The sequence below is a fragment of the Maylandia zebra genome, linkage group LG22 (genome assembly GCF_041146795.1).
Source record: "Maylandia zebra isolate NMK-2024a linkage group LG22, Mzebra_GT3a, whole genome shotgun sequence".
NCBI classification, from domain to species: domain Eukaryota; kingdom Metazoa; phylum Chordata; class Actinopteri; order Cichliformes; family Cichlidae; genus Maylandia; species Maylandia zebra.
The window spans coordinates 9540804-9609319 of NC_135187.1; the positions used below are offsets into that span (position 1 = coordinate 9540804).

At 39.7% G+C, this 68516-nt stretch overlaps 4 protein-coding genes across 4 annotated transcripts; 3 read left to right on the forward strand and 1 right to left on the reverse strand.

The window, feature by feature from the left end:
• Positions 1–17992: 17992 nt before the first annotated feature.
• On the forward strand, positions 17993–23065 carry LOC101468162 (XK-related protein 8). Its single transcript, XM_014411235.4, has 3 exons — positions 17993–18416; positions 18917–19164; positions 21317–23065. Exons 1-3 carry the CDS (start codon positions 18109–18111, stop codon positions 21994–21996), a joined length of 1236 nt encoding a protein of 411 aa, XP_014266721.3. The 5' UTR covers positions 17993–18108; the 3' UTR covers positions 21997–23065.
• A 5401-nt stretch (positions 23066–28466) lies between these two features.
• On the forward strand, positions 28467–32242 carry LOC112431312 (XK-related protein 8). Its single transcript, XM_024799883.2, has 3 exons — positions 28467–28792; positions 29312–29544; positions 31186–32242. Exons 1-3 carry the CDS (start codon positions 28485–28487, stop codon positions 31914–31916), a joined length of 1272 nt encoding a protein of 423 aa, XP_024655651.2. The 5' UTR covers positions 28467–28484; the 3' UTR covers positions 31917–32242.
• A 6121-nt stretch (positions 32243–38363) lies between these two features.
• Positions 38364–41333, forward strand: LOC101467853 (XK-related protein 8-like). The gene is made up of 3 exons (XM_014411226.3): positions 38364–38707; positions 39144–39334; positions 40552–41333. Exons 1-3 carry the CDS (start codon positions 38400–38402, stop codon positions 41241–41243), a joined length of 1191 nt encoding a protein of 396 aa, XP_014266712.3. The 5' UTR covers positions 38364–38399; the 3' UTR covers positions 41244–41333.
• Positions 41334–43169: 1836 nt separating this feature from the next.
• Positions 43170–59195, reverse strand: LOC112431313 (interferon-induced very large GTPase 1-like). The gene is made up of 4 exons (XM_076879504.1): positions 59131–59195; positions 48986–49070; positions 48824–48858; positions 43170–48715 (listed from the first exon to the last, which is right to left on the reverse strand). Exons 1-4 carry the CDS (start codon positions 59164–59166, stop codon positions 43907–43909), a joined length of 4965 nt encoding a protein of 1654 aa, XP_076735619.1. The 5' UTR covers positions 59167–59195; the 3' UTR covers positions 43170–43906.
• Between the last annotated feature and the right edge of the window lie 9321 nt (positions 59196–68516).

A 68516-nucleotide genomic window follows, 5' to 3' on the forward strand; every position in this document is an offset into this window, starting at 1 on the left:
AAGTGATTGAGTTGGTGGTTTCACAGGCCATAGAACAAGTCTCCACTAAATACAAGCTCTTCACAGAGCGCCTCACTGCTGACTGCATTAGCGATCGCCTGATGGAAAAAATTTGGCCTGAAATTGAGCCGAAACATTTGGATCTATCCCCCAAATGGCTGAAAAACATAGACAAGGCCATTCTCAAGGATCTTTGCAAAAGACACAACTGCAAGGGAAAATATCTGATTTTCAATCTGAGGGAACAGCTTGATAGTATTACTGTCCCAGCCTTCACCAAACACCTGTTGGCATTACCAACAAGAGTACTTAGTGTCTCTAAACACAGGGAAGAGTACCAGGAGGCTGTGAAAAATGTCACCAAAGATCTGGTAATGCACGCTATGAAGGGAGAAAATGAGGCAGCTACATGGAATGCAGGAACATCAGAGTTTATTGTACAGAGGCTTTCCCACAAGATCTGGAACAAAATTTTGTCCAAAAGCTACAAAATGTCCATGGAAAACATTGAACAACTCGGCCTGAAAGTAGCCAATGATCTCCGTGAAAAGTGGCCTTCTCCAATACTGTTAATGAGGTCAAGCAACCCAGTGGTTGACGAAGCGGTCGTCAGCATATTCAAAAAACATGCCAAGCTGAGGAGCCAAAATGTCATCTTGAGGGTTTTCTCATGAGCACGCTAAAATCGAACTGAAACGTGCACGTGATTATGTTACAAAACTCTTAAACTGGCGTCAAATATTCTTTTAATTCAGCAACCTAAATTACATTTTAAAACCCCAACTTCCTTCCCTCATCACTAACTGGCCGAGGCAGATGGCCACCCCCATCTCAGAGCCTGGTTCTGCCGGAGGTTTCTCTCTTTTAAAAGTGAGTTTTTCCTTCCCACTGTCGCCAATGTGCTTGCTCTAGGGGCTTAGTTTTTGTGCATTATTGTAGGGTCTTCACCTTACAATATAAAGCACCATGAGGGAAGTGTTGTTGGGGCTTGGCGCTGTTTCTTAGCTCAAAATGTCCAATTACAACAGGACATTTTGAGTTAAGAAACAGCGTCAAACCACAAAATAAAATAAAAAAAATAAAATAAAAAAAACAACTGTGACTTTGTGCTTTGTTTCATTTGCTGTAAATTTGCTAAGAATGTAATATAAGATTAGAATAGTGTTTATTTGTCTGCTTATTTATAAGGAACTCCATTAGCTTCCACAACAGTGGTTGCTAGTCTTCCTGGGGCCTAAGCCATCAAATACAATCAATTAAAATATTACACAATAAAGTGGATGCAAAATATCCACAATTTGGCTCTTATATCCACAGTGAGATTTTGCAATTGTGAAAATATAAGCATATAAATATCAATAACACTGAGGCAAAACACACCAATAATGTTGTTTAGATATTCTACTTTCCATGTTCCAGATCCCCAGAATTGATATTTTCACCGAATGGTCTTTTCTGTCTGCCAGTGTGTCATGCAGGTTTCAAGATTAATAAGCGCTGACACTCAACCTGACAAAGTGTGAATTTGCCAAGGCCACTGTAACATACTTGAGCAGGGAAGTGGGACGTGGTCAGGTGCGGCCCCTTAGCGCCAAAGTGGTGGCGATTAATGAATATCCCACACCTAAACAAAGGACTTGAACTGTGCAGATTCCTGGGAATGGTAGGTTATTACAGGAACTTCTGCAAAAACTTCTCCTCCATAGTCCAGCCATTAACTGATCTACTTAGTCCAAAAGTGGATTTTATATGAAAGTGCAAAATTCCTCCTCTGCCACACTCCTGGCTGTAATCTAAAGCACAGCGTTAACATAACTTTATGGCAGTTCAGGTACTACCATAAACAAGGTATAGCGTCACATCAGCAGTGACAACATCAGTGACATCGCTTCACGTCCTTTATAAGATTTTGTTTTCCTGATGTGTCATGATTTTTAGTATTCCCCAAAATCCGTAATTAGTAATAAGCTGTTGAAAAATAAAAAGATCACCTTAAAAAAAACTAGTACACATATTCTCTGTGTTTTAATTGGATGCAGGATGAAAGCAAACATGTCACACTGATGTGTTACAGCATTTTTCTTTTTTTAAATGAGTGAAGTTATCAAACCAGAAGCCAAGAGGCTTGATGTTGTGTCCAGTCCTACTGGATCCCTACTGTCTGTTTAACGAGCAGGCTGTGAAGTGTTAACAGCTCAATGTTGCTCTTTTTTTTGGCACCTGTTAGATGTTTAGTAATGATGCTGGATTCGTGATTCCTTGCAAGCTTTGTTTACTATGTAACTGAGAGACATTAGATGCAAGCAGCTTGACTCCCGGGGGCGGGTCTAGCGTTAGACGTTTTCTCACTGGCTGCGTGCGCAGAGTATTACTTTGAACAGGAATAGGAAACAAGCATTAATGAACAATACTAATCAGATGTTCTACAGCACCTGAAACATTTGAACAAGCTAAACAAACCCTGGATGACTGAATAAAATTAGCACTAAATCTGGTACTTGAACACAGTGAAATCTCTTCATTTCTAACATATTTATGGCTGTGATGAACACGCAGCGCTCTGAAAATGGGCTTAGGTTAAATTTAGAAGAGGGATGAATTAAAATTTAAAAATAAACAAAAACACATTTCAAATTAATGTATGAATTTAACTGACAAATTCTGAGAGCCTGTGGGCGGGACCTATTTTCAATGGGCGGGAACTATTTTCAAACATCAAAGCAAAGAGAATGAGGCCATGACATCACAGTCACCAAAATTCTATAAATAGGGGTGAAACAGCACACTGGTCAAGCACGTTTCTTACTTACAGTCACGAGCGATTCACTAGACGAACTTTTGTTCTGCTACAGCCAACTTCAAACCCTGATTCACATTTGATTATCGAATTCACATCTGAATATCTTATTTAGTGTAACACGCTAAATTTGTTTCAAAGTTAAATATCAAAAATGAGCAATCAGGAAGGAAAACCAGAATTTGTCTTCACTCTGCCAAAGAGTGCACTCGACAACCTCATGCTGGTTAGGAAAGCCTTGCAAAACTCTCTGACTGAAAACAAACTTTTAAAAGAGGGTGAAAGTAGAGCCAGACAGCAAATCAAACAGATGATGACTCAAATTTCAAACATGCGCACCAAGCTGGAGCTGTATGAGAACCAAGCTGCAGGAGTCACTGACGAATCAGTGTCGCGCAAACCGCAGGTGAGCAGCGCCACCAAAGAAAAAGAGCAACAGACGTGTTCAGATCAGGAAAAGGTCAGCAACCTTGACCTTGAGATGAACTGTCTGAAAGAGCAGCTTCAGCAGAGGGACAACGAAATCCTGATGCTGAAACAGGAGAAGGACACTCTGTCTGCCAAGTTCACGCAGCTCCAGAAACATGAAAGATATCTGAAAGAAACTATGTGGAATGCTCTGTGGAAAGAACAAACACTGAGAGAGAATCTGGAGCAGGAGAAAAAAGTCCTGGAGGAACAAAATAAGAAACTCCTGGAAGAACAGAAAGTGGTGAAGGACACAACAGAAGAAGTCAAAGAGGCCATCACAAAATGTCAGGATGCAGAGAAAGAAGAGAAAGAACTGGAGGAGGACAAGAAAGCTCTGCAGCCACAGAGTGAGGACTCCAGCGAGATTAAAGAAAGTCAGGCAGAGACAAACATACCAGAAATGCAGACAGAACTGGACACGCAGAGAAAAGAATTAGTAGAGTCTCAGACTGAAACACAGGAGACGGCAACCCCAGAGTCGTCCTCATCTGATTGTCTGAGTGGGGAAAAGTTGTGTGTCAACAAAGTGATTGAGTTGGTGGTTTCACAGGCCATAGAACAAGTCTCCACTAAATACAAGCTCTTCACAGAGCGCCTCACTGCTGACTGCATTAGCGATCGCCTGATGGAAAAAATTTGGCCTGAAATTGAGCCGAAACATTTGGATCTGTCCCCCAAATGGCTGAAAAACATAGACAAGGCCATTCTCAAGGATCTTTGCAAAACACACAACTGCAAGGGAAAATATCTGATTTTCAATCTGAGGGAACAGCTTGATAGTATTACTGTCCCAACCTTCACCAAACACCTGTTGGCATTACCAACAAGAGTACTTAGTGTCTCTAAACACAGGGAAGAGTACCAGGAGGCTGTGAAAAATGTCACCAAAGATCTGGTAATGCACGCTATGAAGGGAGAAAATGAGGCAGCTACATGGAATGCAGGAACATCAGAGTTTATTGTACAGAGGCTTTCCCACAAGATCTGGAACAAAATTTTGTCCAAAAGCTACAAAATGTCCATGGAAAACATTGAACAACTCGGCCTGAAAGTAGCCAATGATCTCCGTGAAAAGTGGCCTTCTCCAATACTGTTAATGAGGTCAAGCAACCCAGTGGTTGACGAAGCGGTCGTCAGCATATTCAAAAAACATGCCAAGCTGAGGAGCCAAAATGTCATCTTGAGGGTTTTCTCATGAGCACGCTAAAATCGAACTGAAACGTGCACGTGATTATGTTACAAAACTCTTAAACTGGCGTCAAATATTCTTTTAATTCAGCAACCTAAATTACATTTTAAAACCCCAACTTCCTTCCCTCATCACTAACTGGCCGAGGCAGATGGCCACCCCTATCTCAGAGCCTGGTTCTGCCGGAGGTTTCTCTCTTTTAAAAGTGAGTTTTTCCTTCCCACTGTCGCCAATGTGCTTGCTCTAGGGGGTTAGTTTTTGTGCATTATTGTAGGGTCTTCACCTTACAATATAAAGCACCATGAGGGAAGTGTTGTTGGGGCTTGGCGCTGTTTCTTAGCTCAAAATGTCCAATTACAACAGGACATTTTGAGTTAAGAAACAGCGTCAAACCACAAATTAAAATTAAAAAATAAAATGAAAAAAAACAACTGTGACTTTGTGCTTTGTTTCATTTGCTGTATTCCTCAATATTGAACCCTTAACAATGGCCTATATTTGTGACTGTTTCTTTTGTAGTTTATTCCTATATGAATATTAAAAACTTGACTCAAAGTATTAAAAATGTATTTACATTGCTTTACAGAAAAAGGGAAAAATCATAGGACTGTGGGGGAAAGAGTGATTACCTCAGTTAAATAACCAGTGTTGACCAGTGTTGGTCAAGTTACTTGAAAAGGGTAATCAGTAACTAATTACTGATTACTTCCCCAAAAAAGTAATTCCGTTACTTTACTGATTACTTATTTTCAAAAGTAATTAATTACTTAGTTACTTAGTTACTTTTTAAAAACACGATTTACAACATGAAGAGGTGATAAAGCGATAGATCTTTCAGCCCAATTCTACTTTTTCTACATAATCCATCATACAAAATGTAATCAAATGGAAAAGTCTCTTTTTTTTAAACTTGTTTTATCAGTTTTAATCTTTTAACTTTATGCATCAAGCAAAAAATTTAATTATATGCAATATTCTCTGACTTGAATAAATTAGTTTAACATTTAAACCTATTTTCTGCACATTCCAGCACATAAAATAAAATATTTTTTGTGTTTACACTCACTCTTTCAAATAGATGCAAGTAAAACACAGCAGAAAATAAATAAAGTCAAAGACTCAGCGGTCCTGTTGCTCTATTTTCACCTGTAAAGCAGGACTGACTGCGGTAGGCGGAGGTTTACCCTTGTGCAGGTGTGCCGCGGTCAGTTGAAGAATCCGCGAGTTTCTCTGTGAATTTCCCATTATGTCATTGCGCACTCGGTGCTTGCTCGGAAGTTTAGGGGGTTTTTTTGCTGTTAAAAAGAAGTTTTCTTCCCAGGCACAATGGACGCTAATGTTTTTGTCACTTTTTATGGAATCAAACTCAAAGTAAGGTCAGTACTTCCACGCTTTAAACGCTGCACGCTCATACTCTCTCCCACAATCATATGTGATCCATTGTTGATCTGCACACAGCTGTTGTCAATGCCTCACTGTTGTCAGAAAAATCACGGTTTTAGTAACGCAGCGTTCCTACGGGAAAGTAACGGTAATCTAATTACCGTTTTTGCAATAGTAATCCCTTACTTTACTCGTTACTTGAAAAAAGTAATCAGATTACAGTAACGCATTACCCATCTCTGGTGTTGACTATATTAGGTTCAGCTTTAAGGACCTCTGCATGTCTCCAAATGGCTTTGAATGTCTTTGAAATGAGAATAATACAAATAGAAAAAAAGAAAAGTGGACATCTGAACATTTCCATTAAACTTTACATTTGTGAAAATGACATTGGTTGTATTTATGAGGTTTCTACACAACACTTAAGCTTTAAATAATGTGCATTATGTTTTTTGTTGTTGTTATTGTTTTGAACCACTCGAATGCAAATCTAAACTCTGACATGAATGTTTTCTCCTTTTTTACAAAAGATGTTAGTTGTGAGTTCAGCTCACATGTTGATTAATCGAAGAAATGAATATTTTAGACATCAAATCTCTGTTTGTTGAAAACTTTTTCATCTCTTCAGTGTAATTATTAAAGTATTAAATCACTTCTTTTTCTTCTATGATGTTTTGTGTCTTTATTTCCACATAAACTGATGAAGCAGTAGTGATGGACTGCCTGACAGATGAGGTCAGCAGGAGTCTCTGTGAACTGTGATGTTTGTTGATGACACTGTGATATGTAGTGAGAGTAGGGAGCAGGTGAGGTGGAGGTGTGCTCTGGAGAGAAGATACAGCTTCTCTGCAACTGTGAAAACTTTGACATGAAGTCAGAGGTTCAGGACCAAACCACAGTAACTCCAGTAGCTGAGTCTGCTGCAATAAACCATCTACAGATTACATCATCGGTTTCATGTCTCCTTGTTGTAAAATATGCCTGTGTGTAGACTCATTTAAGAACTGGGAAATGTTGATGCATGAGTCAAGTCTCAGTCTCCTGACTTACAATAACAAAAGTTTTCTTTCATTTGTTGTAACTGAATTTATTTGCTTCTTCTTGTGTGTGACAAAAATGCTGTTTTTCAGAGAAGCTGGTTATGTTTCATAATCGTTTGGCTCTCAGTCACAGAGGATTCATGGAAAACAAGAGAAACACACAGAGCTTCTACACAAAGTCAGTAAGAGTGTGTCCAGATTCCTGAACCATGATGTCCGCATGTTATGAATGTTCGTGGCAGTGCTCCATGGCTTATGTCATGTGCATGCTCACCATTTTTCCTTCAGCTGGATCCTGTGACAAGAGTTTATTACTCAAGCTAGGTCATGCAGATACTCTGTCAGTATCAGAACAGAGCAACCAGAAGTTAACTTTGACTTCTGCACGTCAGAACGTACAACATACGTTGTGCACTGCAATGAGGAAGCTGGTTTAGAGCTATTACTCCTGATCTGCATCATTTGACATCCACAGGAGTCATGCTATACCACAAATTTTAAATTTAGATCACAGGATTGTGTAGGATTAAGGACTTGGACTTGCATCCTGATTAACCACAGTTCCAGTCTCATATTACTCAGCCTAATGTGGACATAAAATCTCATCTGCACTGTCTGCTCTGGAGAAACATGACTGTATGAAATTGATGTTTGAGGGCTGAGAGGAAAGACTTCTTTGAAAGATATTTTAATGGATCTCTAAATAAAATAAGTGTGAAATTGGTGTAAAAAGCATGTTGACGAATGTGTTATTGTTTAAGGTAAAAGAGGAAAAAACCCGTATTATTGGTAAACCTGTTCAAAGAATATTGCACTGTTACTAGGCTGTACTTTATTGAATTGTAATACATTCACTAAATAAAGGTTAAACGAGCTGAAAGGATACCAAGCTTCCCTTGTTTTTTCAAATGTATGTGAGCTCTGTTTATTTTCTCTGTTTCACTTTTGTAATTTTTCCTTAGAAGAGACTAATAATTAAAGAGGAAACAAATATTCTTTTTACCCCAGGACTGATATACTGATCAAGAGCTGAGCATCAGCATAGAGCACTCAGGTGTGTGTTAACAGAATGTTACACCTCCCAGGAGAAAATTCATCCCAAAGCCAGATGGTGCAATGCTCAGAAAAACTACAAATCTCCCAACAGCTACACCTCAAACTCCACAGGCCTCTGCATGTTAAATATTAATGACAGTTGAATTAGAAAAGGGCTGCACAATTATTTTTTTCAATGGTTACCAGGAGAAAACCATTGTTCTCTTTCTCTGTGTATTTGCACAGCAGCAGATCTACAACAGAATGGCTGAAAAACAATTGAACGTTTGAATTGTCCAGCCATGAAGTCTAGATTCGATTTAATTTAAATGCTGTGGCAGAACCGTGAGAGAGCTGTGCACAAGAGAAACTTAGGATAACTTGATGATCCAAAGCAACATTGTGTGATGTAGAAGAGTGGGTCAAAATTCCTTCGCAATGATGTGAGAGACTGATAACGTCATATAGAAAACTCCCTCGCTGAAACACATTCAGTTCCATTTTCCCACACTTCTTACTACTTTCAGTATTGCGTTGTCATTCATGTTTGCGTGACGGAGGTCACACACATTGTGTGTAAAACAGCCACACGCCGGATGTTGCAACACAGACTTCAAAGCAGCTGACTGCTGTTTCTTATGGGCTCATCATGATTCACTCAGGTTAACAGCTGGATGTGGTACAGCTGTGACAACTGAAGCCATCCACATGACCCACCTCCCACGTGATCTTAATTCGGTCATTCCTGATCACTGTAGAATAAGGAGGGGATGTTTTTCTCATTATCATTTAATATTTTAATATGCCATTATTAGTTCATTAGAAGTATATAACCAGCTTTGCATTAAGCATAAATTGAAGTTTTTGATCTTACATTATTCTTTGCATTACAGTGATGGTGATAACTTTAGTTTGATCTTTTTTTACAGGTACCAGAATAATAACATGATTTTCCATTGCAGATGTAATCATGATCATTCCATACACATTGCAGTTTGTTGCACATTCTAGAGTTGTGCTCAAGGTAATTAAAGGTTAAAAGCTACAGCCAGCGCGAGTCTGGCTGATCTATGGAGGGCAAAGGCTTTGAGCTTGGAAGGCCGCACGCGCTTACACAGCACTTATAAGATGTCATTCTTGGTGATTTTGTGCTTAGTCATGTTTTAATATGTTTTAAGTAGAAGTAGCTGATCCAGCAATATTCATTTAATATTATATACTTGATTTAGAGCAATACACACTGATGGTCTTAATAAATGAAAGAGTCCTTGTAGTTGCCATGTTGTGTCTTAGCAGGGTACAGACGGTTCCAGGAGAGGGGGGCAGTTAGCGTCTGCCCTCGGGAAGGAGACAATGTTATTCTTTGTGTTAAATAAAATTGTCAACATTGATTGTATTACACCTGTCACTACGCATGAGGGGGCGTTCTAATACCCTGATTTCATAAAACTATGGTGATGTGTTTTTTGAGATGAGATCTGAGACTGTCTGCATCAGTGTCCATCTCCCACGTGTGTGATCATTAAATCATCGTTTGACTCAACCCGACCGGACCAGTGTTGTTATTGTGGGTTTTTCCTCTGGTGTCCATCTCCAATATTTTTGAACCATAACATCACCTTAGCTGGTGTCACCCATTGGGGCTTCCAGGCCCCACATCAGCACAAATGTTTCTTTATACTATACCATATTGCCTGTTGTATTGGGTGCAAAAAATTAGGGCTGGGCAATGTGAGGAAAATCTCAAATCAGAACATTTCTTTTTTGCTGTATCACGATATATGTAAATAACCTAAAGATTCAATGTATCGCCCACCCCTACTAGAAATACTTGTAAATATCTTCAAATACAGGAAGCTATCTGGGCAAAGCGATCTGGAACACGGAAAGTAGAATATCTAAACAAATGTAACCAGCTAACATCAAACACAGGTTATACTTTATTTATCTTCTGTGTTTTTTCACTACCGGTTTGTACACACATACAGAAAGACAGTACTATGACATCCACTTCAAACTGGGAAATGATGCTATGATACATAAGATTGAGACACACTATTCTAATCTACTATTGCATTCTTTGTAAATTTACAGCAAATGAAAGGAAGCACAAATTCAAAGGTTTTTTGTTTTTTTTAATTTGTTTTATTTTTTTAATTTCTGGTTTGGTGCTATTTCTTAACTCAAAATGTCCTGATGTAATTGGACATTTGAGTTAAGAAGCACCAAATTCCAACAACACTTCCCTCATGGTGCTTTATATTGTAAGGTGAAGACCCTACAATAATGCACAAAAACTAAGCCCCTAGAGCAAGCACATTGGCGACAGTGGGAAGGAAAAACTCACTTTTAAAAGAGAGAAACCTCCGGCAGAACCAGGCTCTGAGATGGGGGTGGCCATCTGCCTCGGCCAGTTAGTGATGAGGGAAGGAAGTTGGGGTTTTAAAATGTAATTTAGGTTGCTGAATTAAAAGAATATTTGACGCCAGTTTAAGAGTTTTGTAACATAATCACGTGCACGTTTCAGTTCGATTTTAGCGTGCTCATGAGAAAACCCTCAAGATGACATTTTGGCTCCTCAGCTTGGCATGTTTTTTGAATATGCTGACAACCGCTTCGTCAACCACTGGGTTGCTTGACCTCATTAACAGTATTGGAGAAGGCCACTTTTCACGGAGATCATTGGCTACTTTCAGGCCGAGTTGTTCAATGTTTTCCATGGACATTTTGTAGCTTTTGGACAAAATTTTGTTCCAGATCTTGTGGGAAAGCCTCTGTACAATAAACTCTGATGTTCCTGCATTCCATGTAGCTGCCTCATTTTCTCCCTTCATAGCGTGCATTACCAGATCTTTGGTGACATTTTTCACAGCCTCCTGGTACTCTTCCCTGTGTTTAGAGACACTAAGTACTCTTGTTGGTAATGCCAACAGGTGTTTGGTGAAGGCTGGGACAGTAATACTATCAAGCTGTTCCCTCAGATTGAAAATCAGATATTTTCCCTTGCAGTTGTGTCTTTTGCAAAGATCCTTGAGAATGGCCTTGTCTATGTTTTTCAGCCATTTGGGGGATAGATCCAAATGTTTCAGCTCAATTTCAGGCCAAATTTTTTCCATCAGGCGATCGCTAATGCAGTCAGCAGTGAGGCGCTCTGTGAAGAGCTTGTATTTAGTGGAGACTTGTTCTATGGCCTGTGAAACCACCAACTCAATCACTTTGTTGACACACAACTTTTCCCCACTCAGACAATCAGATGAGGACGACTCTGGGGTTGCCGTCTCCTGTGTTTCAGTCTGAGACTCTACTAATTCTTTTCTCTGCGTGTCCAGTTCTGTCTGCATTTCTGGTATGTTTGTCTCTGCCTGACTTTCTTTAATCTCGCTGGAGTCCTCACTCTGTGGCTGCAGAGCTTTCTTGTCCTCCTCCAGTTCTTTCTCTTCTTTCTCTGCATGCTGACATTTTGTGATGGCCTCTTTGACTTCTTCTGTTGTGTCCTTCACCACTTTCTGTTCTTCCAGGAGTTTCTTATTTTGTTCCTCCAGGACTTTTTTCTCCTGCTCCAGATTCTCTCTCAGTGTTTGTTCTTTCCACAGAGCATTCCACATAGTTTCTTTCAGATATCTTTCATGTTTCTGGAGCTGCGTGAACTTGGCAGACAGAGTGTCCTTCTCCTGTTTCAGCATCAGGATTTCGTTGTCCCTCTGCTGAAGCTGCTCTTTCAGACAGTTCATCTCAAGGTCAAGGTTGCTGACCTTTTCCTGATCTGAACACGTCTGTTGCTCTTTTTCTTTGGTGGCGCTGCTCACCTGCGGTTTGCGCGACACTGATTCGTCAGTGACTCCTGCAGCTTGGTTCTCATACAGCTCCAGCTTGGTGCGCATGTTTGAAATTTGAGTCATCATCTGTTTGATTTGCTGTCTGGCTCTACTTTCACCCTCTTTTAAAAGTTTGTTTTCAGTCAGAGAGTTTTGCAAGGCTTTCCTAACCAGCATGAGGTTGTCGAGTGCACTCTTTGGCAGAGTGAAGACAAATTCTGGTTTTCCTTCCTGATTGCTCATTTTTGATATTTAACTTTGAAACAAATTTAGCGTGTTACACTAAATAAGATATTCAGATGTGAATTCGATAATCAAATGTGAATCAGGGTTTGAAGTTGGCTGTAGCAGAACAAAAGTTCGTCTAGTGAATCGCTCGTGACTGTAAGTAAGAAACGTGCTTGACCAGTGTGCTGTTTCACCCCTATTTATAGAATTTTGGTGACTGTGATGTCATGGCCTCATTCTCTTTGCTTTGATGTTTGAAAATAGTTCCCGCCCATTGAAAATAGGTCCCGCCCACAGGCTCTCAGAATTTGTCAGTTAAATTCATACATTAAATTGAAATGTGTTTTTGTTTATTTTTAAATTTTAATTCATCCCTCTTCTAAATTTAACCTAAGCCCATTTTCAGAGCGCTGCGTGTTCATCACAGCCATAAATATGTTAGAAATGAAGAGATTTCACTGTGTTCAAGTACCAGATTTAGTGCTAATTTTATTCAGTCATCCAGGGTTTGTTTAGCTTGTTCAAATGTTTCAGGTGCTGTAGAACATCTGATTAGTATTGTTCATTAATGCTTGTTTCCTATTCCTGTTCAAAGTAATACTCTGCGCACGCAGCCAGTGAGAAAACGTCTAACGCTAGACCCGCCCCCGGGAGTCAAGCTGCTTGCATCTAATGTCTCTCAGTTACATAGTAAACAAAGCTTGCAAGGAATCATGAATCCAGCATCATTACTAAACATCTAACAGGTGCCAAAAAAAAAGAGCAACATTGAGCTGTTAACACTTCACAGCCTGCTCGTTAAACAGACAGTAGGGATCCAGTAGGACTGGACACAACATCAAGCCTCTTGGCTTCTGGTTTGATAACTTCACTCATTTAAAAAAAGAAAAATGCTGTAACACATCAGTGTGACATGTTTGCTTTCATCCTGCATCCAATTAAAACACAGAGAATATGTGTACTAGTTTTTTTTAAGGTGATCTTTTTATTTTTCAACAGCTTATTACTAATTACGGATTTTGGGGAATACTAAAAATCATGACACATCAGGAAAACAAAATCTTATAAAGGACGTGAAGCGATGTCACTGATGTTGTCACTGCTGATGTGACGCTATACCTTGTTTATGGTAGTACCTGACCTGCCATAAAGTTATGTTAACGCTGTGCTTTAGATTACAGCCAGGAGTGTGGCAGAGGAGAAATTTTGCACTTTCATATAAAATCCACTTTATTGTGTAATATTTTAATTGATTGTATTTGATGGCTTAGGCCCCAGGAAGACTAGCAACCACTGTTGTGGAAGCTAATGGAGTTCCTTATAAATAAGCAGACAAATAAACACTATTCTAATCTTATATTACATTCTTAGCAAATTTACAGCAAATGAAACAAAGCACAAAGTCACAGTTGTTTTTTTTTCATTTTATTTTTTAATTTTAATTTGTGGTTTGACGCTGTTTCTTAACTCAAAATGTCCTGTTGTAATTGGACATTTTGAGCTAAGAAACAGCGCCAAGCCCCAACAACACTTCCCTCATGGTGCTTTATATTGTAAGGTGAAGACCCTACAATAATGCACAAAAACTAACCCCCTAGAGCAAGCACATTGGCGACAGTGGGAAGGAAAAACTCACTTTTAAAAGAGAGAAACCTCCGGCAGAACCAGGCTCTGAGATGGGGGTGGCCATCTGCCTCGGCCAGTTAGTGATGAGGGAAGGAAGTTGGGGTTTTAAAATGTAATTTAGGTTGCTGAATTAAAAGAATATTTGACGCCAGTTTAAGAGTTTTGTAACATAATCACGTGCACGTTTCAGTTCGATTTTAGCGTGCTCATGAGAAAACCCTCAAGATGACATTTTGGCTCCTCAGCTTGGCATGTTTTTTGAATATGCTGACGACCGCTTCGTCAACCACTGGGTTGCTTGACCTCATTAACAGTATTGGAGAAGGCCACTTTTCACGGAGATCATTGGCTACTTTCAGGCCGAGTTGTTCAATGTTTTCCATGGACATTTTGTAGCTTTTGGACAAAATTTTGTTCCAGATCTTGTGGGAAAGCCTCTGTACAATAAACTCTGATGTTCCTGCATTCCATGTAGCTGCCTCATTTTCTCCCTTCATAGCGTGCATTACCAGATCTTTGGTGACATTTTTCACAGCCTCCTGGTACTCTTCCCTGTGTTTAGAGACACTAAGTACTCTTGTTGGTAATGCCAACAGGTGTTTGGTGAAGGTTGGGACAGTAATACTATCAAGCTGTTCCCTCAGATTGAAAATCAGATATTTTCCCTTGCAGTTATGTGTTTTGCAAAGATCCTTGAGAATGGCCTTGTCTATGTTTTTCAGCCATTTGGGGGATAGATCCAAATGTTTCGGCTCAATTTCAGGCCAAATTTTTTCCATCAGGCGATCGCTAATGCAGTCAGCAGTGAGGCGCTCTGTGAAGAGCTTGTATTTAGTGGAGACTTGTTCTATGGCCTGTGAAACCACCAACTCAATCACTTTGTTGACACACAACTTTTCCCCACTCAGACAATCAGATGAGGACGACTCTGGGGTTGCCGTCTCCTGTGTTTCAGTCTGAGACTCTACTAATTCTTTTCTCTGCGTGTCCAGTTCTGTCTGCATTTCTGGTATGTTTGTCTCTGCCTGACTTTCTTTAATCTCACTGGAGTCCTCACTCTGTGGCTGCAGAGCTTTCTTGTCCTCCTCCAGTTCTTTCTCTTCTTTCTCTGCATGCTGACATTTTGTGATGGCCTCTTTGACTTCTTCTGTTGTGTCCTTCACCACTTTCTGTTCTTCCAGGAGTTTCTTATTTTGTTCCTCCAGGACTTTTTTCTCCTGCTCCAGATTCTCTCTCAGTGTTTGTTCTTTCCACAGAGCATTCCACATAGTTTCTTTCAGATATCTTTCATGTTTCTGGAGCTGCGTGAACTTGGCAGACAGAGTGTCCTTCTCCTGTTTCAGCATCAGGATTTCGTTGTCCCTCTGCTGAAGCTGCTCTTTCAGACAGTTCATCTCAAGGTCAAGGTTGCTGACCTTTTCCTGATCTGAACACGTCTGTTGCTCTTTTTCTTTGGTGGCGCTGCTCACCTGCGGTTTGCGCGACACTGATTCGTCAGTGACTCCTGCAGCTTGGTTCTCATACAGCTCCAGCTTGGTGCGCATGTTTGAAATTTGAGTCATCATCTGTTTGATTTGCTGTCTGGCTCTACTTTCACCCTCTTTTAAAAGTTTGTTTTCAGTCAGAGAGTTTTGCAAGGCTTTCCTAACCAGCATGAGGTTGTCGAGTGCACTCTTTGGCAGAGTGAAGACAAATTCTGGTTTTCCTTCCTGATTGCTCATTTTTGATATTTAACTTTGAAACAAATTTAGCGTGTTACACTAAATAAGATATTCAGATGTGAATTCGATAATCAAATGTGAATCAGGGTTTGAAGTTGGCTGTAGCAGAACAAAAGTTCGTCTAGTGAATCGCTGACTGTAAGTAAGAAACGTGCTTGACCAGTGTGCTGTTTCACCCCTATTTATAGAATTTTGGTGACTGTGATGTCATGGCCTCATTCTCTTTGCTTTGATGTTTGAAAATAGTTCCCGCCCATTGAAAATAGGTCCCGCCCACAGGCTCTCAGAATTTGTCAGTTAAATTCATACATTAATTTGAAATGTGTTTTTGTTTATTTTTAAATTTTAATTCATCCCTCTTCTAAATTTAACCTAAGCCCATTTTCAGAGCGCTGCGTGTTCATCACAGCCATAAATATGTTAGAAATGAAGAGATTTCACTGTGTTCAAGTACCAGATTTAGTGCTAATTTTATTCAGTCATCCAGGGTTTGTTTAGCTTGTTCAAATGTTTCAGGTGCTGTAGAACATCTGATTAGTATTGTTCATTAATGCTTGTTTCCTATTCCTGTTCAAAGTAATACTCTGCGCACGCAGCCAGTGAGAAAACGTCTAACGCTAGACCCGCCCCCGGGAGTCAAGCTGCTTGCATCTAATGTCTCTCAGTTACATAGTAAACAAAGCTTGCAAGGAATCACGAATCCAGCATCATTACTAAACATCTAACAGGTGGCAAAAAAAGAGCAACATTGAGCTGTTAACACTTCACAGCCTGCTCGTTAAACAGACAGTAGGGATCCAGTAGGACTGGACACAACATCAAGCCTCTTGGCTTCTGGTTTGATAACTTCACTCATTTAAAAAAAGAAAAATGCTGTAACACATCAGTGTGACATGTTTGCTTTCATCCTGCATCCAATTAAAACACAGAGAATATGTGTACTAGGTTTTTTTAAGGTGATCTTTTTATTTTTCAACAGCTTATTACTAATTACGGATTTTGGGGAATACTAAAAATCATGACACATCAGGAAAAAAAAATCTTATAAAGGACGTGAAGCGATGTCACTGATGTTGTCACTGCTGATGTGACGCTATACCTTGTTTATGGTAGTACCTGAACTGCCATAAAGTTATGTTAACGCTGTGCTTTAGATTACAGCCAGGAGTGTGGCAGAGGAGGAATTTTGCACTTTCATATAAAATCCACTTTATTGTGTAATATTTTAATTGATTGTATTTGATGGCTTAGGCCCCAGGAAGACTAGCAACCACTCTTGTGGAAGCTAATGGAGTTCCTTATAAATAAGCAGACAAATAAACACTATTCTAATCTTATATTACATTCTTAGCAAATTTACAGCAAATGAAACAAAGCACAAAGTCACAGTTGTTTTTTTTCATTTAATTTTTTTATTTTAATTTGTGGTTTGACGCTGTTTCTTAACTCAAAATGTCCTGTTGTAATTGGACATTTTGAGCTAAGAAACAGCGCCAAGCCCCAACAACACTTCCCTCATGGTGCTTTATATTGTCAGATGAAGACCCTACAATATTGCACAAAAACTAACCCCCTAGAGCAAGCACATTGGCGACAGTGGGTTGCGACAGACCCTCATTAAACACTCACATTTTACAGCTTCACACGACTGTGGGTCAATATGAACGTGTCATGTGCCTGTTGCTTACGTCTAAGGTAGGAAGGATAATATTTAGTACAAGCGGGCGAACTGCGCTGATTTTTTTTTTTTTACTATGGAAAAAAATTATGTCTTCGTTTTTTGTGTTATATATTGAAATAAGATTACTTCTCTTGTGTTTAGAAAATAATGCAGTTTTTCTTAATCAATCTTAAAAGCAGCTATTTGCTGTTTTGCGTTGCATCCAGACCTACTGCTGCCTCCTTCCTTTGCCTCCGTGGGTGTCTTTATCTGAGCGTCCCTTTAGCCTCCACTACGACGCTCCTGGTAGCAACATTTAACTTTCAAGGCTGTTTACAATCAGACAAAAAGTCTCAGTTTTGAGCGCAATCAGCTCTTAGTTATTCTGACCTCACCACAGCGCCATCTGTTCAACACGACGTCTGTGTGCAGGCTCATGACCGTCATGTCACAGGTCATGAGAGAGATGCTGATTCATCACAGCCATAAATATGTTAAAAATGAAGATATTTCAGTGTGTTCAGGTACCAGATTTAGTGTTAATTTTATTCACTCATCCAGTGTTTGTTTAGCTCGTTCAAATGTAAAAAAACAAAACAAAACAAAACAAAAAAAAAACAACTTTGTTTACTTTAATCTTAGTTCAAAGTTCAGTACGTGTACTGGCCTAAAGATTCAGCATTATTTGTAATATATGAGGCATTTTATTACAAAAACCTGCGAGACAGTGTTTGAATCCACGTTTTTTCATGTTGTCGGCGAGTATCAAAAGTGAGGCTCAGTGTTTGTTGTTAAACTTTAACCTATTCCCTGCAATAAAAATACACATTTGTTAAAATTTTCTATTTGTTATTTGTCTGTTTTTACTAGATTTACTTTAGATTTTACTGTAAGCCATTAACTTCTGTGTGGAAATACCGTCAGTTAATGTTAAAGGGGCGGCTGTCAATAGCAGGCGTGTACGTGTGTGAAATACCTCGATGTGCCTTTAAGACGACCCTGCAAACATGGGCGGGTCAGACTGTAGGAGGTGTTTTTAAACGCTGAACTTTGGTCGTTGCTTTCGTTTGTGTCAGAACTGCTGCTTGAATCATAATCAGCTGTCAATGTTAACGTGTAGCTGTGTCAGAGACACGGGGGAACATGTCAGATACTCGGACCGAGTTTAAATACAACGGCTGGGACTTCTTCTTCACTTGTGTGGGCCTGCCGCTGTTCATGCTTGACGTCGTTTTGGATGTACTGGCTGCTGTGTCCTTTTATAAGGAAAGGGCCTACGTGTACCTCGGTGTGCTGGTGCTGTTTCTCCTGGGCTCGTCGCTGCTCACTCAGGCTTACAGCTGGCTTTGGTACAGCTATGACGAGTTTGAGAGGAAGACAAAGGTCGAGAAGCTGCCGTCCCCGAGGCAGCTCAAGCTGCTCCACGTATTTCAGCTGGGAATCTACTTCAGGTAGTTTTTTTTTTTTTTTTTTTTAAATAATAACTATAAGTGCAAAGTGCCTGTTTTTGTTTTTGAAGTAGGTGTAAGCAGGGAATACTTAAGAAGTTCAGCTTATCTAAGGGTGCCACCCTGACCGTCCCATACAGGAAATGCAGACTGACAATCTGCGGTTACTATACTACAATGTTGTGCAACTGACTGTCTGCTGTAATAAACTATCCACAGATTACATTTTTGGTTTCGTTTCGCCCTGCTTTAAATATGTCTGTGTGTAAACCCGTAGTTGAGACCTGGGAAATATCTGAAACATGAGTCATGCCTCAGTTTTCTGGTTTACAATAGCTGAGCTGATGAGGTAATGCAGCTCCTTCCTGTCTCCATGCTGAGTGGGTGAACCTGATATTATTTGGATTGTAGTTTTCTTCTCTCGTGCATGCTTCCTTAGAAATTCAATGCAGCATATTTGACGGGAGGATTCAGTCTAACTGGTTATGTTTCCTGTTTTGCAGGCATGCAGGAGTCCTGGAAATGGCCGTGCAAAGCTTCTACAAGAAGATCCCCGACCTTGAGAATGGTGCCAGCCGACATACGGGTTCCTCTGCAGATGAACAGGAGCCTGATTCCGAGAGCATAGCCGTGTCGTTGAACCACGATCTGAGCATGTTACGAATCATAGAGACGTTTGCAGAGAGCGCCCCGCAGCTCACTCTCATGCTCACCATCATTCTGCAGCAGGGCCATCCAGATCTTATTACAGGTGCAATTCTTAATGGACACGTGTTCTTTATATCTGTGTGCTTTTTTTGTTTCCTCTTCTTTTTTTTGTTTGTAAGTTCATTTATAACTTTATACAGTGGCTTGCAAAAGTATTCGGCCTCCTTTCCCACATTTTGTCACATTACAGCCACAAACAGGAATCAATTTTATTGGAATTCCACGTGAAAGACCAACACAAAGTGGTGTACATGTGAGAAGTGGAACGAAAATCATACATGATTCCAAACATTTTTTACAAATAAATAACTGCAAAGTTGGGTGTGCGTAATTAATCAGCCCCCGGAGTCAATACTTTGTAGAACCACCTTTTGCTGCAATTACAGCTGCCAGTCTTTTAGGGTTTGTCTCTACCAGCTTTGCACATCTAGAGACTGAAATCTTTGCCCATTCTTCTTTGCAAAACAGCTCCAGCTCAGTCAGATTGGATGGACAGCATTTGTGAACAGCAGTTTTCAGATCTTGCCACAGATTCTCGATTGGCTTTAGATCTGGACTTTGACTGGGCTATTCTAACACATGGATGTTTTGTTTTAAACCATTCCATTGTTGCCCTGGCTTTATGTTTAGGGTCGTTGTCCTGCTGGAAAGTTAACCTCTGCCCCAGTCTCAGATCTTTTGCAGACTCTAAGAGGTTTTCTTCCAAGATTGCCCTGTATTTGGCTCCATCCATCTTCCCATCAACTCTGACCAGCTTCCCTGTCCCTGCTGAAGAGAAGCATCCCCAGAGCATGATGCTGCCACCCCCATATTTGACAGTGGGGATGGTGTGTTCAGAGTGATGTGCAGTGTTAGTTTTCTGCCACACATAGCGTTTTGCATTTTGGCCAAAAAGTTCCATTTTGGTCTCATCTGACCAGAGCACCTTCTTCCACATGTTTGCTGTGTCCCCCACATGGCTTGTGGCAAACTGCAAACAGGACTTCTTATGGTTTTCTGTTAACAATGGCTTTCTTCTTGCCACTCTTCCATAAAGGCCAACTTTGTGCAGTGCATGACTAATAGTTGTCCTATGGACAGATTCCCCCACCTGAGCTGGAGATCTCTGCAGCTCATCCAGAGTCACCATGGGCCTCTTGGCTGCATTTCTGATCAGCGCTCTCCTTGTTCGGCCTGTGAGTTTAGGTGGACGGCCTTGTCTTGGTAGGTTTACAGTTGTGCCATACTCCTTCCATTTCTGAATGATGGCTTGAACAGTGCTCCGTGGGATGTTCAAGGCTTGGGAAATCTTTTTGTAGCCTAAGCCTGCTTTAAATTTCTCAATAACTTCATCCCTGACCTGTCTGGTGTGCTCTTTGGACTTCATGGTGTTGTTGCTCCCAATATTCTCTTAGACAACCTCTGAGGCCGTCACAGAGCAGCTGTATTTGTACTGACATTAGATCACACACAGGTGCACTCTGTTTAGTCATTAGCACTCATCAGGCATGTCTATGGGCAACTGGCTGCACTCAGACCAAAGGGGGCTGAATAATTACGCACACCCCACTCTGCAGTTATTTATTTGTAAAAACTGTTTGGAATCATGTATGATTTTTGTTCCACTTCTCACGTGTGCACCACTTTGTGTTGGTCTTTCACGTGGAATTCCAATAAAATTGATTCATGTTTGTGGCTGTAATGTGACAAAATGTGGGAAAGTTCAAGGGGGCCGAATACTTTTGCAAGCCACTGTATGTACAGGAGATAGTCAAAAACACATTTAAGCATTTAAAATCAGTTTTAAACCAACGTCAAGTGTCACAAACTGCAGTCAAAATCTCTTTCTTGTCAAACACATTTATTGCAACCAACTGTGAGCACCAATCTGATTTGATATATTAGAGTTCCAACAGCTTATGTTTCTGATGTAGAGAAACGACCACTAGTACCTTGGATTTTTGATCTCCTTTGCATAATTCATTGAGGGAAAACCTTTAACGGCTTCTAACCACGTGTGATATTGTCATTGTTGGAATTTTCCCCCTGGCTTCAGTAAATGCACTAATGTTATCTTACATTAAAAGTTTGGTGATTCTGAGGTGATCAGGTTGGAATACTTTCAAGATTTGTTCGTCTTCATACAGAATCACCTGGCTTAACAAGATTTCTCAGTCATTTCTGGACTTTCTAACGCTGCCTCTCGTTTCCCTCAGTGTTGAAGGCCGTCGGCTCGGCCTCGGCTATCGCCTTCACTGTGACGACCTATCATCGCTCCTTGCGCTCTTTCCTGCCTGACAAGAAGAAGCAGCAAATAACCTCATCAGTCATCTACTTCATCTGGAACCTGGTTCTCATCTCTTCTCGTCTCACTGCTCTCGCTCTTTTCGCCTCCGTGCTGCCCTGCTTCATCTTCGCCCACTTCATCTGCTCTTGGCTGGTTTTATTCTTCTTCGCTTGGCGATCCAAGACAGAGTTCATGGATAGTCCTTGTGGAGAATGGCTTTATCGAGCCACTGTTGGCCTCATTTGGTATTTCGACTGGTTTAATGTGGCCGAGGGGAAGACGCGGTACAGGACTGTGCTCTATCACGGGTATATGCTGACTGATATTTGCATCCTCTGTGCTGTGTGGTGCTGGAAGATGAGCACAGATCCTCCTGATTTTGTGATAGAGCCCACGTACGCTTTAATCACAGCTGTCTGTGTTGTTGTGGTTTACATCCTCGGTCTAATACTCAAAGTTATTTATTATAAGTTCTTCCACCCAAACCTTGACAGCGATGAGCAGCAATCTGTAGATCAGGTGGACTTCCGCATGATGAGCTCTGCAACAGAAGTCTCAGCACACTACAATAAAAGAATGAGGAAGCTGGCCAAGAATTTCTACTCATGACCTGCATCATTTGACATCCACAGGATGTGGAGGCTACAAAGAGACTCAGTCATGCAGATGTCATGAAACCAGCTACTTTTTAAAGCTAGATCATAAAGGCTGTGTGATATTGTGGATCACCTGCTTCCTAACCAATCACTCATACATTCTCACAAGGCATTACTCAACTTAGTTTGGAGAGAAATTCTTAAAAGCACTTTCTGCTCTTCATTAAGTGGTGCTACCATCTAACAAAACATTTCTAGACATCAGTCTTTTGTTTTCCTTTAAAAGGACAGGCTTTCAGGTCAGTAACATGCATGTTTGAAACTGTTATGGAGATCTTTTTGAAATATTATTGCACTGCTTTTTTAAAAAAAAAAAATTTTATTTTTATTTTTCTGAAGAATATAACGGTGTAAAAAAAACTAATTTAAAAAATATATTTTCTTTATTATAACAAAGCAATATTCTAACAATGTTGCACTATTGTAAACTGTACTTTACTCAAGTCTAAAGTACAAATGTTCTGTTTTACAGAATTAATGAGTTGCCTTAAAATCCCCAGACAGCCTCCATGGACCTGAAATCTTGATTTCTTGAGCAATAGAGCACCTCTCTCTCCTAATACAGATTTATTCTGGTTTAGATTTGAAACATGTGATAAGGCTGCCATTTTTGAATAATATAGATGGCTCAGTGTCAGACTGTTTTTCTACAGTGTTTGCCAAGATCACTTGGACTGATGTGGATATAACACAACGCATCTAAAATACGTTAAGGCTGCTACATGGTGAAAAGATGCCAATGCCTTCCGTTTGACTCCCAGTGTTGATGACCTTTACAATCAATAATGTAATTTTTTATTTTTTATGTTAAGCAAACTTGGATTTAAAAAGGTGTATGAAGCTACAAAACATATTTATGTCACATAGTGCCTACTTAAGTTTGTTTGATGTGTTTAAGTTAATTTATTAATCTATTGTAACAGAATTCCCAACTTTGGGATAAAGTATATTTTGTCTAATATTATTATTATTTATTATTATTATTATTAGTTTTAATGGAAATAAATCCTTGTATGACATGACTATTCTGCAGTGGGTTATTTATGATTATGTGGTCAATTTTTTTTTTTTTTTTTTTTTTTTTAAATGGCTGAAAAACATATATTAGGTTTAGAGCTATATGAAACAATAGTTTAAAGCTTTGTCGGTCACTTTCAGTTCTGTGTGCAAATGAATCCAAACAAAAGGAGACAAATGTTATTATAAATTAAACACACTTTTACCGAAAAGAAGAAACAAATTCTATTGTAACTTATTTTATATAATGAATACATTTTGATGTATGTTGGAACAAACAACACTTTATCTTAAATTGTAATTTCATTATTTTAGTTGTACAAAATACTATTGAGTTGTGCTCTTATATTAGAGATTATGTATCGGAATTTCAGGAGTGCGACCACGCCTCCAAACACGCTCCTTCCGGTTGTCATCTATATATGTTCCCCCAGTTCTGCAAGCTGTTCATTCTCGTTTACGTGCCCCACCCTCCCTCCTTGGGGATCTACCAGGCTAAGTTCATGTCCAAGCACTCACCTTTACCTACGCTGTCAAACCTAAAATGAGGATGTGGACCCAGCTAGTGAATTTCAAAATATAATAATACAAGTTATCGTCCTTTTCTATTTCTTATTTGTGCATTTAAAACAATCGGGTCCTGAGAAAGTAAGTGTGTTATTGTAACACATTGACTGAGCAGCGAGGGGGCGCTGTTAAGTCATCTCAACCAAAGGGGATGACGTGCTGCACTCTGATCTTGACAGTGGTAGTAGCGCACTACACTGATGGAACAGTACAAATGCACCATAACTGACTTTGACAGGTTGATTCTTTTCAGCTGGTACAGGAAGTGCATCGTCTGTGCCTTCCTGATGAAGTAGATGATGTTTAGCTCCCACTTTTAGGTCCTGGGAGATTATGTTTTCAAGGAAGTGGAAGGACCTCACTGTCTCCACGGGGCAGGCCTGCAGGGTCTGTGTTATGATCTACTTAAAACTCCAAATATGCAGCTAGAGTCCTTTTGCAAAAAAAAAAAAAGCAAACAAAACATAAACAGTAAAAATTTAAGTTATGCAACAAAAAAAAAGTAAACTTGGTAACGGACTAAAAGAATAATTCATTCAAAAAATGTATGCAACAAGTAATGCATGTTTGATCAGGATCTTATCAGCTGCTGTTCTTTCTCACATGTTGCACACACATGAATGAGTCTGCTTTAGGTCTGCTCTCAATACTGGAGTTAGGGAGCTGCATGGACAGAGGGTGTAGTGCAAAGGATGCTGGGCTGTCTGCTGAGATTCCTGCACCTGTAGAAACATTGTGTTTACAAGCAAATGAAATGAAAGCACTGATTCGTTTGGCAGCTGCACTGTACTCCCTTACAGAGGTGCAGTAGTTAGCCTCATAGTGAAGTAGTATCAGGTTCAAATCAAGGCCGAGACCTTTCTATGTTTGGTTCACGTTCTCCTCTACAGGTACTCTGGTTTCCTCCCATAGTCCAAACACATGCTCCGTTAGGCTAAGTGGGAATTCTGACATGGCCATGGCTGTTAATGGTTATCTGCTCTCTGTGTCGCAACAGGCTGACAACCTGCCCAGGTTCTATCTTGCTTCTCACCCAACCACAGCTGTGATAACCTCCACCAGCTATGAACCTAGTTTTTAAGTGTTTTCTGGTCATGTCTCCATTTTCTTGTATTCAATAGGTGGCTGATGACATTTGACGTTTCACGTAAACGGATGCAAATTGTTTTGTTTAGACAATAGTGGCTCGTTTTTATGCACGAATACCTGCTGTCATAAGCATGCTTACAGAGAAACTCAACTCAGCATATTTGGCAAGTAGTTAAAGTGGAACTGGTTATGTTTCATGTTGTTCTGGTTTTCAGAGATGCAGGAATACTAAAGAGGTTTGTACAAATCCTCACCACTGACTTTTCTGATCTGGGTGCCACACTGACAGTCACTATCATTCTGCAGATTGGTGCAGATTTTGTGATAGGTTCAGTTTCTTTTTCAATTTCAGGCCATTTTCATTTAGAGAAGATTCCTGATTCCAACTTGTCACAATGTCTTGGGATGTGCACCAAGAATAATAATACTCTTTCATGAGAAAATGTGATTTTATATGGTCAAAGGAGCTTGTAATGAAAAGCGTCTGGACTTGTTTAAGTTGCTTGTACTCTGGGGCCTCTGGATATCTGGGGCCTGGATCTCCTCCATACCTGCTTCATACCCTGGTGGACGGGGCTGTGGCTCCCCACACTCCCTAGCAGATCGTTACATGGAGAAACCTTTGGAATACAAGCATGCTGATCCACACAGGTGTACACACGGGTGTTCACAGACGCGGACTACACCTTTCTTGGTTGCTGCCTCAAAGCACATTGTGCGCTGTCTATCTTGCGTGCTGCACAATATCGTTTATTATTTAGTAAATATTGATATCTATGACTAGCTAGTTTATTGTGATGGTGCTGTTTTTTTATTATGTTGCTCTTTGTTGTTTGCTTTCTCTTCTGTTTTTTTCTCCATACAGGTGACCCAGGTGTTTTTTTTTTTTTTTCTTTCTTCCCCCCCTTCTCACCGTCTCTTCTCCCCTCTGGTTTTCTTTCTCTCCCTCTCTTTCTTTCATTCTTTCTCCCTGTCCTGTCCCGTTTGTAGCAACTGAAAATAAAATAAATACATAATTATAATAAAGGTCAATCAAATGGACCAATATGGCAAGGCCATGATGATCCACTTGGTAAAATAAATCCGCTTGGCATCTTTCTTGGCCTTAAGACAACAATTCTGATGGCTAAAGATCCAAACAGGACACAAAAACAAAAAAAAAAGTTGCTTGAAGATGTTTCACCTCTCATCCGAGAAGCTTCCTCAGTTCTAAGGTCAAATGGTGGAGAGTCCCAGATTTAAACCTAGTGGGAGTATCCCCCCAAAGGGGGACAAAAGGACCCCCTGATGATCCTCAAATCGCCTGAGCCAAGGTGTGAAAATGGGTGTGGTTCCCAATCAGCCAGAGTTTTGGGTGATCTCATTGTGAAACCTGGCCCCACCCTATCATGTGATTTCCTGAGGTCAGACGACCCAGGATGTGAGTGGGCATTAAGGCGTTACTAAGTAACGCGTTACTATAATTAAATTACTTTTCCACTGAAAAAGTAGTGTAACTGATTACTGTTCATTTTTAGGTATTTTAATTACAGTTACTTACAATGTACTTGCGTTACATTGTAAAATAATTAGACACGCTGAATATCATTATTTAATTTCAATAATTTGTCTTCTAAACGTAGAAGTAAACTCTGCCGCTTTAACATCACTGTAGTGCAGCTGCACGTCATTTCGCGCCAGTTTGCTGCATAGTTGTATTCTAAAGCGGAAGATGTCGGACTCGGGCTGAAGCGAGTGGCTGTTTTATGAAATGGACATATTCCCGTCTCTTCACTTTTCTGAAACAAGCAGACAAGAATATTACAGTAATATGTAAGCCATGTCCTGGGGAGAAAAAACTATCGGCCGTTGTTAATAGCACGAGTAATCTTCTGAAGCGCCTGACACGAGAGCATAGACGAACACTTCTGAGTGATCCTTGTTCATCATCCATGGATAACACTGCGGCAACTCCTGCTAAGCAGGCAAAACTTGATTTTACTTCAGCAGCACAGAAAGCGTCTGAAGGTGAGCTTAAAAAATGATTGCAGGCGGATGCTACCGCTGCATACTGAGTCTCCGTCTTTAAAAAAAGTTATTTATTATTTAAAGAGTTGAATTTCTATTGTTTGTCTAATCAAGGTTTATAGGGATTTTAAAAAGTATTTAGTTAAATTACTTATTGAGTAATTAAGTTACTTTTCTGACACAGTAATTAGATAAGTATTTTAAATACAATATTGACTAAGTAATTAGTAATTAATTACTTTTTTAAAGTAACTTACCCAACACTGATTGGCATCCTCGAAAGAGTGTCCTTTATCCTTAAGATGCAGATGGACTGCTGAGTCTTGTCCTGTGGAGGTGGCTCTTCTGTGTTGTGCCATGCGCTTGTGAAGTGGCTGTTTGGTCTCTCCAATGTAGAGGTCTGGGCATTCCTCGCTGCACTGTACAGCATACACCATGTTGTTAAGCTTGTGTTTTGGAGTTTTGTCTTTGGGATGAACCAGTTTCTGTCTGAGTGTGTTGCTGGGTCTGAAATACACTGGGATGTCATGCTTGGAGAAAACTCTCCTGAGTTTTTCTGATACACCAGCTACATAGGGGATGACAATGTTGTTGCGTCTGTCTTTCTTATCCTCCCTCGCTGGTGTCTGATCTTCTTTTCTGTGCCTCTTTGCTGACTTTATGAACGCCCAATTAGGATAACCGCATGTTTTGAGTGCTTCCTTTACATGCGTGTGTTCCTTCTTTGTTCCTTCAGGCTTAGAGGGAACATTTTCTGCCTGGTGGTGTAGGGTCCTAATTACCGTATGTTCACATTCTGGACAGAGAGGACAGATGGTTTGAAAGAGGAGTGAAAGAAGCCATCTATGTCCACTGTGAGTGACCATCTTTGAACAGAGGCGGGGGTTTACGACACCAACTGTCTGCCATCTATAATCCAGTTTTGAGTTCCCTCCCTCCCTCCCTCCTGGGTCGTCTGACCTCAGGAATTCGTATGATAAGGTGGGGCCAGGTTTCACAACGAGCTCACCCAAAACCCTGGCTGATTGGGACCCACACCCATTTTCACACCTTGGCTCAGGTGATTTGAGGATTATCAGGGGGTCCTTTTGTCCCCCTTTGGGGGGATACTCCCACTAGGTTTAAATCTGGGACTCCCCATCATTTGACCTTAGAACTGAGGAAGCTTCTCGGATGAGAGGTGAAACATCTTCAAGCAACTTAAACAAGTCCAGACGCTTTTCTTTGCAAGCTCCTTTGACTATGATGACCTGGATGACTGAGAACCTTCACAGATGTGATTTTATTTGCAATTTTGGTCAACTTCCTTTAAAAAAATGGGCCAATACTTGCAGGCTTTTGCAATTAAAGTACAAGTACAGCACTTTCAAATCTAAACATTTATTTTGCATTTAAATGCATTTCTATTAAATGTGAACATAATAATATTTATAACAGATAAGTTGTGTTAAAACTCTCTGACTGTGATCAGTTGCAGATCTTTTTTTTTTTTTTTTTACAAGTTCTACTGATTTTTCAATGGAAATACCACAGCATTGTTAAATGGAAACCTTTCAGTAGGAGGAGTCTACATGTATGGAATATGCCGATACATCTTTAAGACGCTACTGAAAAAAAATGGGTGGATCAGTTTCTAGGAGGTTTTTTTTAAAACCAAAGTTTGGTTCTCACTGTCAGTCATTCACAGGTTATATGTGAGTTGTAATCAGCTGTCAGTTATAAGATGCAGCTGTGTTAGAAGCAGGCAGCGGGACAGAGAACATGTCAGACACTCAGGGTGAGTCTAAATACTCCTGCTGGGATTTTCTCATCACTTGCGTGGGCCTGCCCTTGTTTCTGACTGACATAGGACTGGATATATGGGCCGCTGTTATCTTCTACCAAGAAAAGGCATACGCCTGCCTCGGTGTTCTGCTGCTGCTACTTGTGGGGTCAACACTGCTGGCTCAGGCTTACAGCTGGCTTTGGTACAGCTATGACCAGTTTAAGATGAAGACAAAGGTTGAAGGCCTGCCTACCCAGAGGCAGCTCACGGTTCTGCACGTTTGTCAGCTCGGAGTTTACGTCAGGTAGTATTAAAACAATAATAATGTGTGTAAAGGCTGAGGCTTGTGTGGGAAGCTTAAATTTATTTGCCTGTTTCTAGACAGGTGCAGTTTTTTGTAGAGTAATTCATAGGAAACACAAGCTGAACCATTAAGTGTTGTGCAGCTGAACTGTACTCCACTACAGTGGTGCACATAGTATATACAGTAACTCCAGCAAGCATCAGTCTGCTGCATTAAGTAATCTACACATTATATCATCTGTTTCATTCACAATTTTTTTTTGCAATATTTCTGTGTTTAAATCAACTGTTGTGAACATGAGAATGTTAGAAACACAAGCTGTTTCCTTGGTTTCAGAAGATAAACTGAGAACACATTTTATTTCCTTCATCAGAAGTGGGTAAACTGGTTTCATTTGCTCCTTTTCACGCAATGAATACCTGCTGGCTCACAAGAATGGTTCCAGAGAAATTAATCTCAGTGTAGCTAGAAGGAGGATTCGGTCTGACTGGTTATGCTTCATATTTTTCTGTTTCTCAGGCATGCAGGAGTCCTGGAAATGGCAGTACAAAGCATGTACAATAGGCTCCCTGACCCTGAGAAAGGTGCCCTTAAGCCAGGAGAACAGAAACCTAAGACTGAGGACATTACCGTGTCCTTGACCCACGATCTAAGCATGTTACGGATCATAGAGACATTTTCAGAGAGCGCCCCTCAGCTCACGCTCATGCTCACCATCATTCTGCAGACGGGCCACCTGGATCCTGTGACAGGTGCAGTTTTACATTTTTACACAAAAATGTATTTTTGAAATCTGTCAAAAAAATTTCACATCTAGAATGGACTGAATTCACTGAACTGAACCCATGTTTTTAAACATGGCAGGTGCAGGAGTTTTTTCATTCATGTATAGTCTGGTATGTTTGAGAAAACAGTGAGAGTCACTGTGTTCTTAATGATTTAAGTGAATGCTGAGGTCCTGAAGTAGAAACACCTATAGGAATATCAATTCTTTAAGGGTAAATTCAATAAGGCGAGATCTCTTGGAAGAATTTAACAGGATTTTTTGAGATAGAGAAATTAACGGATTAGGTAATTAGACTCCAATGACCCCTCATGGCAGAACTGGGTCTCAGCAGTTATAGGATTTAGGACAGGGATGGTGATGATGGTGAAGACAGAGGCTTGCATAGAGGTCTGGCTGAGGTGTCTGAGGTGGATGAGGGGAGGAGGTGGATTGCATGAAAAAGAATCTGAAAGGGAGAGTGACACAGAGCACAGATTAAACCATGCAAAGCGGAAGCTGATTGGCTCAAAGAAGGCGGGCGAGAAGACGTTTGGACTAGAGTAATGATGTTAGTGTGTCCCATGTGATGACATGATTATAAAATCAATAGCCAACCTGAGATTTCAGCACATTGTGCTAAGTTGAACCGGTCGATCCTTCCAGTAACACTTCTACAGATTTTAATTTCATGTCGTTGCTTGTGTGAACATTCAAGTTCCCCAGTAGGACAAGAGAGTTCCCGACCAGCGTACTTTCAGCAACCAGCCCAGACACTCCAAGATTGTCAGGTACACTGAACTGTTATTTGACACATGTGGCAACTGTCAGCACCTGTTCCCTGAACTGAAGGCACAGGGAAGCAACCCTCTCATCCACTTTGGAAAACCGCAATGGAAAGTCACCAAGCCAGAGGAGATACGAATATATCCACCCCTGAGCGCCACCTGTCACTGTGAGCAACTCCAGATAGGAACATTGTCTATCCCCTCTCCAGACCCCAAAAAAATTACAACACAATTACAAAGAATTGGTAACGAATGTCACAGTTACTGATCAGGAATAACTATCAAAAAGTATAGATCAATCAAATAATTTTGCCTTCATTCTAAAACATATTCACGGCTCCTACATTAGCCTCTAATTATTAGTCTGTTATACATAATAATTTTTTACATTATCCAAATTCATAGGAGATGTGACAATTAAAATATTTAAAATACATATATCAACTTTCACTTCCTGCACATATGTCGTCCTCTTTCTTCCGTCTTCCATGTGGCAAGTCCATAAAGGTCAAATAAATCATAGATAATCTGTCAGAGTCTGTCTGTCACAATCAGAGTCAAGGTTAAGTTCAAAGTGTCACTCCTCATCCTGCTTCAGCTTCCTGCAGCAGGCAAATCTTCATTATTGCCCAATGCAGGCAGCTGCTCTTTGTTTTGATGTGCACCGCACATCCAGTATCTCAGAAAATTAAAAATTAAAATTATTCATTAAATATACTAAAGTCTGCTGATTCTGAGTAGACATATCCAAATTTGATAGATTTTTATTTGGAATGAACCACTTTTTCAGTGTTTGTCATTTGCATCTTGCTGGTTCTGACACTGTCTCTTGTTCCCTTCAGTGTTGAAGGCTGTTGGTTCAGCTTCAGCTATCGCCTTCACTGTGACAGCCTACCATCGCTCGCTGCGCTCTTTCCTGCCTGAAAAGGAGAAGCAGCAAATAACCTCATCAGTCATCTACTTCACCTGGAACCTGGTTCTCATCTCTTCCCGTCTCACTGCTCTCGCTCTTTTCGCCTCCGTGCTGCCCTGCTTCATCTTCGCCCACTTCATCTGCTCTTGGCTGGTTTTATTCTTCTTCGCTTGGCGATCCAAGACAGAGTTCATGGAAAGTCCTTGTGGAGAATGGCTTTATCGAGCCACTGTTGGCCTCATTTGGTATTTTAACTGGTTTAGTGTGGTGGAGGGGAAGACGCGGTACAGGACTGCGCTCTATCACGGGTATATACTGACTGATATTTGCATCCTCTGTGCTGTGTGGTGCTGGAAGATGAGCACAGATCCTCCTGATTTTGTGATAGAGCCCATGCACGCTTTAATCACAGCCGCCTGTATTGTTGCAGTTTACGTCCTCGGTCTAATACTTAAAGCTATTTATTATAAACTTTTCCATCCAAACCTTGACAAAAATAAGATTAAAGGGACCAGCAGAGAGCAGCAACCTGTAAATGAGCCAAATATGGGTGATGAACCGGACGCATTTATGTTTAGAGCCAAAGCAGCCCCCTCCCCACCACCACAACCATGTTGTAATAAAAGAATGAGGAAGCTGGCTGAGAGCTTCTACTGCTAACCTGTTTCACTTTCACAGGAAGCTATAAAGAGACCGAGTCATCACAGGGCTGTGTGTGATTAAGGACTCTAACCTTCTGCATGATTAACCACATATACAGTCGGCTCCGGTTTATGATTTCTGCTCGCTATTAACTGGTTCTACTGTCTAACAAAGCATTCAAAACGCCATTCAAAGTTGGTTTTCCCTACCTTTAATCTTCAGGTCTGTAATGTTCTTGTATGAAATAGTTATCTTTTGCTGTGAAGACATGTTCTTCCATGAGTTTCCAGTGGCTGTTCAGTCTTAAAGAATATAGTCGTGATTTTTAATTAAAATATTTTATGATCATTTAAAATACAAAAAACATTTCATAAATAATATTTCAGCCCTATGACAGCTGGGATAGGCTCCAGCGCCCCCCGCGACCCTGAAAAGGATAAGCGGAAGCGAATGGATGGATTTCAGCTTCCAGAAAAGGAAGCAACGATATTTCCTGTTTTTTTAAAAAAAAAAAAAAATCTATGTATATAATTTGTTTTTTCTGTCATCATGTCATTGTGTAAATTTCTAATTGAATTTGAAATCTACTCAGTTTTTAAGATGTCTTTAATTATGAAAAACAGCAGATTTTTTAAAGTTTTTATGCAGATTTTACTCTAAAGTTCCAAGATAACTATCTAATTAATTTAGGTGCTCCTATTGAGACTTCTTAGCACCAAGATTTGTTTGATATATAACCCTCAAGATGTTTTGTTTACGTTGATATGTTTTTGTCAAACTCTTTTCAGCTCTTTCAGTGCACGTTTTCAGCAGTGATCAGCCTCATCTCAGTCTTCCATCAACATGCTATCAGGGTTTAAAGCCACATTTTAATGAATAATTTGCTTAAGGCATATTTAGAAACACACCATATGAAGGTTCTTTGTTATAAATGTTTATATTTGATATTTTATTTGTAATAGTTGATTACACTTGCCTCTTGCCTAATTTCATGCTTGTTTAAAATTCAGGCGCTGCTGACATATAATCAGTTTTGTGTTCTTAGTATCAGCCTGAGCGTGTGCAGAGAGGCTGTTGTGTTAGATGCAGGCTTCTTTCTTTATTAGGATTTTATTCTGGTTTTTCTTTCCTGACAAACCTCACATGAACTTGTGTCTGCTCCTGGTGTCAAAGCAAAATCATTCCTGTTATAACTACAACACAAAATTCTACATAATCATCTCATGGTGGGTAAAAGTCCTTTGAAAAACTCCTGAGAATCGACTCCAAACGTTTATCGTTTCCATGTTTGGAGCCCCACCTCTGATAAATTGGTCAGCAAATCTTATCACAAGGTTTTGATGGGAAATGGACAAACTGAACCAATCAGTGAGGCAACAATCTCCTTTGTGACATAAAAGTACTTCCCCGTCTTATCACCCTGACACATTTTCACCTCTAAAGCTCCCAGGCTTCAACAATTCGTTAAATCAAGCAAGTTTCTTATTTGTTACAAAGAAAGAAAGAAAATATATCACACATGGAATTTTATGACAGAAAATAGCCTTATTACCTTAAAAACTTTAGGAAATGATCTGTGTGGTCTGTCTGAATACAACTGAGATGTTTTTCATATGGATTAATCTTCCATCAGAAACCAAAACTTGTTCTTTCTACACTGCAACAATTCTTATGAAGAACTCCAATGAAAACCTTTTGAAAGTTGTAAGTTGTATTCATACTAAATATGTTGTGAATATTTTCTGTGGTTTACATTTGTAATTCAGTTTCTTCTCAAACAGTTTTTCATATGAAATAAAAAATACAAACTGAGTCTGAAACTTTAAAACATATATTTATATTATATTTAAATCTTACAGAGGTGTTGGGAGTAAACAGTGACTATTCTCATTAAATAATTAGCAATAATTTTTATGATAGTGTTCAATTTTCAGGGTCTCTTCACTCCTAATGGCCTCACATATCTTATTTTGTACATTAGCATGTTTACCATGGAAAAAGGAACAAATAAATTCCACTGAGTATTACATGATCATTATGAACTATTATTATGTATTATTTAGAGCTATGATATATATTTCAATAGACACTTAAGACCAAGTAAAAAGTGAACATGCTGAACGGATGCAAAGGTCTCTTAGTTTTCTACAGTTTTGCTTATTTTTTCTTGGATTCACACTTTGTTAAAGCTGCTTTTTATATTTTGATCTACAATAAAAACACCACAAATCAGGGATTCTGATTGTTTAAGTGATACTGAATGTTTTACACAAAAGGAAAAAAGAAACTCTTCTTCAAAAGCTGAAACACATCAGACTGTTGAGAAGAATATGAGCGTATGTTACAAACCTTCATCACGTTCCCTCAACTGAAACACATTTCTTTAAACTCTGAGCCGCTGTGCATGTAGAGTGTTCATGGAGACCTTACAGATGCAGTGCAGAATTGACTACACTAAGATAACACTTAATGACAATGCAGATGATATTTCCAGTTAAGGATACGGACGATCACCAGGTGGTGATCATATGTCAACTGATCACCACCTGGTGGTGAGTTGGATCAGGTGGCGGGGGAAGACGCTGGACAGACCTGGTGCACCTAAACGCGTAGTGAGGGTGTGCTGGGAACGTCTAGCAGAGGCCCCAGTCCGCGAGATCTTCAACGCACACCTCCGGCAGAGCTTCAACAGCATTCCAAGGGGGACTGGGGACATTGAGTCCGAATGGACCATGTTCAGCGTCTCCATTGCCGAAGCTGCTGCATTGAGCTGCGGCCGCAAGGTGGTTGGTGCCTGCCGTGGTGGTAATCCCCGAACCAAATGGTGGACACCAGAGGTGAAGGGAGCCACTAGGCTGAAGAAGGAGTCCTATCGGGCTTGGTTAGCCTGTGGGACTCCGGAAGCAGCCGACAGGTATCGACAGGCCAAGCGGAATGCGGCTCGGGCAGTGGCTGAAGCAAAAACTCGGGTGTGGGAGGAGTTCGGAGAGGCCATGGAAAAAGACTTTCGGACTGCCTCGAAGAGATTCTGGCAAACCGTCAGACGTCTCAGGAGGGGAAAGCGGTGCTCTACCTGCACTGTGTATAGTGCTGGCGGAGCGCTGCTGACTTTGACTGAGAAAATTGTCAGGCGGTGGAAAGAATACTTCGAGGACCTCCTTAATCCCACTGACACGTCTTCCGAGGAGGAAGCAGAGTCTGGGGATGAGGGGAATGACCCGCCAATTTCTGGGGGCGAGGTCACTGAGGCAGTTAAACAACTCCTTGGTGGCAGAGCCCCTGGTGTTGATGAGGTCTGCCCCGAGTTCCTGAAGGCTTTGGACGTTGTAGGGCTGTCCTGGTTGACACGCCTCTGCAATGTTGCGTGGAGATCAGGGGCAGTACCTGTGGACTGGCAGACCGGGGTGGTGGTCCCCATCTTTAAGAAAGGGGACCGGAGGGTGTGTTCCAACTACAGGGGGATCACACTCCTCAGCCTCCCTGGGAAAGTCTATGCCAGGGTGCTGGAAAGGAGAGTTCGTCCGCTAGTCGAACCTCGGATACAGGAGGAACAATGCGGTTTCCGTCCTGGTCGCGGAACACTGGACCAGCTCTTTATCCTCTCCAGGATACTTGAGGGTGCATGGGAGTTTGCCCAACCAGTCTACATGTGTTTTGTGGACTTGGAGAAGGCATTCGACCGTGTCCCTCGGGGTGTCCTGTGGGAGGTGTTGCGGGAATATGGGGTGTCTGGCCCATTGCTACGGGCCATTCGATCCCTATACAACCGTTGCAAGAGCTTGGTTCGCATTGCCGGCAATAAGTCGGACTCATTCCCGGTGGGTGATGGGCTCCGCCAGGGCTGCCCTTTGTCACCGGTTCTGTTCATAATTTTTATGGACAGGATTTCTAGGCGCAGCCAAGTGGCGGAGGGCTTTCGCTTTGTTGGCCTCAGAATCTCATCTCTGATTTTTGCAGATGATGTGGTTCTGTTGGCTTCATCGGGTGAGGGCCTCCAGCTCGCACTGGAACGGTTCGCAGCCGAGTGTGAAGCAGCGGGAATGAGGATCAGCACCTCCAAATCTGAGGCCATGGTTCTCAGCCGGAAAAGGGTGGAGTGCCCACTCCGGGTCGGGGATGAGTTCCTGCCCCAAGTGGAGGAGTTCAAGTATCTCGGGGTCTTGTTCGCGAGTGATGGGAGAAGGGAGCCGGAGATCGACAGACGGATTGGGGCTGCAGCTGCAGTAATGCGGACGCTGCACCGGTCCGTCGTGGTGAAGAGGGAGCTGAGTGTAAAAGCGAAGCTCTCAATTTACCGGTCGATCTACGTCCCTACCCTCACCTATGGCCACGAGCTGTGGGTAGTGACCGAAAGAACGAGATCGCGGATACAAGCGGCAGAAATGAGCTTCCTCCGAAGGGTGGCTGGCCTCTCCCTTAGAGATAGGGTGAGAAGTTCGGCCATCCGGGAGGGGCTCAGAGTAGAGCAGCTGCTGCTCCACATCGAAAGGAGCCAGCTGAGGTGGTTCGGGCATCTGACAAGGATGCCCCCTGGGCGCCTCCTGGGTGAGGTGTTCCAGGCATGTCCCACCAGGAGGAGGCCCCGGGGCAGACCCAGGACACGCTGGAGAGATTATATCTCTCGGCTGGCCTGGGAACGCCTTGGTATTCCCCCGGATAAGCTGGAGGAGGTGGCTGGGGAGGTCTGGGCCTCTTTGCTTAGGCTGCTGCCCCCGCGACCCGGCCCCGGACAAAGCGGATGAGGATGGATGGATGGATGGATGGATGGATGGCATACGGACGATGGTTAAAAACACAACATAGATATGCACACAGTGACACAAACAAAGCTACACAGAAAAATATTTAAATAACAAGCAGAAACGTATTGCACTGTCATATTTCTTTGTCTTGTGTGCACAAGTGTGGACTGTCATATGGATTAGTGATGATCACTTAAAGTAACTGCGAAGTTTTATAAAGTGATCTCTAAATTCTCATATATTTCAGTTTTGACTGTAGTTTTCTGTAAATGTAACAACTTTCATAAAAAAAATTTAAATCAAAAAAACACTATCCTGATCCTGATCCCAACCAGCTAGGACACTCTTATCATTTGATAAATGATTTGATAAACAATTATTGGTTATTTAATAAACCAAATAATTTATGCTTTTATCAGGTGTCTGTGACTTTTCTCAGACAAGAATTATGTTTAGTTTCAAATGAAAGCAGTAAAAAAGTTTCATGGTTTAGGAAACTGAGCACTAAAGTTCACAGGAAAAAAAGCTGTTTTAATAAATTAACTATGTCAGTTGAAAGAACTTATCTGTCTTCACAGCACACCACTGGAATGTAGACAACAGTTGGCTTTATTCATCCCTTGTGGGGATGTGTTTGGTTTAAGTGAAGGGGCCAAGAGAAAACAGGGGAAAGGGCGCCCCCTGGCCTGCATCAGTGGAAGGTGCAAGCATAGGACATAGGACCACATTTTGTCACAATATACAGTATTTTTAAAAAATACTGTATCATGATTTCTTATTTTTCAGCTCATGCCATGGCTGCAGTAATAGGAATACCAATCACAAAGGCTGTACAAAGGTCTAGTATTATTGTGGATGGCCATATTGAAAAAATAAGCCCATGTGTAGGAGTTAAAAACAAAAAAATGCTAAATCTACTGTAATGAAATCATCGTCAAATCACCAACCTGATCAGTAGGCGGCCTGCTCTAAACGCATTTCTGTGTGTTTAGATAAAAAAAGCTAGTGTTTATCTCACTCACCCACTCCATGTTTGTTTACTTTGTTATCAGAGCTGACACTAAAGTAAAATCTTTGTTTACTTTAGTTTCAATTCAGACTTGACCTGATCTCATATCAGACAATTTAAAGTTAAAACCCTTTCACATCAGCAATAGTTGATAGAAAGTGTTCAGATAAACTTTTTTTTGATGTTTATCAGATATTTGGATATTTGGAATCAGTGACAGTGATTTGATGCATTAATTGTGTTGAAAATCTGAAAGTATACAACATCTACTACTTGATTATTTGAAAAGGTTTTTTTCCAATAGCGCAAAGAATTTGTGTTGTATTCTGTTTATGGGGCATAAGCCTGAAGGACACACGTTGGAGTGAGAAATAACTTTATTAAATTATGAGAAGATCTGAAATATAAATGGTTTAATGCATTCGGAACGATCTCTGCTGATATCAAAAGTCCAGATCGTTGCTTATTTTTCATTTTTCTCTCGTCAATCTTAATGTGTTGACGTTGAGTTTTTCTTCTTTTATTTTTGTTTTTACAGTTTTAGGTTGTTTTAAGTTGTATTCATGTCTCGGTGGACATACTACAGTTGATTATATGTATGCATGTGTGTAAAATGGTACAATATGTCTTTAAGATGTGTGGATCAGTTTCTAGGAGGTGTTTTTTAAACACTGCCTCTTTCAGTTTCAGTTTATGAGCTGTCTTAAACCTTAACATATAGTTGCTTTAGAAGCAGGCCATCTAGTCAGCATGCCGGGCTCAGAGGATGAGTTTAAATGCTGCACTCGGGACTTTCTCTTCACTTGTGTGAACTTGTTGTCTTTCCTGCTTGATATAGGGCTGGATATATGGGCTGCTGTGTCCCTCTACAAGCAGGAGGCCTACGTGTACTTCAGCCTCCTGCTGCTGTTTCTCTTGGGCTCGTCCATGTTGGTCCAGGTGTACAGCTGGCTGTGGTACCGCTACGATGATTTTAAGATGAAGACAAAGATTGAGAAGAAGCCGAGCCAGTGCCAGCTCAAGCTGCTGCATGTTTTCCAGCTGGGGATCTTCTTCAGGTTGTTTCATGATGATATTTGTGCGTTCATAGAGCCCCAGGCACCATCTTTACATTTCCTCACCTGTTTCTTGAAATATTTGATTTATAGGAAATAAATTTACATGAACTTGTTTGTTTGGCAGCTGCACTACAGAAGTACACACCTGTAGTAACATTAAATCATCTACAAATTGTTCTGTTTAATTTCCTCTTGATTTTAGGTTTCTGTTTATAGACCCATGAATCATACATTCAATTTCTTTTCAGTATATAAGCTAGTCACATCAATTGCTGACTTACTTTTTTACTACTTAAGTTCTGTAGATTTTTCTTTAATATAGTTGGGTAAAGCCTGTTTTGTTCGGACGTTTGTTGCTCCTTTTCTGCTTCGAGATCTTTTCAGTTCAGCGTGTCCGGCGGGAGGATTTGTTGTAACTGGTTTTTCTGGTTCTCAGGTATGCAGGAGTCATGGAGAAGTCTGTGCAAAGCTTATACAGAAAGCGCGCTGACGCTGAGAGTGTGGCCAAGTTTCTGAGACAGGATCTCCGCATTTTGTGCTTCATAGAGACGTTTTCAGAGAGCGCCCCGCAGCTTGCTCTCATGCTCACCATCATTCTGGACAAATGTCGGCTGGATCCTGTTACAGGTACAGTTTGTTACTCAGCTTTTGGGCTGGGGCATAACCCCAAAGTGATAGGTTAAGTCTATCACATAGAGACAAACAACCATTTACACTCACATTCAGGAGAAATTTGGAATCACCAATTAACCGAACTCTAATTGTGTTACTGTTAACTGTGGGAGGAAACCAGAACACCCAGTGGATTGTGGATTTGAACCACAAAGCGATGGCATACACGTGGTGTGTGTGTAGCTGTCTCTGCCTCTTATAACTCCAGTGGTTTTCCTGCAGTTTTTGAAAACTCATGTGATCTTGTTAATTTCATGAGTCCAGAAACTAACCACTCTTACTAGATTGTAACAGGTCATCTCACCAGGAACAAATTAAGTTGCTGAATTTCATACAGATCCGACATGATTTAATTACGTTCACCATAGAAACATGAAATTATTTTCTTCAAATTACAAGTTAGACTTTTTTAATGTAACAACCACCCAATTTACTTTTTTCGGTATACCAAAACAAAGTAGAGGCGGCTGCTCGACTTGACTGAGATGGATGCCTTCCTCAAACCACGATCCAAAGCGTGAACTGAAATCCTGTGCAGTGTCACGGGATTTAACATATTAGCTATATCATTGACTTACTTCACTTGAACATGATATGAACAATTTAATCTAGCCTCTCTGCATATCATGTCGTTTCTACACTATACAGTTACACTTAACTCTAAAGCCACTTGTGTTAAATACATGCAAGCTGCTTATGTAAATCCAAGAGCTGGCCAATCCCTTTTTTCCAGTGTAGATGATGAGGAACACTGAGGAACATTTTTCTGAAATTGTTCACTTACTTGTCCAGCCTTCTTTTGCCTCCATGAGACGTGTTGCTGCCATCAAATTCAAAATTGCTTCAATTTTTGTGTGAAATCTGGTCATAAAATTTTGGAAAGTGAAATTGCAGCAGACAATTAAAAGCATCTTTGCTGGAGCTCACACAGAGATGTGAATAGAAGAGAAATAATTATACTAACCTATTATAATTGGTTGATGTGAAAATATTAAATGCCAAATGATCGCTGTTTCTGTGAAAACAAACATCATACAGTTGAAATAATAAAATACTGAATGACAAAAAATGTTTGAAAATATTTGGGGTTGCTTTTTGAACTCGTAAATTACTTGGATCTTCTAACAAAGAATCAACGTTTGTTCTAACTCTGCCCCTCGCTCTCTCCTCAGTGTTGAAGGCCATCGGCTCGACTTTGTCCATCGCCTCCTTTTTGACCACCTACGATCACTCAATGCGCACCTTCCTGCCAGAGAAGGAAAAACACCACATGATCTCATTAGTTTTCTACTTCATCTGGAACCTGGTTCTCATCTCTTCTCGCATCGCTGCTCTCGCTCTTTTCGCCTCCGTGCTGCCCTGCTTCATCTTCGCCCACTTCATCTGCTCTTGGCTGGTTTTATTCTTCTTCGCTTGGCGATCCAAGACCAACTTCATGGATGACCCTCGTGGAGAATGGCTTTACAGAACCACTGTTGGCCTCATTTGGTATTTTAACTGGTTTAGTGTGGCCAAGGGGATGAGGATCAGGTCCGTGCTTTATCACGCGTATATCCTTATTGATATTTGCATCCTCTGTGGTTTGTGGTGCTGGAAGATGAGCACAGATCCTCCTGATTTTGTGACACACCCTTTAACCACGGCTGCCTGTGTTGTTGCAGTTTACGTCCTTGGTCTGTTATTTAAAGTTATTTATTATACGTTCTTCCATCCAAACCTTGATAAAGATAAGCTGAAAGGGGCCACCATCACAGAGGAGCAACCTGAAGATGAAGAGCGATCTCATTCAGTTCCTACACGTCCCCTTATTAAGGCCACTGACAATAAAAGAATGAGGAAGCTGGCCGAGAACTTCTTCTGCTGACCTGCATCATTTGACATCCACAGGATGTGGAGATTAGAAAGAGACTGAGTCATGTAGGTCACAAGGCTGTGTAGGACTGAGGACTCTGACCTGCTGATTAACCACAGATACATTATCTTATGATGTTACTCAGGTTTATCTGCGGATAAATTTACAGAAAACACTTTTCTCTGTATTAACTTGTGCTTTCCTCTAATGAAGCATTTAAAATGCCTCACTTGTTACATGCTTGTATGAAATAGTGATGAGTTGACAAAGAGATGAGTTTGCTAATGCTAATGAATGGGTCTGCCTCCCTAAAATATATGACAGTATTAAACCAGTATAAAAATCATGTTTACAAAAAATTTTTAAATGGTCATTTTAAAGCTAGAACGTTGAATGGCCTTTCAACATTTGTGTGTGTGCTTTTTAAATTCCCATTTCTATACCATTTTGTGAGCATCTTTTTCTTACTCAATAGTGTTGATGTAGGAGGTGTGAAATAGGTATAAAGGCATTAACGAGGTATCGAAAACGAAGCAGCAAAAATACAGAAAGTGAAAGAAATAAAACATACAAACATTGATAAAACCATTTTGGTTGTTGGTGTTAATATGTAATTGGACACATATTGACTACGTAAACTTATACTGTATTTGAGGGTTGAAGTTGTCCGTGTGTGAATGTGCACACGTGCATGTGTCTTTGGAGGAGTGTACAAATGCATATATATACAAAGAACTCAGAAAATCTGAGATCTTTCTGCTGCTTAGTGTGAAAAAGTAAGGAAACATAATCAGCTCATACTATATCATCCATATGCTGGTCTCATGTGTTCGTTTTCCCTTTTAATTCTCTTACTTCACTTATTTTTCCTCCTTTTTGTGGTCAGTGTTTTTACATTATATATTAAAGTGTCAGTACTGTGTTCCTGTAAAAGAAGCAAAATGTGCACAGGTTTTAGTTTGTGGATGTTTGAGATCAGGGCAGGAGTTTCAAAGGGTCAAGATGAGAAGGTCACAGAGGAATCACCGACCTTCCAGTGACCTGCCTGAAGCATATTAAAGGGTTCAGCCTGTGCTGTGCAGGGTGCTCCTGGGATTTGTACACAGTTAAACTGCTTATTCACATTTCACAATGTGATGTAACAAAGCAAGTACTTTGACATTTTTACTGCAACCATATTTGAGTATTTTCCAGCCTGCCATTTGTGCTGTTGCAACTGTAGGATGAGCCTGAGCTGTGCAAGCTCAAAGTGATTTTGAACACATTGTGTTAAGGTTAAACAGTGAGTTTCAAGAACATCTCTCTGGCTTCTATATCAGATCCTGTGAGACACTCACAGAGGGAGTTTTTTTAGTTAACTGTTTCAGTTAATGCAGCTCCAATATGAATTACCAGTGACAGCCACTAAAAACCCCATTAACACAAACTTACAGCAAGCACATGATAATCCATTGTAGTCTGTAAAAAATAAGCCAGCCTTGTATCAGCACAACCACTGCTACCAATTTCACACTTGTTGAGTACTACGCCATCTAGTGGTAAGTACTCTGTAATTTATGGTACAGGTACAGCCTGAGAGAATGCCTGAGTTTGTTAGCCTGAGCTCAGGCCTAATGCACTGACTTAACTTATTTACAAACAACTTTCCTCACACATTTGCTGATGCACCATGGCAGAAGTGTAGCAAAGTTACATATGAAAAGAAGGTAACTGAAACTTATTTGCAAATTTACAAATCTGATCACACAAACAGCCAGTTGACTTAGTTTGGCTGGTAGCTGTCAGGTTTGTTTCACCTGTATTTTATCAGTGGTTGATGAATTTGTTGCTGCTCCATATCAGTGCAATTTATGAAATATAAGGTTAGCAGATTTTGACAATTAGATGGACTTCTGCATTCAATGTTGTACATAATGAAAAAAAATCAAGCAATTCAAATGAGATGAAGCATAAACTATTTTATTATTTAAGACATAGAAAACAAAAAGGTGTTCAAACTGTTGACAGTTGTCTTTTTTCACTTGACTAAACACGCTAAACATTTGCAAATGCAAACAAATAATAAAAAAAATCATTCCAGTGCTGAGACAAAAAAAGAGCTGAGATGAAATTAAAGTCAAGTTAAACAAAATTCAGTGTGGATATAACAGAAATAAGAAAGTCAAACAGATCTCAAATCATATATCTGTAAACTTTAACTTAAACATTGATTGAATTGACATTGAAAATTTCACCACTAAATTACAAAAGATGATGTTTTTGTTGTGGTTTCAGATGTAATGTTTGACATTAATGATCAAAGAGTGTTAACACTTGTTTGACAGCAGTTTTTAGATTTAGTTTCCTTACATTTTTTGACTATTTGATAAACAAAAAATCTTTGTTATAAACAGGTAAATGATATGCTAATTAACAAAATTAGGTTAAAAATGTATTTATCTGGAAAACACTCTGAGAGTCTAGATGGATGCAACATTGAGAATGTGACTTTTGTATTTCACTTTGTATTTTTTTGTGAATTCACTTACAGTCACTCATAACATCTTCTTCATGTTAATAATTTATAGAATTTAATTTTTCTCACTTAAACAAAATCAGACTGTCACAGCTGGATTCAAGAGTTATTAGGTGAAAACAAGTATCATCATTTTCAGCAGATTTGCAGTTTCTTTGGCTCATTTAAACATGTCATCCAGACTTTTAATGGCTTCTTCTTTAGATATATATTTCCATTGAGCTGGAATTGCTCCGATGCCCTGGAACATGAACCCATAGTGATTTTCCAGTTTCGTTTGAAATTGACTAACAAACCATTTCCAATATGTCAGGTTAGACCCATCAGGGGTGATGCTCCAGGTATCATACGGTGGACCAGCAGTTTTGTACTGTTTGTGGGGAATGTATTTCTCTGAATCAGACCCAAGGTAAAAAGCTTCTTCACTTGCAACAAGTGTTGTGCAGAAAATGACGCTGAGCTCTTTAGTTTCTCTGTAGTAATATCCGTTTATCCCATCAGGTCGATGAAAAGGAGTCCTGTGGTCATCAGGACTGTGCTCTTTCATGGTGTTGGTACAAACAGCTGCACAGAATGGACATGTTACCCAGCAGCAGTTACAAAGCTGATCTATGAGGATTTCTTCAGGCTTCTGCCTGGATTTCTTCAGCTTATCCAGGGAGAGGCTGCTCATCTTCTCAGTGATGGATGTAAATCCTTTCTCTATCTCTTCCTTGAGAAAGTGAAAATGTTTTATGTCGCTGAAGTTTTCAGAACAAATGTTGTCAAATGTCAGCTCATCCTTTAGAACATTAGAAAATTCCTTCAGCCACATGTCTGTGTTCCCTCTCTGATTTTGGACCTTTTGTGTTGCAGTAAATAAAGCCCGACTCACAGTTTTTTTGATGTCATCAACATTTTTCTTGAGTATATTCACAGCTTCATCTTTGTGAGTCATGTAGATGTATTTTTGTACTTCTGTTTTAATGAAAGCTTCTGCTTGTCTCCTTGGATTTCTGATGTAAGTGATGAAATCAACAAAGTTTTCTTTCTCAGCGAGTGACTTCAACACATGTTTCTCCAATTCCAGTTTATTCCCACTGAATGCTGGGAAATTACACCTCATCCTTCCAGCGAGATCAATGGCAGTCTTGTTACAGGCAGCCTTAGCAGTGGAAGCTTTCAGCTTCTCACAGATTAGTTCTCCAAGCACAACAGCAGATGAGTTTTCTTTAAAAAAGCTTCTAAAAACTGTGTAATACTGTGTTTTTTTACTTTCTAAGTAAGCCTTGGAATCATTGTTCTTTACAAATTTTTCCAGGGACTCTAAAAGCCAACTCTCTGCTCTGTGGAACACAAACAGTAAGAGATCAACACTAAACTCCTTCCTCAAAGTATATTTCTTCTCTGACAGAAATTTCTGCAATTCTAATGTTACGTGATTGGCCACTTCACGCAAATAAGTTGTTGAGTAGCCTCTTGTAACTACAGGTTTGCTTCTGATTGCATCAAGTGACTCTTTTTCAGCTTTGTCAATAAACGATCCGATCTGTTGTTGTTCTTCACGGGAGAAAGGGCGTCTTGAAATATGTTTTTGAAATAAACGAATTATAATATTACTACTTGTCATCATATAAACTGAATAATCACCAACGCCTGATATTTTCTTGTATCTCTCACTTTTTTTACATTCATCTATGAGATCCCATTCAAAACCAAGTTCTTGAAGGATCGTTAACTGATCTTTTTCCAAGTTGATGTCTTCAACAGGTTTTGTATCTGCTGTTAATTCAGTAACCCAGCTGCTCCAAACAGAGCTGAACTGTCTCTCAAGCTCTTTTTCATCTTTGGCCTTATCCTTCAGTTTCTGAGCGAGCTCTTTGCTCTTCTGTAGCAGTTTGTTCTCAAACTCTGACTTCTTATCATCCATCATTTTACAACCTTTCTTCTGCTGGATAATGCCATCCAGTTTTATTTTTACTCTGTTTGCATGTTCATCACGAAATTCTTTCATTTTGATTTCAAATCGTCCTTTCCACTGAGCCAAGATCTCTTTCTCCTTGTCATCCTCAAAGTACTTTATCATTTCTTTTCTGACTTCTTCATATGTTTTACTTGTCTCTTGAAAAAGATAAGATTGTTCAACCTCATGAAGTTTTCCATTTTCAATTCTGTTATGAAGTTGGTTTTCAATGGTCAACATGTTTTCCCTCAGGGTCCAGGTCCAGCTACCATACTGGATTTCCAGTTTTCTGTACACTGCAATTTCAAGTGTGTTTTTAAAACTGAAAACAAAACTTTCATTCAGCAGTGCAGTCCACAGGTCCTTAATGTTTGTTTTGAACTGTGAGAGAGTCATCCCAGCAGACTCTGAAGCTTTAGAGAGGATGGTGTTCTTCACTTCCTGGATGCTCTCACTGTAACCTGGATTTGGAGGAGCCATGGGTGGACTGCCCTCCCACAGCTGGGCACAGTATTTCACATCTTTCTGAACATTAAATTCAATAATATCACCGAAGTAGTCTGCATCACAAACTTCCTCTTTGGCTGCTAGTTTGGCCATCTGGTCCAGTTTTTCCTGCAGGCGTCTCTTTCCATCCATGTTTTTCTCTGCTGCTGCAACATCTGTGACATTCTGGTGAACAAACACACAACTGGGAGAAAGTTTAACTTCCTTCATCCTCATGAAAGCCTGAACAACAATCTGCAGGATGTCTTGCATCTCAGATGGATTCTCTCCAAAGATGTTGATCAGTGTCAGGTTTCCCAGACCAACAACAAGTGTTGCCAGTTCATTGTCATGATGAAGAGTGTTGTCACCTTCTATCTCAAGAGCACGCAGTCCTTCAGTGTCCACCACTAGAACATAGTCAAACTTCCAGTCTTTCTTCATCTCCTCTGATACTTTGAGCAGCTGCATGAAGGCACCTTTGGTGCACCTGCCAGCACTCACTGCAAACTGCAGCCCAAACATGGTGTTCAGCATTGTTGATTTTCCACTGCTTTGTAGGCCCAAAACTGACAACACAAAAACACTCTGGTCCCCCAGTTTCTTGATGACTTCTTCTAAAAGACTGGAGATCCATGTTAAAGGCACATGACCTGCATCACCATCCATCAGCTCCATCGGGTGTCCTGATATCATCAGCTGTGCAGCCAGCTCAGGGTATTTAGACCAGTCAGTGTTTCTGCTCTCTCTTCGTGTTGTTTTATGGGCTTCATAGATCTGTCCCATTTCTCTGAAGATGTGCTCCAAACCAAAAGTTGCAGACTGAAGTTTCTTTGATATGTCTTCAAGTTCAGTATGTTTTTTTAATAACAGATCTGATTTGTCCTGTTTGTTCTTCAAAGCCAAGACCTCAGACCACTTTTCATCATAACTTTGGAGAATTACAGAAAGATCATCTGTGGAGAGGGCATCTATGAAGATCTGAGTCCATTTTAGGAAATACTCTCTTTCTGTTGGTGGCAATGATGAGAGACTTCCAGTGAACAACTGCATCAGTTTACTGCAGGAATCATCACATTGTTTCTGACGTATTTCCATCAGTTTCTTATCCCTTTTACTTTTCTCCATTTCAATTTCTCCTCTGAGATGAAACAGTTCTCTGTGTATTTTGCTCCACTGATGCCACAGTTTGCCTTGGCAAGGGAGAAATTCATCTTTGATCTTTGAGACATCCTTCTTATCATTTTTTAGCAGATTGTTTATTTTCATAGCAGCAGATTTCCCTTTTTGACAGGCTGGGTCAGTTTCATCCACTTTGATTCCAGAGAGCTCAGCCATGGTTTCAAGCTGGAAGGATGGTTTCAAGATGGGACCATCAAGAGAAAACAAAACTTCTCTGATGATCTTTTCTAGCTCTTCAGATACATCTGAGTGGTTTTTGTCTTTGAGGCCCATTATGTACTTTCCCTTTTTTGTCTTAACAGCATCACGACTGTCATCAACAGTTAAACAAATGAGAGGCTTCTCAGCCTTCAAATGAGATGACATTAAAGATCGAATTTCTTTATTTCTTTGCAGAGATGCCATAAGAAAAACAATGATTGAAGATTTTTCAATCAGTATGTCATGCTGTTTTTTATTCAACAGAGCATCACCATGGAGATTACAGAAGGCAATGCAGCTATTGAAGGCATCATTGGATTTTCCAGCAGGGCAGTACCAGGCAACCTCTGCCACACCATCCATCAGATAGCGAGACTTGGTGCTTCCTGGGCAGTTTCTGTGGAAGAAGGTGTCGTGACGGTTGTTGATCAAAGTGTTCATCAGCTGAGATTTAGACACTGACAAAGAACCCAGACGGAAAAATGAAACCAAGGGTGTTTCAGCTTTGTAGACTGGCATACTCTTCATGGTGACAATGTTGGGGTTATCTTTGATTTGAGTTACCTTCCAGGTTTTTGTTATTTGTCTGAAAGTCCACAGAGGACACTCAATCTCCTTTGTAACTGGGTCAGGAACAAGTAAAGGTAAGGCATACTGACACTGAGAGAGCTTTGTAATCATCATTTGTTTCAGGAAGCTGTCTGAGCAGTGAAATACTGCCATCTGAACGTCCATTGGATGCACACGAGGATCTTTCTTATTTGTGTCTGCAGTGGTTTCCAAGAAATCCTCTAGATCTCTGTCGTCATCTATAGATGACTTAGTGTCATCATCTATCAAAGTGTTGTCAGACACTGAGATAGATGACTCAATGTCGTCATCTATAGATGACTTAGTGTCGTCAGATGACTTAGGACTGTTTGGTCTTACAGGAATATATCTGGCCCTGTAGTCCAACATTATCAGCCTATGGAGAAAAGTGTGAGCTAGATTTTTCTCGGATTTTACATGGTCCATCTGTTTCCCAGGTGGAAGTAACTGAAGAAAATCTGCAGGTGACAACTTCTGTTCAATGTTGTCTTGAAGGTGAAGTCTGTCAAGCAGTGTCTCAGTTTGACTCGGTTTGTTTCTGCTGATTTCTTTGGAAGCCATACCTGACTGTATTAACAAATAAAGAGGTACTATATGTAATCAAATTATATTGCCACATGGCAGAAAAGAGTAAATACTCATTTTGATCTTTTGAATAAAAGTTTATTCTCCTACCTTCTTGTTTCCACTTATGTAATCATCTTTGGTTTCTGCAGGATTGCATGAACCAGATAAGCATTATACACAGTGCATGTTGCTGCAAATCCTTTCAAAGTTATGAACTCAGCAGTTTATATATTTTTGCTTTTTGTGTTATTGTATAATGGAAAACTGTACCGTTGTCATTGGTTTTGGATGATTCATAAGATTTATCTCCAGGTTTTCTCTCCTGGTCATCAATGTGATCACCCACTGGACCACTCTGAGAAGTAAAAACATTACCCTGAAATTTAGCTTATTAGGTTAATACCATTGACATATATAACAACAGAATTAAAAGGTCTTGCTTTGTACTTTATTGAGAAGACCATTTTTTAAACCATTTTAGAACGGATTTGACTGACATTTAGTTATATATATAATACATTTCAAACATATGTGATTGCAAACCTAAAATACATTTTGCTGTCATGGAACAGAGGAAAACCCTTCACTTATTTAAGCTGTTATTATAATCAAGTGATCTGAGGGATTGCTAAACTTCTGCATTCCTGCTTCTTATTTTTAGACTTCATAAATGCAAGAGTGTCTGAGGGAAATCTTTTAAACCCTTACATGCAGTTCATATTTGAACCATAACTGACCTGAACCATCACAGGGTGGTTTTTGCCCATTTTCACCCAGGTCAAGAATTCCCCCATCATACATGTATATACCAAATTTATAACTACAGACTTATTTAGAGGGTATAAATAGACAGTCTAACATTCACAAATGGATGATTAATCCTTGATAACATTTCAAGAAGCAATGCTTGAGTAATGCTTGTTTTTAGAGAAACAAACATGTTATTAAAAATAACAGGTTTTACCTCAGACAAATAGCCATAATACTTTTTATATATTTTCTTGAGGAAAATCCTGGATTTGAATGCAAACTGTTAAACTCTGTCCTCACTGCTATTTTATATATAAAAAAAACCCTTATAATTTACATTTATAGTTATCAATATTAAGTCAACATTAATTAACAATTTAATTAACCCTTTGAACATAAAACACAAAACGAATATATTCTTAAGGCAAAAAAAAAAAAATACAAATCTTTAGCTGTCAGTTAGTTTAAGCTAATTAAATTCAGAGTAAAAAGATTTGTTTATTATTTGTTTATTTTTAGATTACTTTGTAACATTGCAGGCGCAAATGTAATTACATTAATGTAGTGCTACAAGCTCATTATTCATGCACAATTTAGAATAACCAATTAACCTACTGACATGGGAGGAACACACAGCTTTAGTAATGCAATGCAAAATAATATCTTACTGTTCTTATATGAAAAAAGTACTTGTATTAGAAACAGAACAAAATTAAATAAATCATTAGGAGCTGTCTATGCTGCCTCACCACAAGAACATAAAATAAACAACCTGAGAAATCTAAAAGTAGAATGAAATGAAAGAATTAACAAGAGAAAATAATATCAGATTCAAGGACTGCGTTTGAGGAACTTTGAACATGTTAATAAATCTGGAAAATTCCTTGCTGACCAGTGTGATGCCTCAAAGGAATTTATGTCATTTATCTTTAATGTTTGCTTTAAAGTAATTCATTTGTATATATCTAAGTTAAAAAGGGTTAAAAATGTTAAATAAGACGATTTTATTTTGAAGGGGAACTTGCTAATAACCTCACTTCCTGGTGGGTTACCTGTATTGCTTCATTTCCTGTTTACTTGCTCTTCCTGGTTGCTCTAAGAGGAGTCATGCTCTAAGGCTTATCCAAAGCCATCCACTTGGGAATATTGTTCAGGCAATCTGTTATAGTGTTTAATTATTATTTTTGAGTAAATGTTTTTTCTGAACTCAGTTTTAAACAATTATGTACAAAAATGTGTTAACAACACACATAAGAAAGGTGTATCAGCTTTGGGTGTAAAACTGGTGTTTTTTCAACAGCAGCCTCATAGTCAAGTGTGTTTTTTTTATCTTAATATTTTGGTTCTCATTAGCAACTTTTCTGTTCCTAAATGACTTAGCTAGCAGTAGCAGTAGCTTCTATCAACAACGATTAAAAATAATACACAGATTCAAAGTTAGCTAGATATTGTGCGCTGATGAAATGTTGAATTTTTACTAAAACGCAGACTGCAAATAATTTCCAGTGGAGTCATTAAAGATGGGTGAATTGAAAGATGTATTTTAAAGTCCTCTTTTCTGTGAGCCCAATGAAGTATTTGCAGGTTAGAAGAAAGTTTTTTTTTAAATCACACCACATCCTTCCTCACTGAACCATGTTGGAAAGTAATATTTTCATGGAACTTCTGTGTTTTCTCGATTTTCTCGATTCTCTCAAAGTTAAAAAGTTTCAATGATAATCACTCAAATTTGCTTGCTTTAAGACTTGTGTCCATAGGCAACTGTTTTTTATACAGATAGCTCAGAAAACTAATTCAGAAATGTAACTTTGTCTAAAACATCTTCATGAGGCTTGATGATGGCAAACCACTGAAACCCTGGACATGCACACTGTTAGTAAGCTCTTTGTTTAAAGCACTTTGAGTTAACTTCTGTATTTGGGTAGATACAGCTACATCAGTTTACCTCAATTTGTTATACTTGCATTGTTTGCTTATTTAAAAGCTAATAAATAAACTTTTTTTGTACCCGTTTTAAAATAAAATTATTTGTTTTTTATATCTATTATATTATCTTTTTAAAACAACCATTGTCTATTACTATTTTGTGTTTGTTTGTTTTTTCGATTTTTGTATATTTTGAGCTTCATTTGTATTTTGAGGACGATGATATCCTTGTTTGTTTTATCTGTATTTAAAGATATAAGGTGGATGTTCTTCACTTTGCATTTATTAGGCTCACTTTCTGGTGCTCTTGTCCATGTTAGTGATTTTATAAAGATATTTATGTGATGCCTCTTACATGTCCATAAATATTTTAATAAAAACAGTTGAAGTACCGTATAAGTTTTAGTTCTGAGTAGTCTAAACGTAAATACTTAACTTTTAATTGATCAGTAGTCACTTCCAGTATGATGGCACCTGTGTTTGGCTCTGCCGCTGCCGGGTGCAGTTTGTCACGCTCCACCACTTTTGTATTATTTTCTGCTCTGCTGTTCTCATTTAGTTTTAATGATGTATTGGCTGCCTTGGTGTATGATCGTCTTGCTTTGCTATCCATCCGATCCTCTATGATGCCTCATGATGTCTCTTCGTCCTCCTTCGGCATTTTCCACCCTCCTCCATCAGCTGGATCTTTGTCAGGCGTTTTTAGCGGATCCTCTAGACCACGGAGAAGGAGAGGGAGAAGAGGAGGTATTCAGGTAAAGCTCAGGCTTTACTGGCGGCGGGGTTTGGCTGGTAAGCGACGCCGGGCGTGCCTTGTCTCCTGTGCTCAGAGAAGCTCCATGGTGGGGGACTTGTTTTCCACGTCCCTGTTTGGATATGCTGGGCCCGGCTCTTTGAGACCGGCCTGCCTGAGGAGGGTTTATGCAGACTCTTCTGCCGGCTGGCTTTTTCTTCCCACGGCGAGTGGATTCTACGAGCGTGATGGTTCAAACCCTGAGTTTCTACGTCCTTTAACTCGAGCCTCCGCAAATACGGAGGCTTCTATTTCGCTGAATATGGCGCGTTTTAAAGCTCGATCTCTGTCAAATAAATCATTCTTGTTGAATGAGTTTATATCATCTAAAAAAAATAGATTTTTTATTCCTGACTGAGACCTGGCAGCGGGACGTAGAGTATTCGTCATTTGTTGAACTCTGCCCGGATGGCTATACTTTCATTACCCAGCCTAGGGTTTCTGGTCAGGGTGGTGGTCTTGATGTGGCTTTCCAGGAACGTTTCTCCTCCCGCTCCGTGAAAATTGGACATTTTCTTTCGTTTGAGCTGCAGCTGCTTAAAATTGGAAACAAGGATCCGTTTTACTGTGCTGTGTTGTATCGTCCACCTGGCTCAAATAGGTTATTTTGTCGGAGCTTAGTGACTTCTTATCCTCAACTATAAAGCTGTCTAGGTTGCTCATAGTTGGGGACTTTAATATACACATTGATAATGACTCTGACCCATTCGCCAGAGATTTTATCAATATTATGGACTCATTTCATTTTGCTCAGCATGTGTCTGGTCCTACGAATAGCAAAGGTCACACACTGGACCTCGTTTTTACTTTGGGTTTAAATATTGATTTTATTTCCTCTGAGGACATTTTTATTTCTGACCCGCATGTTCTTGTTTTTAAACTGTCTCTTAATGAGCCTTTGTCCCCTGTTCAACGGAAGGTTAGCTCTCGTATCTTAGACTCCTCCACAGCGAAGAAATTTGCGGATGCTTTTAACCTACAGCTATCTCCTCATAATGATGCCGACTCTTCAACCAATCTTTTATATAATTATTGCTGTTTTATTTTAGATGAAATTTGTCCGGTTAAAACGAGGAGCGTTTCTGCTTGCAAATCTCCTCCTTGGCTAAATGACAGTGTTCGTTGTGTAAAACGTGATTTTTGTAAAGCGGAGCGCAGGTGGAGGAAAACTCACCTAAATGTTCATCTCCTCTACCTAAAGGACCTTTTAGCTTCTTTTAATAATGCTATCAGAGATGCGAGGGCTGCCTATTTCTCACACTTGGTTGCAAAGAGCAGAGGTAATCCTAAGGTGCTATTTAACACCATTAGTGGCATTGTTACTCCTGCTCTTCCCGCGGCCCCTATTTTATCTAATGAGGACTGTGACAGTCTTCTTTCTTTTCTTCTTGCAAAGATTAATAACATAAGAATTAATTTTTCTTATTCAGCATCTGTTATGTCTATCTCTACCTCATCATGCCCTGTCATTTTGGATACTTTCTCTCCTGTTTCACTACCTGAACTGGTAAAACTAGTGAGTTCAGTGAAAGCATCTTCTTGTCCACTTGACATTGTACCTGCATCATTATTCAAGAATGTCTTCCAGGTTATCCGTCCATCTGTGCTCACTCTAATCAACTCTTCACTGGCGTCTGGTATAGTTCCGGTTTATTTTAAAAACGCTGCTATTTTCCCACTTTTAAAAAAAACCTCAGCTAGACCCCTCTCTTTGGAGCAGCTACAGACCAATCTCCAAAGTACCGTTAATTGCTAAGCTTGTAGAAAAGGTTGTGGCTAAGCAACTTATAGCGGCTCTGGACAAACATAGCATTTTTGATAAGTTTCAGTCCGGCTTTCGTTGAGCTCACTCCACAGAAACAGCCCTTCTTAGCGTCTCAAGTGACATTTTGATGAATAATGATGCAGGAAAATGCTCGGTCCTACTTACGTTGGACCTAACATTGGCTTTTGACACTGTTGACCACTACATCCTCCTCGAAAGGCTTAAACATTGGGTTGGTGTATCGGGTACTGCCTTGGAGTGGTTCTCCTCATATCTACATAACCGATCTTTTTCTGTGGCGGTCTCCGATTTTAGGTCATCTTCTACCTCCCTAACTTGTGGTGTCCCTCAGGGTTCGGTTTTGGGGCCTTTATTGTTCTTAATATATCTTCTCCCCCTCCAGCATATAATGGGCTCTTTTGAGGACATTTCTTATCACTGTTATGCTGATGATATTCAGTTGTACATCTCTTTTAAGCCCCAGGATTTATCTAAGCTTCAGCTTTTAAATGACTGCTTAGATTCTATCAAACGTTGGATAGCTGTAAATTTCCTCCAACTCAACGAGGGAAAAACTTAAGTCCTCATATGTGCTCCGGACAGATTTGTATCCCAGATAGTGAAAGCCCATGGTCCTCTTTCTGTGTATGTTAAATCCTCTATCAGGAATTTAGGTGTCACTTTTGACTCTACTTTTACATTGGATGGGCCTGTGAAATCTCTGGTTCGGTCTTGCTTTTATCATTTAAGAAATGTGGCTAAGTTAAGCCCTATTTTATCTCGCCCTGAACTGGAGATAGCTATACAGCATTTATTTCCTCAAGCATGGACTATTGTAACTCTTTGTTTATGTGTCTAAGAAAAGGTTCTCTGGATCGTCTGCAGGTTGTGCAAAATGCTGCAACTAGACTTTTGACAAAATCCTCCAAGTATTCTCATGTGACACCATTGCAATTTCAGCTACACTGGCTTCTTGTTGAATTTAGAGTACATTTTAAGATCCTGGTCTTGACATTTAGAGCCTTGCATGGACTGGCACCTCCCTACATCTCCAATCTGCTACAGCCCTATGTCCCTAGCAGGTCCCTGAGGTCATCTGATCAGGGCTTACTTGCTATAAAACAGACTAAAATGAGAAGTAAGGGTGACAGAGCTTTTGCCACCGTGGCCCCGAGACTGTGGAACTCTCTGCCTCATATATTGAGAACTGTTGACTCGGTAGTTGTTTTTAAAAAAACAACTCAAAACTCACCTTTTTAAAACAGTTTTTGGTTAAATTTCTGCTTGTTTTATATTGTCTGTTTTGCCCTTTTATTATTTGTTATCTTATGTGCAGCGCTTTGTGATTCTGTCTAGAAAGGTGCTATATAAATAAAATTTTATTTTATTATTTATTTATTATTTGAGTTAAGATTGTAATATATTTACATTCTGTTGCATCAAAATATAAAATTGTAAAGAACATCCGAACATTAAAATTTTAGTTTTTAAGTAAAGTTGAATTATTAAAATATAAAAATACGTTTTAAACTTTTAAATTAACAGTGAATAAAATTGTATAGAACCTGCACACTTAAAAGAGATGATTTGGTTGACTTAAATTTTCCGAGGTAATCCTTTTCCAAATAAGTTTTAAGTTTAGTCAACTAAGGCTACGTTCACACTGCAGGTCTTAATGCTCAATTCCGATTTTTTGATCAAATCCGATTTTTTTGACTGCTTGTTCACACTACAAATAAAATGCGACAGCAAACGCGCTCTAGTGTGAACCCTAAAAGCAGCCTGCATGTGCAAAAGAAGACATCACACACACTACGCGCTCTGTTTAGACCCAGAGCAAACAATATTGTTTGACTGATGGCCCTTAATATAAAGACTTCGAACTTTACGTTTCCCAATTTTTGCTTTAATTTATTTTGTTATTTACATAATAATGTAAATAACCCAATAATTATCCTCACTGCTGTTTTAAAGAGGAGCGGTGCTTCAAAGGATAGTTGCAGATTTCTGTCAGAATCTGCAGATTATACAGTATAAATATGATAATTGGCGTCTGTATTGTGTCAGTGACGTAAAAGAAGGATTTAATGCGACTTGACCGTTCAAACAGCAGTCGCTTTCTAAAATATCGGATATGTATCGGATTCAGTACCACATACGAAAGTGACCCAGATCGGATTTGAAAATATCAGATTTGTGCCGTTCACACTGTCATACCATGATCGGATATGGGTCGCATAGGGTCAAAAAAATCGGATTTGATGCTCTTTTGCCTGCAGTGTGAAAGTAGCCTTAGTCAGGTTTACAGGTTAAATAAGACTGAATTGAAATCATGAACTCTACCATTTTTAGTCTTTTCTTAAACCAGACAAACATCCTACACTCTCATTCAGATACCACCCAGTCTGACTTATAAATATTGACCTAAAATACTTTGCAACGCCCTTGTCAGAAGATTAGAAAAATCACTTCATTCATAATACATCCTGACCATAGAAGTCAGTGTATGTGTTAAATATTAGGTTAAATATTGTCATACTACACAAATAATGTAATACTGTATAAAGAAAAATATGTTTAGCACAATAGCGCATTCAGATCATAATTGTGATTGCAAAAGCTGCTACACAGCAGAGGATTTAAAAAAAAAAAAGCCCATGGTCCTCACAAATGTAATAAATGCAATACAAATGAAAGAAATACTATATACTTATATGATCCTCAGTTTTCCAAATACAGTAGAACCCCGACTTACGAATACCCCATTTAATGAAAAATTCAAGTTACGAAGGCACTTAATGGCAATATTTCTGCCCGTGTTACCACAAAATGCCCGCGTAACGAAATCCACTGGCTCTGATTGGCTGAGCCCAGAATGCCTACAATGCCCACAATACCTTCCGAATCATATGACAACCTCCTTGGCTTTCGTGCTTGCGCTTCGCTGTTCCACTTGAACGACATATTGTTGTTGCAGATAGCAATTAGCCTATAGCCCATAGTTCACTCAAAAGGCGCGATGGGTGCTTCGACTTAAGAAAGTTTTCGACTTACGAAAGACCCTCGGGAACGAATTATTTTCGTAAGTCGGGGTTACACTGTACAAGAAAGCATGTTTTGGGGAGAAGTCAGAAATCAGAGCAATGGTAAGCTAATTTGTTGCAGAGAAAAACAATTGTTGAAACCAACTACTAGAAAAAAAAGCTGTATTCTGAGCATTTATGAATAGAGTGAAAAATCACTCCATTCATAATACATGTTGACCAAAAAGATTTTGTTAAGGGTATTAATACACGCAGACCAATAAATATAATAGATTATTGCTCCATCAACAAATTACAAACTACAGTGTTGTCTTTAGATGCAGAAAAAGTATTTGACTGGGTAAACTGGAAATTGTTACTAGCAGTTCTACACAAACTTGGATTTCATTCATTGTTCATAAATTGAATGAAAACACTATATACAGCTCTCCAAATTCGTGTGTTAGGACAAATTATCTGACTTCCCAAAGCTTCAACCTACAGAAGGGCAACAGACAGGGCTGCCAACTTTTCCACTTGTTTTTTGTCATTTTCATTGAACCACAAGCAGCAGCAATCCGACAAAATATAGATATTAAAGGAATTCAAACTGAAAATACAGATGATAAGATAAGCCTGTGATGTATTACTCTTCCTTAGCAACTCACAAACCTCACTTACAAAGATGATCACACATATAGATAAGTTCTCATGCATGTCAAACTACTCCATCAACTCGAGTAAAACACCAGTTCTGCCTCTGACTTGTAATTTTCAGAAAACCTCCACCACTCTGCTAAAGTAAGGTAACATCAGATAAGGTATGTTTTTCTGCCAGGCTCTCAGACCTGGTACAGTTGAATCATTTTTCACAACTAAACCAAGCTTATTAGACAGACCTTGGCTGGATTTAGAACAAGAACTCTGTGGAAACCCCAAAAGTTCATTTAGTCCATCTGGACAATGTTTTATCACTCATCCTTCTTCGAGAGACTGAAGAAGTCACTTGGATGAGTGACGAAACATTGTCCAGATGACCATAATCAACTTTTATGGTTTACTTACCTGGATGATTTAGCATCAAGATATTTTAACTCTGTGTAAAAGTAAAAATCTCTAGTTTGCCCTTCATAAGTTCCAGAATTAAGCATCATAACTGCGTGAAAAACCTTAACATAAACACCTCTCTGACAGCGTGATGGGAATTTTAAAAGATAATTAAATCTTTAGTTATTCAATGTAATCTAACACCCATTTGGAACAATCCAAATATTTGTCACAAAAAGAAAATAGTAAATTTTCAATCATGGCATGAGAAAGGGATAAATAATGTGTTATACAAGATGGAAACTTTATTTAATTTTCATGAACTAGAATCAGCAACACTAAATTTCTTGAATATCGGCAACTGAAATCTATCCAACAGGAAACATTTAATCCCAATCAACTGAATCTACAAATACCTACTTTGCAACAGAATGTGTGTCTTGTTTCCCTTTTCTGCTCCCATGTTCCTCTCCTTGTGTTTCATTCCATGTTTACCCTGTCTGTCATTCTCCCTGTTTCCCCAGCCCCTTGTGTGTCTCTCTCTCTTGTCTTCTCTTGCTCTCTGGGTTCCTCGTGCACTCCCTCGCCTTTGTGTTTCCCTCTCGCTCTCCCTTGCCCCCTTAGTCATGTCTGTGTTTTGTCCTCCTTGCGTGTTCCCATGTTCCTCTACTTATGCTCCATCCTGTCTCCCCAGTCTATCATGTGTTTCATGTCTGCATGTTCCACGTCCTATTGTTACAGTATACATCTCTCTGTTTCTGTTTTATTTTGTTAATCTGGCGTTCCATGTTCAGTGCGTTTAAGTTTGCGTCCTCTGTCTCGTCACGTCTAATTCGTCTCAGCTGTGTCCCCCATGTGTTTCCTGTTGCCTCGTCATTCCTTGTATATTTAAACCCTCTGTTTCCCTTTGTCCACTGTTGCGTTCTCCCTTATTTCCCCGCCATGTGTTCTGCCTGTCTACCTGTTTAGTTTCATGTGTATGTCCAGTTTAGCTGAGTTTATTCTTGCCTCCGTGAGTCTGCATTTAGGTCCTATCCTGCCTGCTTCAGGGGAAGCACCCCCAAAATTATTATCAAAAATGTATAAGTTATTATTTAAAATTAATCCCTACCCGCTGGACACTCCTGCCACTCTCTGGGATGCCCATACTTGTTGGTTCTGACGCCTGTGGTTGGATGTTCTGGTGTTTTCTTTGACCCGGGGCGGCTTTGTCAGGTGCTAAAAACAGAAAATAATTATTTTTACAATACAATCAAAGCCTTTGTTTATTTCATCTCCAATTTTCTCCTGGTAAACAAGCTTATACAGGCATTGTAACTGGCCGTTGTCTGCCTGGTTATTGCACTAGAATGGTGCCAGCTGTGACTGGGTGGTATTGTAAATGCTCAATCATACACAGCTGTGCACCATGTTTTCCTGGTGTTTGGGCTGTCAGATGTGGTAACCAGGGTGCAGTGGAAGTTGTTTAATTGCTACCAGTGAGGGATTCTGTCACTTTACATAGCCGTTTATTATGTATATGGTTATAGTTGTGTGTGTGAAAATGTGCTGCTAGGCTGGGGGTGAGGATGCTGTGTTCGGGCAATCTGCTTGTTGGTGAGCACTTTCCGTGAGACACACCAGGTAAGCATGTATGGAATCAATTTGTTGTTAATTATTTTCTTTTAGTGCGATTGATTGTAGTGATGATTCCTTTTGCAAGCATTGCATTGTGTAAAAAGTGGTGGACTAATTGTTTCCTCCAGCCACAGGTGTATATATGTGGGCCTTACCGCTGATTTTAAAGCGTTTCGTATTCATATTAATTTATGGATGATATATAAAAAAATGTACATTAAAAGTATTTTGAAATTTAAATAATTTATAGATAATTTGGGGGACAAAGCTTTGTCTCAGCTAATTTTCTTTGACCAAGCATGTTCCTTAGAATTTGGAGAAGAGAACTGATAATTGAATGTGAGGGCGGGGCCACACCATGGTCACACATGGTCAGTGCATTCTGGACCCTTGGTTTCAAGTTTCTTTTAATTCATTATTGTTTTTGGTTGTGAACATTTTTTGCACAAGTTTTACTACTCTTTAATTTTAATTTTCTATTTTTCTATCAGGTCCCATCTTATCATAAAGACCTCATACCCACATAGCAAAATTGGTATGGCCCGAATCTGGCCCACACAATGTGCTTACACATGGCCCAAATACCGCAAAGAATGACGGCCCTTGGTGACCCAGATCTGGTTTGCCAGAGATGGCCCACACATCGGCCAGCACAAGGCCAGTTGCAGACACACTGGTGGTCCTGTGCTGGTCGATGTGTGGATTACCTCTGGAAAACCTAATCTGGGCCACCAAAGGGCCGTCATTCTTTGTGGCATGTGGGCCATGTGTAAGTTGTGTGCAGCCACGGGCCGGTTGCAGACACACTGGTGGCACAGAACAGTTTCAGCTCTGGCCCCAGATGTCAGCCTAATGTGTACCTTAATCAAGCCATGTAATAACAACACGTGCTGGAACATAATAGTGCAAAAGCAACATGACAAAACTCTGTTCAGACAGTGAATGGATTGATTCTTATACAGTGTTGGGAAGGTTACTTTTAAAATGTATTCCATTACAGAATACAGAATACATGCCCCAAAATGTATTCTGTAACGTATTCCGTTACGTTACTCAATGACAGTAACGTATTCTGAATGCTTTGGATTACTTAATATATTGTGGCGAGTTCAGACAAGGAGGAGACGGAGGTATCGTTTGGTCTTGCTTCCCGTGAGCTAGCCAGGGAGCACAGCCGTTTATTACATTTGCAGAAGAACACACTGCCGCTAGCTAACTGCTCAGCGCGGCAACCACAACACACATAGGGCGCCCTCTGACCCCGGAAGGACACACCGTCGCAGCGAGAGGGCGTCACCCGTCACCATGGTAACATACACAAAACATAACTGTACAAACAGAACCCCGAACAGCCCTGACCCGCTACAATATTATCATGCTTTTTACAACAACGTGAATGTACTATTGCTGTGTGATTTATTACTATTACTGAGGGTCCGCGACTCCGAACTGTAGTAAAGGGACCTCTGACTAATACGGCGGGGTCCCTGTCGCTGGTAGCCGAAAAATAGCTCTACTTTGTTGTGTGGGTCAACTTTTCTTGCGAGAGACAGAGAGAGGCGTTGAAAGACTGCTCCAACGGAACTTATTGTTTTCGGAGGAAAACACGAACACAGCGTACAGTCGAGTCTTAATAGCGTACTTACAACTGGGCTCGTCAGGCTCTCTTCTTGGCTGCAGTGGTTATTATTATATTTACATGCTTCCAGCTCCCGTTTTTCCTCGATGACAACTCGTACCTTTCCACTCCCCTTTTTCTCCCTCCTCGCGCTCACAGACACATAACGTGTATGGCAGTCCATTCTCCCTGCAACACGGACTACAATGCCCATGAGGCTACATTCTTTAGAGCTATGCTTGTAGCATTCTGCCTGTTAGCTTAGCACAACAACAACAACAAGGAAAAGGCGCTCTCTCACCCAGGAAACACACAGTCGCAGAGAGAGAGAGAGAGCGTCGCCCTGTAACCATGGCAACCGTAACGCTGCCGCCTGGAACAAAAGAACGTAGCTGTCAAACAAAACCCAAACAGTCCTGACCCGCGACAATATGAAACAGGAAAGTACCCCAGTGTAATCCATTTATTTCAACAAAGTAACTGTATTCTGAATACCACCTTTTTAAACGGTAACTGTAACGGAATACAGTTACTCATATTTTGTATTTTAAATACGTAACGGCGGTACATGTATTCCGTTACTCCCCAACACTGTTCTTATAGAGCACTTTTCTACTCAAAGTGCACTATACAACATGTCACATTCACTTTATCTAAACTGAGTGCTTTATAACTACATTCATACACATTCATACTCTTGGCATGCTGACTGGAGGAGCCAGGGATCGAACCACTAACCTTCTAATCAGTAGGTGACTTGCTCTACCTCCTGAGCTACAACCACCCAGTGGTAAGCGTGCGTAAATCCTCACAACACTCACAAACCTGTCAAACCTGCATTTGAAACGTTGGCTACCATAGCAGTATAGTATTGTAACATGGCATTAAGGTCTTCTAACTAAAATAGGAAAATCGGAACATAAATAGTGTCATCATTGCCAGGCCCATATCTGGATGACATACCACTTACCATGCTAGAAGTCAGCCAGCAGTGCCAACTTGACATCAGATCTGGGCCAGACCTGTCTGCTATGTGGGATGGTACATTATTTTATTTGGGTTTCCTAGAGTATTTAAAAGTAAAATCAGAGGAAGAGCCTTCAGCTTTCAGGCCCCTCTTCTGTGGAACCAGCCTCCAGTTTGGATTTGGGGGACTGACACTATCTATATTTTTAAAATTAGGCTTTTAAATGTTTTCTTCCTGTAAAAATTTAGTTTTTCCTTCCCACTGTCGCCAAAGCACTTGCTCATAGGGAATCATATGATTGTTGTGTTTTTCTCTGTATGTATTATTGTACAGTTTAGCTTATAATAAAAAGCGCCTTGAGGCGAATGTGATTTGGCGCTGTGTAAATAGAATTGAACTGAAAATTGAAATGTAGACAAAAAAACACTGTTTTAAATTCTCTTTTGCTGCATGTGCCCTACATAACAGATTCCAACTGAGTACATTCATTAGAATTTGAATGTTATTTAAAATTTACATTAAAATTTATTTAAAATTTCTGTGAAAAATATATTACTAATTTGGTGTCCAACTTATCAGCCTGAGGTGAGTGGCTTTTACTTTTATATTTTTACATGTTATTAAAATTGAATTAATAGAATAGTTTATATTATTTCACTTTAAATCTAAAAAATAAAATTCTTATTAAAGCTTTAAAAGAAATATGGTCTATTATACCTTATGGCCCCCTTTAGGCTCACCCCTGACTTCTGTAGGTATCACTGTGATTGAAGGTGTTATGCTTGTTAAGCAGCTGGCTTGATGAAGGACTCCTGCTAGCGTTTTTTCTATAAAGTGTTTAACAGTGATTACAGAAACAAGTGCTGCCATTTTGAATGAAAGGAAAATCATTTTCTTTCACTCTGTGTAGACAGACTCCAGCTTCCTCGTCACTAATTCTGTTGTGTGTTATAGATAAAGATACACAAACATGTTACAGAAACATCAGCCAGTAACTCCCAAAAGGTTGATTCTTTTCATCTGGACATAGTGTTTTAGACAATACCTGCCTAACTAATTCACTTTTATTATTACTAACTGAAAGAGATTGATACAGAAAAGATGAAAACCAGTCAAGCTGTTCTCAGCTGACTTTAAAACACTACTGTTGTGCATTGCAGCAGAGAAAAAATAGGAACAGAAAACATTTACATCACAGCAACAGCAACACTAACCCAAACAGGAAATGACAGAGCTCTCGTTTCCTTTACCTCACCTTGCAATGAAGTCTCATCACGGTCCTCCATCTGAGTGACTTTTTATCTTTTCAGGAAATCTGTGAATCATACATGCAAGAAGTCAATCAAAGATGAAAATAAATGAAACAGATTTATGTTTCTGTCTGCACCATCTTTACATACTGATATGTAAAATGCACAAGGTATTCTCTCTTTTTTGCATAACTCACCTTCTGAGCTCTGGTTTCTGTAGATGCAACTGCCTTCTTATAAATCCTACCAGACGCTGTTCTTTATATACAGTATCATTAACACTTGATGCTAATTTTGCCCCTCACAAACTCCTCCCACCTGCTTTCAACCAATGGGAGATGTTATGAGACATATAAAGACTATAGGGTCTCTGCATAAACATGCCTTAATGATTAAAAGGAATAATCGTGACCTTCACCTCATGATTTCTCAGAAACCATGTGACTTAGAAGCAAGAGATGGAGTTTACATCGGTCATGACCAAGCAGGTAATGGCCGATGTAAATAAAACTGAGTTATTCTTTCACTTTTGCTAAAGATATCACACATATGAAAGTCATGTGCATGCAGCGTTCCAAGGTCATTATACCTCTCATGTCATAACCAGTTTGTTGAGAGTAGTTAGGAGAGATTTATGAGGGGCATCTAATGTTGCTGATCTCTCTCTGTTAAAACCTGGCTCATGGATTATAACACAAAAGAACTATTTACAAATATTTATTTTAAAAAATAAAAAACTAATAGCAAGCAGTATAAGGAGTTCGGTGTCTTTGCATAAACATGTCTTTCTAACTCTGTTACAGTTCCCATATTGTAAAGTGGCACTTTTAGGTTGCTTTGCTTTCACTCTTCTGCCTAGTTCATCCCAAAGGAGCTTGATGGGGTTTAAGTCTGCAGATTTTTCTTGCCACTCCATGTTTTCAAGCTTACCATCTTGTTCTCTTTTTACCAGCTTCAGTGGGAAATAAACTGAACATGGCAAACTTTGGAATACGCTGCCTTTAAATATTAGACAGGCATATTCATTTCCTGTTTTTAAAACGCTTTTGAAAACACACCTTTTTTCGATAGCGTTCAGATTGGCGTGAGTTGATATGTTTTTTTTTTTTTATGTGTTTTTTTTATTATGTTTTTATGTAAGTGGTTTTATCTTGTGTTTTACCCTTTTTAATTCTGTACAGCACTTTGGGCAAACCATTTGTTTTTAAATGTGCTATATAAATAAATTGGAATGACAAGACAATGAATAGAGTGTTCCTTGTTCCCGCAAAGAGTCGACCTTGTGTTAACAGTATAATGCAGTGGTTTCTGTCCTGGAGCAGTCTCCACTGTGCCATCACACTCTGATCCTTTTGTACTGCTGTACTACTACTACCTTTGCTGTACTGTGATGGATTCAAAGTAAAGAACAGTGTGTATGACTGCTGCACAGTGGCTGTGTCAGGGGTTGCTGTGTAAAAGTGGAGAAGAGGGGACCCAAACGCAGGACTCACGGTGGAGATTAAGGGTGTTTATTGTAGTGGACGAATAAGGTGAGCAGGAGATGGCTGATTGACTGATACAACTGGCTGACTGACTAAACAGGCTTTGGTTACATGATCAGAAGTGGGTTACACAAAGGGTAGCAGAGATCACATGGAATATGAATTTTAGCTGATGATACATTTTGAACGAAAATAGCTGGCGCCTTGAGGCAACTGTTCTTGTGATTTGGCACTATATAAATAATTGAATTGAATAGAAACATCCATCAAAGATATACCTTTTACTTTTGTACTTTGAGTACATTTCAGAGCCTTTTGTATGTATGCAACTTTTGTATGTCTATCTGAGTTATCTAGGGCTTTAGGAAATTGACTTTTGTTTTTCTTCTCTGTTCCTTGTTATGCTGAAATAAAACCGTTTATGCAAAATACAAACCTGATTATCAAGTTTCTCAGTTTCCTTCTTACTGTAGAGTTTCTCTTGCACAGGAGATCATATCTGACAGGTTAGACTTCTTGTTAGGAATGTCTAGGATTCCTGACAAGACAGACTGGAACAGAGGATTCATCAACTCTACACCACACTGCATTTTAATGTATGTTTACCCATTTTTTGTGCTTTGTTTTTGCAATTTTCCTAGCAAAATATAAAGAAGCCAAGGCAGACTTGAGACTTTTCCACACTATACAGCATGTCTGCATGTCTAGTAATTTAAAAGCTTTAAGGCCTTCAGGGAATTGACTGTTGTTTTGTTCCTTGTTCCTGCAGAAATGAAAAAAAAAAAAAGATGCCAATGAACCTGATCATGAGGTGTCACAGTTTCCTTCTCTCTGAAGAGTTTCTGTTACATAGGCGTAAAGTTGCTGCATGATCACAACCTACACATGGACCAGTAAACAGAATGTTAGCAGAATGTGCATGTGGCTTTGGTTAATTTTGTCATAGTAGCTATCATGGTCTCTTGGTCATCCAACTCATCTTTTCGTGTCTCTCTTCTCTGTCAGTGAGTGTATATATGTTTATGTGTTATGTTGTGCTTGTGTGTTTCAGAAGAAGCACACATAATCATGACCTAGCGCCCTGCATGGTGTAGCTCCAACTTACATCAGTGATCTTCCTCTTCCTTATCGCCCCAGCAGGTCCCTGAGGTCTTGTAACCAGGGCTTGCTGGTTATCCAGCATACAAGATTAAAAACAAAAGGTGACAGAGCGTTTGTATCAGTAGCTCCCAGACTCTGGAACTTGCTCCCTTTGAGTTTGAGATTTGTGGACTCAGTCATTTCTTTTAAAAAGCAGTTAAAAACGTATCTGTTTAAACTTGCTTTTGGTTGATTTAGTTTGTTTGAAGTTGTATGTCCGTTTCTGCTTCTGCGAAGCACTTTGTGAATTTTTATCTTGAAAGGCGCTATATAAATAAAATTTTACTTTACTTTTACATCTGAAGCACAGGAGTAAATATGCAGCTGCATGCAATTGTGCTGATTTTGCCCAGGGTACACAACGCTGCAGTTTTCCTACAGTTAATGCCACATCCTGGCATCACCTGTGGTATTCAAGCTTGGCACTCTTGTTTATTGGTATTTTGCTGCTAAAACTCCTTTGTCCAAAAACCAGATGCCATGAGGAGGGTCGTGGTGATAAGATTTATGTGGAGACACTCCTTCGTACAGCTCTGCTATCACTCGGACATAAATGAAGACAGAAAACTAAACAGCAGTGACGTTTGTAGGGTTACAGAAGTTGGTCTTGTCGGCATATAATGGTGTGCCAGCTACAGAGCTATGGTTAGGATAATATAAACACATTAGCACAGTGAAGTTGGGAAATTGACTTTTGTTTTTCTTCTCTGTTTATGCAAAATACGAACCTGATCATCAGGTGTCTCAGTTTCCTTCTTGCTGTAGAGTTTCTCTTGCACAGGAGATCATATCTGACAGGTTAGACTTCTTGTTAGGAATGTCTAGGACTCCTGACAAGACAGACTGGAACAGAGGATTCATCAACTCTATACCACACTGGTAACTCTGTCAAGCAAATGCAGGTAATATGTCACTTAAACATACTTGTATGTGAATTTCTGGTGATGTTATTACTGCACTTTCTTTTTATTAATGTCTTTATTATTGTGCTTGTATTTCTCTGACAGTTGCCAGAAAATGATTCCAGGAAATAAAAAATGTTAAATGAATGAATGAGTTGAGTGTCTTATTCAATTAATCTCATAATTTCCTCACCAAGGAGGTTGAATTTTTGGTACTGTTAACATGTGTGTCATTCTGTCTGAAAACATGACAGCTAGAAAGGTTTTGAATAAATTCTGATAACAAAAAAAGCTCTGTAGGGATGTGGAGTGGGGTCATGTTAACAATCCATTCAAATCTGTTTTACTTCCACCACAGTCTTCAAGATCAAGTTAATTTGTCAAAATATTGATCAAAAAAGCCTTCCATCTTAAAAACTATGATTCTTACTAGTGTGGTGTGTATTGTCGACATATAAAAAGTATTCATTTCAATTTTTGATTCAGTTTCATTTATATAGGACCAAATCACACAAGGACCGCAAGGTGCTTAAAGTACAATACAAAGATTTAAAATATCTTGTCACATTTGACCTCTGACTTCTCCTTCAAGTTCAGTATTCCCTTTAAGTCTGGCGTCATCAGCCATTTCCAGGTCCAAACTCCTCTTCAGTTTCCAAAGTCAAACAAACACTGCGGCATCATTGAGAATTAAAAACTGTATAAATTCTTTCTCAATAAAATGATCAGTGTGGCTGCTCTGCCACGTGTAGCAATTACGTTTAACATCCAGGCAACCATGAAAACTGGATTTATGGAGATTCACAGAGTTAGAAATTAGCAAGGAGTTAGTTGGCTAGTTTCCATCTAAAGATGATATACCATGTTCTGACTGAGGGGTTTCTGAAAAATTAAGACATACAACTCTGCTATCACTGGGACATAAATGAAGGCAGAAAACTAAACAGCAATGACGTTTGTAGGGTTACTGAATTTGGTGTTGTCGGCATATAATGGTGTGCCAGCTACAGAGCTATAATTAATATAAACACATTAGCACAGTGAAGTTGGAGGATGAACGCTAAGTGTTTTCCCCTTGATAAAAGTTAAATGGACTAATTCTTATTTGGCACTTTTCTGCTCTCCCAGAGTACTTAAAGCACTGTATACATCATGCCTCATTCACCCATTCACACAGGTACTTCTAAACTCAAGTGCAACTAATAAGCATTCACACGCCGATGAACACATCGGAGGGCAACTTGGGGTTAGTATCTTGCCCAAAGATATTTTGCATGAAGACTGGGGCAGCCAGGAATTGAACCACCAACCTTCCAAACTTGATCTGCTCTACCACCTGAGCCACATCCACCCCACTGGGAACACGAGGGCTCCCAGTGGTTAGGAACAAATGCAAAAAAAAATGACAAAGGATGAACTGAAGCTCTGCCATCACGTAATGTCGCATACTGCTGTTTCTGATGTCATTTGGAAAAAAAAAAAAAAAAAAAAAAAAAGGAACAAATGCAATCTCATGGCA

Excerpts from the sequence above, each read along its gene's own strand:
- LOC112431313 (XM_076879504.1), bottom strand. The coding sequence starts at position 59,166 with ATGGGCATCCCAGAGAGTGGCAGGAGTGTCCAGCGG. Across the intron at positions 49,071-59,130 it reads GTGGCAGGAGTGTCCAGCGG|AGTGGTCCAGTGGGTGATCA; the intron begins GTAGGGATTAAT and ends TTTACTTCTCAG. Across the intron at positions 48,859-48,985 it reads ATCCAAAACCAATGACAACG|AAACCAAAGATGATTACATA; the intron begins GTACAGTTTTCC and ends GCAATCCTGCAG.
- LOC101468162 (XM_014411235.4), top strand. The coding sequence starts at position 18,109 with ATGTCAGATACTCGGACCGAGTTTAAATACAACGGCTGGGACTTCTTC. Across the intron at positions 18,417-18,916 it reads CAGCTGGGAATCTACTTCAG|GCATGCAGGAGTCCTGGAAA; the intron begins GTAGTTTTTTTT and ends CCTGTTTTGCAG. Across the intron at positions 19,165-21,316 it reads CCATCCAGATCTTATTACAG|TGTTGAAGGCCGTCGGCTCG; the intron begins GTGCAATTCTTA and ends CGTTTCCCTCAG.
- LOC112431312 (XM_024799883.2), top strand. The coding sequence starts at position 28,485 with ATGTCAGACACTCAGGGTGAGTCTAAATACTCCTGCTGGGATTTTCTC. Across the intron at positions 28,793-29,311 it reads CAGCTCGGAGTTTACGTCAG|GCATGCAGGAGTCCTGGAAA; the intron begins GTAGTATTAAAA and ends TCTGTTTCTCAG. Across the intron at positions 29,545-31,185 it reads CCACCTGGATCCTGTGACAG|TGTTGAAGGCTGTTGGTTCA; the intron begins GTGCAGTTTTAC and ends TGTTCCCTTCAG.
- LOC101467853 (XM_014411226.3), top strand. The coding sequence starts at position 38,400 with ATGCCGGGCTCAGAGGATGAGTTTAAATGCTGCACTCGGGACTTTCTC. Across the intron at positions 38,708-39,143 it reads CAGCTGGGGATCTTCTTCAG|GTATGCAGGAGTCATGGAGA; the intron begins GTTGTTTCATGA and ends TCTGGTTCTCAG. Across the intron at positions 39,335-40,551 it reads TCGGCTGGATCCTGTTACAG|TGTTGAAGGCCATCGGCTCG; the intron begins GTACAGTTTGTT and ends CTCTCTCCTCAG.